General features: G+C 34.2%; 3 protein-coding genes across 4 annotated transcripts; all 3 read left to right on the top strand.

Annotated features, from left to right (window-relative positions):
- The first annotated feature begins 12025 nt into the window (after positions 1–12025).
- Positions 12026–17021, top strand: LOC129902215 (protein kinase STUNTED). The gene is made up of 10 exons (XM_055977316.1): positions 12026–12473; positions 13208–13305; positions 13558–13801; positions 13900–14631; positions 14717–14965; positions 15144–15307; positions 15407–15486; positions 15611–15758; positions 15848–15997; positions 16358–17021. Exons 1-10 carry the CDS (start codon positions 12308–12310, stop codon positions 16634–16636), a joined length of 2310 nt encoding a protein of 769 aa, XP_055833291.1. The 5' UTR covers positions 12026–12307; the 3' UTR covers positions 16637–17021.
- A 9433-nt stretch (positions 17022–26454) lies between these two features.
- On the top strand, positions 26455–34978 carry LOC129904099 (putative E3 ubiquitin-protein ligase LIN-1). 2 transcript variants are annotated; one of them, XM_055979631.1, is made up of 16 exons: positions 26455–26584; positions 27486–28426; positions 28531–28591; positions 28686–29051; positions 29163–29230; positions 29310–30593; positions 30950–31352; positions 31441–31750; positions 31837–31961; positions 32039–32158; positions 32246–32377; positions 32665–32787; positions 32952–33062; positions 34161–34304; positions 34408–34659; positions 34755–34978. In XM_055979631.1, exons 2-16 carry the CDS (start codon positions 27489–27491, stop codon positions 34770–34772), a joined length of 4455 nt encoding a protein of 1484 aa, XP_055835606.1. In that variant the 5' UTR covers positions 26455–26584; positions 27486–27488; the 3' UTR covers positions 34773–34978. The 2 variants fall into 2 exon arrangements, with proteins under 2 accessions (XP_055835606.1, XP_055835605.1); XM_055979630.1 differs by having other exon boundaries at positions 27414–28426.
- A 22811-nt stretch (positions 34979–57789) lies between these two features.
- LOC129903257 (40S ribosomal protein S15a-1) lies at positions 57790–59886 on the top strand. Its single transcript, XM_055978764.1, has 4 exons — positions 57790–57897; positions 58647–58793; positions 58868–59028; positions 59649–59886. The coding sequence occupies exons 2-4, from the start codon at positions 58661–58663 to the stop codon at positions 59745–59747; spliced, it is 393 nt and encodes a 130-aa protein (XP_055834739.1). The 5' UTR covers positions 57790–57897; positions 58647–58660; the 3' UTR covers positions 59748–59886.
- Positions 59887–72089: the final 12203 nt, after the last annotated feature.

Raw genomic sequence — 72089 nt, 5'->3', positions numbered from 1 at the left:
CATTTGCAAAATGTTCAATTTGTAGATCAAGACAAAATTGTCTTTCCAAGGTCTTTCATTTCAAATTTCCTTTTCAGATATTTTACTACCTTTAAAAGTTCTTCAGAATTTCGATAATATTCAAATCATCAACATATACTGCTATTATGACAAATTTAGATCCAGACATTTTCATAAAGACACAAGGGCAAATTGAATTATTTTTATATCCTTGTTTTAGCAAATATTCGCTAAGACGATTGTACCACATTCGCCCTGATTGTTTCAGCCCGTATAAAGATTTTTGAAGTTTTATTGAACAAGTTTCTCGGAAATCTTTATATATCTCAGGAATTTTAAATCTTTCAGGAATTTTCATAAAAATATCGTTATCCAGATAACCATATAAATAGGTTGTAACGACATTCATTAGATGCATGCCAAGTTTTTCATGAACTTGCAAATATATAAGATACTTGAAAGTGATTGCATCCACCATAGGAGAATATGTTTTCATATAATCAATGTCAGGTCTTTGCGAAAATCTTTGTGCCACAAGTTGTGCTTTATATGTTACGACTTCATTTTTTTCATTTTCTTTTCGCACAAAGACCTATTTGTACCCCACTGATTTTATACCTTCTGGTGTTCGGACTATCGGTCCGAAAACTTCGTATTTTCTAAGTGAAGCTAATTCAACTTGAACTGCATCTTTCCATTTTGGCCAATCATTCCTCTGTCTACATTCATTGACAGATTTTGGTTCAAGATTCCCCTTTTTTTGCATTTTATTTCAATAGCAACATTATAAGAAAAACTATTGTCAACAATTACATTATTTTGGTTTTATATTTTTCTAGATGAGACATAATTTATTGAAATTTCTTTTATCATTTTCAGACGCCTTAACCTCTTCCAAGGTCTTATCAATTGGTATGTCTCCTCGCTCTTCCTGAGCAGGTTCTTTCATATCATGACCATCTTGATTGTTTGCTTCTTTTTTAAAAATTTTTTTATCTTTGAAACCGATCAGTCTACCACATTTTAAATGTGGTTTAGACTCATTTGCATTAATTAATTATCCTAATGGGACATCAACTCGAATTGGAACATTGACAGCTGAAATATGAGATTTAGTAACTCTTGATAGGTCAGTGAATGCATCTGGCAGTTGATTTGCAATATTTTGCAAATGAATTATCTTTTGAACTTTCAATTCACATTTATTTGTACGAGGATCTAAATGAGATAGTGATAATACATTCCAATCTATTTCTCTTTTTAGCTGCTTATTTTCTCCCCCTAATGTCGGGTATAGTGATTCATCAAAATGACAATCAACAAATCTTGCAGTAAATAAATTTCTAGTCATAGGTTCTAAATACTTTATGATAGAAGGAGATTCATACCCAACATATATCTCATTCTTCTTTGGGGTCCCATCTTTGTGCGTTGTAGTGGAGCAATTGAAACATATATTGCACATCCAAATATTCTAAGATGGGAAATGTTCGACTCCTGACCAAAAACCAATTGTAATGGGATACTTTATGATAACTTGTGGGTATGATCCGCACAAGACTTGATGCATGCAAAATACATAACCCCATAATGAAATGGGAAGTTTTGTTCTCATAAGCATTGGTCTAGCAATTATTTGGAGATATTTAATTAATGATTCCGCTAAATCATTTTGAGTATGAACATGAGCAATCAGATGTTCAACTGTTATCCCAGTGGACAAATAATAATCATTAAATGCTTGAGATGTGAACTCACCAGCATTATCAAGACGAATTGTCTTTATTGCATAATCTAGATCTTAACTTAATTATTTGAGCAAGTAATCTCGCAAATGTCATATTACGAGTTGATAATAAGCATACATGTGATCATCTTTTAGATGCATCTATTAAAATTATATAATATTTAAATGATCAACATGATGAGTGAATGGGCCCACATATATCACCCTGTATATGTTTCAGAAATGTTGGGGATTCAATGCCCACTTTGATTACTGATGGTCTAGTAATTAATTTGACTTGAGAATATGCAGCACAAGAGAATTCTTTAAATTAAAGAATCTTTTGGTTCTTCAAAGAGTGTCCATGTGAACTCTCAATTATTTTGCGCATCATATTAGAATCGGGATGGCCTAACCGATCATGCCAAATAATAAAATCATTTGAGTTAGTAAACATTTGATTTACTATGACATGTGTTTCAACCATGCTAATACTTGCGAAGTATAAGCCGGATGAAAGAGCGGGTAACTTTTCAAGTATAATTTTTTTGCCCGATATCATTGTAGTAGTGTAAAGATATTCATTCTTTTCATCATATGTAGTCTCAATATGATAACCATTTTGACGAATGTCTATGAAACTTAATAAGTTTCTTTGAGACTTACTACAATAGAATGCTTCATTAATTGTTAAATTTGTTCCTCCGATAAGTACAACTTTAGCTTTTCTGGATCCTTCAATTAATCTTGTACTGCCAGATATTATATTAATATTAGCTTCTTTCATAATCAAACAAGAGAAATATTTCTTATCTTTTAAAATAGTGTGTGTTATGGCACTATCAATAAGACATATATCATCATAATTAATTTTGGATCCAATTGATGACTGGAGAATTTCCATATTCTTCATAAACAAAAAGATACATTATAAGAACGTGAAAAACTAACAACATAAAAACTTTAAGAAATTGCACTGCCTTAAGAAACATTTTTACGAAGGACAACATAATATCAAACATAATAAGAAAATAATAACTATTTTTATAATATTTATTCCTAGTTAGATGATCAATTTCTCAGTCAATATTCATAAAGTCTTCAGCTTTCAAATGAGTAATATTTGGTAGATCTCCAAAATCATCATCTCTATAAGCAAGATTTGCCTCAATATCTTCATATTTATTTGAGGGAGTTGCTTCATTATCATTATTTCAAAAATTCAAGTGCGCCTCCACATTATTATCTCTTCTTTTGAGAGAGGCTTGATAAAGTTTTACAAAATGATCGGGCGTACGATATTCACGTGCTCAATGACCCTTCATACCACACCGGTGACAAATAACGAAATTACCTCTGGAAGGATTATTTTGAGGAACTTTATTGTTCTCATATTTATTTCCATCATGATGACGATAATTTTTTCGTCTTCTACCACATCCTCGCCCGCGGCTACGGCCGCGGCCGCGATAATTATTTTGTCATGATTCAGACTGATTATGTATTGCTACAACATTCGCTTCAGGGAATGGAGCAGGCCTAGTGGGACGGGCTTCATGATTTTTCATTAGCAAAATATTATTCTGCTCGTCCACAAGTAGGCATATAATTAATTCAGAATATTTCTTAAACCCCTTTTCACGATATTGTTGTTGTAGCAACACATTTGAAGCGTGAAAAGTGAAAAAAATTTTCTCAAGTAAGTCATTATCAGTGATAGTATCTCCACATAATTATAAGATGGAACTTACCTTGTGGATAGCAGAATTATACTCTGTCACAGTTTTAAAATCTTGAAATCGAAGGTGTATCCAGTCATATCGGGGGCTTTGGTAACACCGTAAGTTTTAGGTGGTGATATCGATCCTTCAAATTTGTCCATAATTCAAGAGGGTCTTTCACAGTTAAATATTTAGTTTTTAAATCTTCATGAATATGATGACGGAGAAAAATCATGGTCTTTGCTTTATCTTGGCTTGATGCTTTATTTTTTGTTTAATAGTATCATCAAGACCTTTACCGTCAAGGTGACTTTCAGCATCAATGATCCATGATAAATAATTTTTTTTGAAAATGTCAAGTTCCACAAATTCAAGTTTAGATAAATTTGACATAATGACAAATGAGATAGAAATTAATTTAGAAAGAACAAAGACAATTAAAATTAAAAATTTTCAGTAGATATATCTGATATAGGAGTTAATTTATCTGGAGAAAATCAAAACTTCGTGCTGATAACGTGTTATAAAATAAACTAACTTAATAAATTAATAATAGAAATAGTAAGGGAGAGAGAGATAGTTGAGAGAATATTTCTTTTGTTATTCTTTTAATTGCATAACGATAGTGGCTATAAAGCCACTGCAAATGAAAGAAAACGTAATAAGTTGGAGAAAAAGGAGGGGGGCAAAAGCCGATGGAGAAAAGGTAAGAAGAAAAGAAAAAAAGTAAAGAGAAAAGGAACGTCCACAAAGTGGACATCCACTTTCATAACCCTTTCATAACAAGCTCTGAATTATTGTTTGAATGATATATTTTTCGAAATGACATTTTGTTCTCGAAAAGGCTTTTTCACACTATAGTAAAAGTTTCAAGTATGATTTGCTATGTTTTTTAAATTTGCTGAAAGTTCTATAATTTAAAGTGTTGTTATTACATATCAATTTATGTCGTTGTATTTTAAGAGGAATTAATCCGAAATCTTCGACAATATTAAGGGAACTAAATTTCTCAAGAACACATATTATAATTTATGGGATCAAAACTAATTTAACATTACTATTTTAATTTATATCTAACTAACTATTACAAATTCTGCTTTAATAATACAGAAAGATAACAATTACTAGTTCATACTATTCGTGCTACGTTGGTAGACAATAATAACAACGGCTAGCCTTTAATTATTGTGTGTTTAGCCGAAAAAAATGGCTATAAAATAGAAATTTAAGTCATGAGGTAAATATTTAATGTACTTAAAAATACGTAGCACCCTTCTAAATCATTATGTTCATATTATTAGATAACCATGCCTTACCTTCAAACAAATTTAATTTGTTGCAAATTTTACTAGATAGCCCAATATGGATCGGGAGAATTTACTTTCAGTTTAAGTCATTCATTCTCTATCTAAAGTGATGCTAGGTTGCTTCACCGAGGTGTTCTCTGTTTAGTTTTACTTATTCACTTTGGACTCTGAACACTTTTTAAAAAATAATGATTAATATAAATATTTTACTACAATATTTATATTAATTGATCTAGTCTTAGGTCTTGAATTTTTTTTATCGAATAAGCAATTAATATTGAGGATAAAACTAGAATTTATTTTTTCTTGATATGTTAAAAGTGACATAGACAAATGAAAATTTATTTTTGAAATACTTAACAAGTAAAAGTGAATGAATGGACAAGTAATATGAACAATTATCTAAAAACATGTCTATCATAATCTATAAAAAAATTTACCATTTAAAAAAATACAAAAATTCTCGAATACATCACTCCCTTCTCATTGATACGTCCCTATCCCCCTCTCGTATACATCCCTTCCCTCTCGGATATATCACTCTCATCTCGCTGATACATCACTATTCCCCTCTCGTATACAACCCTCCCTCTCGAATACATTCTTTTCCTTTCGGATACATCTCTCTCCTATGTATTCGGATGTCTTATCCTCTCTCTGATCCAACTCTAATATATCCCTCCCTTATGTATATGAATGTTTGCCGATGTATTCGAAATTTATAAATTTTAAGTGATTTATAAAATTTAAAAAAGAATAGAAAAATAATGTAATTAACTTTTAACATTATGAAATTAAAATAAATTACGCATTTTTTGGGAAAATCTGATCAATCTAATTGTAACGCCCAATTAATTAATTAATTGTACAATTAAGTACACTTATTGTGTCCCCTAACTTTGATCAAAAGGTGAGAGTACCATTGGAATTTGCCACTGGAATGAAAAAAGAAACTTTATGTAACTTTTGAACCTTTGAAAGATTAGTCAAGATAGCACTGACAAGTGACAAGGTAATCAAGAAAGTAAAAGACATTGTTTATTTTGTGTGGGATCAAGTGGTGACTTTTTAATTATGGATTAGTCCGTCTATTTCATATTAACTAAATTTTTAGAGCTTTTATTATTATTTAAAATGATTGAATTATTCAAAATTTAATAAAAATGTTTGAATCTTTTTTCATATTTACCTTTTGCATTAATGAAGTTTTGTAATTTTTTAAAAGTTAAACTACTCTACTTACAAAGTTATACTCCAATAAAAGACTATTTGTATTTATAATTTCATATTTAATTATTTTTATGAAGCTGATTAAACAAAACGATAATAGAAAAAAATATGGTTCAAATTTTATCTTTGAATACTTTTCTTGTGTGCATTACTTTAGAAATTTATTTAATATGAAATAAAGGGAGTAATACGTATATTTAAAAGAAAGCAAATTGATGCCCTTGACTAGGGGTGTTTACGATTTGGATGAAAATCAATTCAAATCAAAAAAATTAAATTAAATCTATTAAATAAATCAATTTTATTCGGATTTGATTTGATTTGATTTTATATTTTTAAAAATCGATAATATTTGATTTGGTTTTGATTTTGCTAAAAAAATTAAATAAAATAATCGAACCAAACCAACAATATATATGCATACATAATATATTATTTTTTATGAACAAATTTAAATATCTTATATATGTTTTCAATAAATTTATTTATAAATTATTTATGAAAGCAAAAATGTCCAAGACGAGAGCATTTATATTATTAATTTCATATATATGAGTGTGTATGGCGTTCTTGGTGGGATTAAAAATGTCACAGTCTCTTATTTGTCTAGGCTAAAGTGGTGAATTTTAAAGCTTTATTTACAGTAAGTGATTGAAAGTTCTACAATGTCAGCCGTTCTAACTATTTTTTTTTAAATGAACTGTTGTCTTTGTTTTCCCTTTTGAATCAATTATTTCTTTTATTTTTAAACATAATTAATAACCAAATAACCGAACTAAATCAAATCAAAATCGATAATAATCAAATCGATAAATATATATTATAATTGATTTGATTTGATTTCAATAATTTAAAAATTAATTAAATTAATTAAATTTTAATTTTAATAAATAACTGATCCAAATTGATTCGTGAATACCTCCTTGACAAACACGTTCATTGCAATAGACGTCAGGTCTTTTGGTGATAAAAAGAAGCTTTATGACTTAATGGTAGTTTATTTCAGCTAATATCTTTACAGCATCCTTGATTGTGGACCTTACTTGTTACCTGTTTTGATGGCCTCATTCCATCTTAAAAACGATAGCTCGAAGAACGAAGTATTATGTTGAATTAAATTTGAAGAAATTCATATTTTTCAAAATGTGATATAAATAATTTATTTTGATATAATTATTAATAATTTATTCTATAATTTAAATTTCTATATAAAATAATTTTATCATTACTCTAAGTCTCCCATCAACCTCGTACCATCTTCAATTTCTCAAAATTAGGGACAAAAGTTGTTACTTCATATACTACTATTAATCCAGGTTAAGAAAAAAAAATACGAGCGTTATATTGAGTTTAATTAATATAAACAAACATAATAACGATAATAATAAATTCATCATGATCTTATAAGTGGAATATAAAATATTTAATTTTTATCTTTATGTACATGTTTTCGGGAACCCTGTGATTTTTGTTCATACCTTATATATGTATTTAAAATTTATAAATATTTAATTGTGACCTCAATTATCAATGTAAATTAATTTGAGATTATTATAGGAACTCATACATCAAATTTGAATCCACCTTTGTAGAGCGAGGTTGTGTTCTGATTGATGCTCGACAATTCTCCTCCTTTATCTGGACTATTATACACATAAAATATAAAGAAAAGAAATAAATCATTACTATTATTTCTTTTAATTTTTTTTTTCACACCACTAGATAAAATATCTAGCAACCTTCAATATATTATTAATAACCTCCCCATTTTTACTTTCTTTCCTAATCTCTCACAGCCTCATGATCTTCTCCACATATTGTTATACGTTAATGTCATGTTGAAGACAATTGTATAGCTATCCTCTATATGTAATTAAATAAATGTGAGTATTATAGGTGATAGTCTGATGGATGATACACTTGAAAGAAAGAAGAAAGTTATTCTATTTTTTTTTGTCTCATCACTATCTTGTTATTTTAAGTTTGATTTTACAACAATTAATATTATTTCATATGATGCTAATAAATTTTTACTGTCAGTTTATCTTTCTTTAGCGCAATTCTATGTGGTAAATTAGTTTCAATATCGATTGAATTTTTTATTACGCTTTCGTTCATTATATCAAAAATAGATGTTCAATATTACTTATTCAGTTTGAAAATTCAAGAGATAATTTGTCATTTTATAAGCTATTTTATTCTTATAATTAAGTACTAGTTATTTCTAATTCACTTCTCAATAACTAAGATGACATATAATAATTAGGAGTGATATAGTAAATTATCACTTTATTTATTATTTTTTAAGGAATGCACCAAATCAAACATGAACAAATAAACATAAACGGAGAAAATATTACATTTATAGGTGGATTTGTTAAAAAAATAATGACTGTTTCTTAACTAATACACCCTTCGACTTATATTATATACGTAAAAAATATTGTTAGCTTGAATATACACCTTAAAATTTTTACATATTTTTGTTTTCACTCAATTATCATTAATTAAACCGTATCAATTTAATATAATTTTTTGGTTGTATACAAATCCACTTTTTTAAATAAGAGTAAATTTGAAAAAGAATAATTAATACCTGATCTTAATTATGTAAAATAATATTATTTATTTTGAACTAAATATAAAAAATTAAAACATCATATACTATTAATTATGGACCGGAGGGAATATATTAAAACTACATCTTTTATAAATCATTTTCTTTTGTCAAATTTAATTGAATCTACTTATGGCGCCCAATTAATGATAATCCACTATGTAATTGTACAAATTAAGTAGGGTTAAAATTATCATATCATGTCTTCTAACTCTCACCAAAAGGTGAATGAATATCATTGCCAATAATGGAACAAAATATTATGAAAAGAATAACTAGAAAGAGACTCTATAGACTATAGTTTATATTATTGTAGTCTTTTAAGCCTATGAAAAATTAGTCAACATCTGATTATGGCTGCTATTTGTTGTTAAGATATTACTAGTAATAAAAGGCATTGCTTACTTTGTGTGGCATTAATTATGAACTTTATAATTAATATAATAGTATTACTCCCTTCGTTTCCATTTATATATCGTTACTAAAAATAGATGGTTTTTAATATTTGTCATTTCATAAAATTAATAAATAAATAATTCATGTCATTGGTCAAATTAATTAATCAAAATAAATTAATTCATGTTCATTGATTGAAAACTTGACTTCAAAAAAATATTAAATAAAGGTAGAATAGTAAATTTGCTTAGTTTCTTAATGCATGTAAAATTTAAAATAACGATATATAAATAGGAACGGAGGAAGTAATATGTAGCTCGCATCTGATTAGCTAATTGGTGAGGCAATAGCTTATGGAGGTGATGATTAGTAGTTGATTCAAATGATCAGCCACACTGAAATTGAGACTCCTATGAGAAGCAATAGTTGGAAATTTTCCGCAATGAACGAAAGTCGGAGCAATATTGCGTGGAAGTAAAAGGCCCACGGGTCGTAATTTTTTTCAGAAAAGAAATAATGAAGGTATTTGGAAAATAAGTATCAATTTTGTGTGAGCAGCCGCCGTAATATAGCAAATATAAATGTTATCCAGAATAATTGTGTAAAGGAGTCAATTCAATGCCCTTGTCCAATACCTTCATTGCAATAGACGTTAACTTTTTGGTAAACAAGAGCTGTGGAAGATTGTTACTTAATGATTGTAAATTAATTTCAGCCAATATCTGAACAGCATCTTTGATCTTTGTCACCCGTTTTGATGGCCTCATTTCATCTTCAATTTCCTACTTTTGAATTAGTATTTTTTTGTTTCTCATCTATTATCGTATTGAAGTCTTGATTAATTTATATTTGTGTTATATATATATATATAACTTATTAAGCTCATTTAAGACAAAAATATTTTAATTTCTAACAAATTTTTTTAAATACACGCGAATACTTGAAATCTCTAATTAAAACTGAATAGATCATACGAAAAATTATGCTGTCTAACTTGAAACGGTTATTTAAGAAAAAGTTAAATTGATATTTAGAAAAGGGAAGTAATCTATTAAATTTGAATGAATAATATCATTCTATTGAATTATTTTGGGTTTATAAAAAAATTCATTAGAATTGTTTAGTTTTACAAAGGTCTAACTAACATCAACTTGGTGATTGTAGATCTTCAAGAAAAAAAGAATCACATAAGTATTTGTTTAACTTATAATTTGGTGTGAATTTTATATTCCGTTTATATAATCTAATATGACTAAATAAAATCCCACTTGATGGATTAGGAAAGAAAAGGAATATGCGATCTGGTCTTCGTAATAATATTAAAATTGCAAAACTCACCATATGTTTTTTCTAATACAATTGTTTGGAATTCATATGAGGTTGGACTCACACAGATTTGATTTCTAGTTTTTTGGTATTAGTATTTTATTTCAATTAAATAAGCACTTTTATAGAGATGTTAATTCTCTCCTCTTATAATTCTTCTTCTTAATATTCTATCACAAACTTAATTATTACATATGTCCATGCCAAAGACTTACTTTTAATTTGATTATGCGATTAGACAATATAATAAAATTAGAGTAGGAGAACTTATAATATCTACTTCTTATGTAACACTTAAAGTTGTTGATAAATATAATATAAATTAAAAATGTAATCTCAACACATTTGGAAACTAATTAAAATCATAAAAAGGCATTACGTTAAAGGTGCTTTGTAATATAAATTGATTGATTCTCCAAATTCAAGTCTTGAAAATAAAAATCACTTTTAATAAGGTGAGCTTTACTTGTAAAGTAAACTTTTTCATATAAATTGAATTAATTGAACTCCAAATGAATTTCGTAAATTAAATGGAAAAAAAGAAGTTATCAAAAGCCTTTTATTTTTAAGTAATTTTAGAATACCAAATGCTTAAAAGGATAAAAGGAGAGGGTGGAAGTGGAGGAGAGCAATAACAAATATGACTAATGACCATTATATAGAAAAGTTGTAGTTAAGTCATAAATTTTGAATTTAAAATTTAAAAATTTGAGTTTTGAAATTATGATTTTTAGAAGTTGAAATTGTGTTTTATACATATATTTTACTTGAATTTTTTTTGAAATTTTATGAGTAAAAAGTTTCAAAAATCCAAAAACTAATCTAAATTGATTCTTTTGTTGAAGATAAATTTTCAATGATCCAATGTCCACGACAAATAAATTAGAAGATAAATTTTCAAAATCTATTTCAATATCTACTATTAAATTCTAGTAAACAAAAAAATATACTTCATACAAATTTACGAGACATCGATCGAATTTTGATATTCAAATAAGTCTTTTTTTAACATATTTTTTTCATATATATATATATATATTTAAATATCTTAAATTATAAATTATTGTAACTTATAATTTTTTTACGCAATCAAATATGTTAATTTTATTTCACAAAAAATTAAAAATTTCATTATCCAAATAAACAATCAAAATTTAATCGGAACAATGGGGTTGTACTATTTCTTCCGAAACATTCCTAGTTCAGACTACATAGGCAATAATAACAATAAATAATACTCTATTCTTTCCATTTTATGTAATACACCTTTTTTAGTCCATCAAAAAAAAATATCATTTTATTATAATTATAAATAAATTAACTTAAATTTTTTCTTTTACAATAAATATCTAAGTATTATTTTAGATTATAAATTTAATTTTTTTTCTTAAATACTATGCTATATCAAAAACTGTTACATTGAATGAGATAGAGAAAGTAATACTAGTAGATGTAGAAGAAAATAGTTGAGTTCAGTGGCTTAGCCAAAAAGTTGATGAAGAATATCAAAATTTTGGACAGTAAATTTTAGAAAAAGGTTTGAACAGGTGCAATATAAGTATACCTTTGCCACTTCACTATTAATTTCTATTAATTTTAAAGATATTTAAAATATTATATATATCAATATAACGTCCAACTGAACACTCCAACATCAACGTAGCTCCGCCCGTGTTGAGTTGCGTATTTAATGTGGGGGTGATAGGCGGTTAACTTGTTGGTATCAAAGCTAGCACCCAAAAGTGGACCAAACAAGAGAGACAAGTTATCATTGTTACTTCAAATAAACATACTTCTCTTTCTCTCACCATTTGTTCTCTCTATCTAACCTTGAACACCAAATTACTCCTGCTGTTTCCCTTCTACCCAAAAACAAAATATTATAATTTTTTTTAACGAAACGCTAAAATTTAGGCTTATATATGAATACCCCTTTCCCTTTACCTGAATAAACTCATCCCACCGGCGCCAAAAAAGTAGAAAAATGACACAGTTTGAGTGTGTTCTTTCTGCTGGAAAAGATGATAACAGGACTGTTGTTGTTGGAGTGAAGTTGGATGGTGCAAGTAGAGAACTTTTAACATGGGCTCTTGTTAAAGTTGCTCAAACTGGTGATAGAGTCATTGCTCTTCATGTTCTTAACAATAATGGTAGCTATCCTCTTCTTCATTTTCTACACATTCAAAATCGAATCTTTTTTCCTTGTTTTGAAACGAAATTCTTTTTGCGGTGACCCTTTTTGTTTACTTTCATTTTCTCCCCTTTTCAATTCTTGATTTCTCCCCTTCTGAAAATGGAGTTTTCAGATTGTTGAATTTTCTATGTAAATGAAATGGTTTCTTGATTTCTGTTTTTCCCCACTTTTGTGTTTGCTGTAATTTTTCTTCAAAATCTTGTTTTGTTTTGAGCTGAAATTGGGAAACTTGGAGTAAGCTTTTTCACTTTTCTAAAAACTGAAACAGGAATCATTTTCTCCGAATTTGTTCTTGGAAATCTTTTCCCTCTGCTTTTTCTTGCAGTTGGAAATTGGGATTAGTTTTACTTTTCTCAAAATTGAAACTGGAAATTGGGATTAGTTTTACGCGTGAAAATTTGTTTTTGAGATGTTCTTGCTTCTGCTTAAAAGCGATAGTTTTCCTTTTTCTCTGTTTCTGAAAGAAATTTATGAGTTTTGGTACATTACCCCATTCTCTATTCCACTGAGATTTGTCGTCTTTTGATATGATGATGTGAATGTTTGAATGGGAATTTCGTCGTCTTCTGAGTTGCCCAACATACAACTTTTCTCCTTTTTTTTTCATTTTCTATTTCTTCTTTATGTGCTATATTAATGCTGTGAGGATTTTGATTCTTTGGATGAAATGGGTTTTCTTTTCTGGTACAGAAATTGTAGATCGTGATGGAAAATCCTCACTGTTGTCGTTGGTCAAAGCATTTGACTCAGTTCTTGCAGTTTATGAAGGCTTCTGTAATCTCAAGCAGGTACCTAATGTTAAATATTATTTTTTTTGGGTTGGGGGTGAGGGTGGGGGGTGTTGAATCGGATTATGACATTGTTGGTGGATGGAAATATTGAAGCATTAATTTTTTTGGTCCTTTTATTATGATTTCTTTGTCATAAATAAGGACAGGAAAGATGTTCTTACCGCGTCATGAAGTGTTTTTATCAGTTTGTTTCATATGGTTGATGTCTTGCTGGATCGAAAGTCTGATATTTTTTCGGTACCATTGCAGGTGGATCTTAAGCTAAAGATCTGCAGAGGTACATCAATTCGAAAAATTATTGTTCGTGAGGCGAATTCTTACTTAGCAACAGATGTTATAGTTGGGACTGCCAATCATACAATTCGATCATCAGCTTCAGTTGCAAAGTACTGTGCTAGAAAGTTGCCAAAAGATTGTTCAGTATTGGCTGTTAATAATGGAAAAGTTGTGTTCCAAAGGGAGGCTTCGTTGGCATCGTATGCCAGTTCTAAAGGTTGGCATTGCATTTGTTTTTTTGGTTGATTGAGCAAGATCTGTAATTCATAATAACTGATTTGTTTATCTTTGTTGTTTCCTGCTTCATGTATGTAGAAATTGAGCATCACCATGGAAATCGTTTACTTAGTGTAATTCAGCGGACACTGACAAAGAACTCTAAAGTATTAAATGATAGCACTGGGCTGAGGTCAACAAATTCCTGCAGGCAAGGTGGTTATCAGACTCTTGGTGAGGCATTACTGAAAGCTGCTTCTGCATCAGCAGAGAATTCCCTTAAACAGAACTGTTCAGTTTGTTCACCTGACTGTCCGTTGTCTGATAATTCTTGCATCCAAACACATGAAGAGCCTTCAGACAATAACCGTGATGATAATTCAATGGCGATAGTACCCGTGCAAAGGCAGGAGTCAGGATCTAGTTCAATTGCATTGCTGATCAAGGATTTGCCTGAAGTGAGGCCTGGTTGGCCATTGCTTCACCGAGCCATTTTATCAACTCGACAAGCTGCAGACACGTCATCAATTAGAAAACTCTCTGTCGTTCAGTGGGCATTGTTTCTGCCGACTAGACGTCTTTTGTGCATTGAAGATGCAGACAGGAAAGATGTACAGTCTGCTGATGATGAAAGTCAAGCTCCTGCCCCAGATGAAGAAAGTGGCGCAATTGTTCCTGTCAATCACGAGACAATGTCCTCGAAATCCTCTCCCGACAATTCACCAAGAACCTTACCAAGAGAACTGGATGGACTTCATGAGAAGTACTCGGCAACGTGTAGATTGTTTAAATTCCAGGAACTTCTCTTAGCAACATCGAGCTTTTCCTCAGGTTTGTGCTCTTCTCAGGTGCAGATTCACAAAAAGGCTCAAAGTGCATATTTATAGTTGACTCACATTCATTTTCATGTTTACAGAGAATATTATTGGTAAAGGAGGAAGCAGTCAGGTTTTCAAAGGCTGCCTTCCTGATGGCAAGGAACTTGCTGTGAAGATTTTAAAACAATCCGAAGATGCAGTGCGAGAGTTTGTTTTGGAAATTGAGATTATTACTGCTTTGAGTCACAAAAACATAATCTCCCTATTTGGATTCTGTTTTGAGGACAAACGCCTTCTCCTTGTATATGATTTTCTATCTAGGGGAAGCCTTGAAGAGAACCTACATGGTATGCTAATAACATTTTCCAAAATTTGGTTCTTTCCCAGTCAAAATTACTGCTATATCGTCCTATACTTTGCGTTTTTAGAGGAAAAATATTGTCTAGAAGTAGAATTAGAGTTGTGAAAAAATATAGAAGATTTTTAGATCTTCAATCTTTCTGACTCAGGGGGTTGTTCATTTAGGTAATAATAAGGATCCACTTGCGTTTGGGTGGAAAGAGAGATACAAAGTCGCTGTTGGTGTTGCTGAGGCACTAGAATATCTTCATGGCAGAGATGATCAACCAGTGATTCACCGTGATGTAAAATCGTCAAATATACTACTGTGTGATGATTTTGAGCCCCAGGTGATGCTCTTATACTCTTTTGCTGCTTCCTGTCTTCTTTGCGATAAAGATTGCTACTTCAATCTAGCTAGTAGTTTAATTGGCCTTTTCCATTTTCAGCTCTCTGACTTTGGACTTGCTAAATGGGCAACAACAACCTCATCTCATATTACATGCACTGATGTAGCTGGAACCTTCGGGTATGTAACTTCTTTAGCTCTCTAGTCCTGTTTAAACTTGGAGGGGCAAAGTGGAGGGGATTGGTTAATTCTGATGTTTAATTCCCTTCAATGATTTTTTCTGGTAAAATGTGCTTTGCTGCAGTTACTTGGCTCCTGAATATTTCATGTATGGAAAGGTTAATGACAAGATTGATGTCTATGCTTTTGGAGTAGTACTTCTTGAGCTTATTTCTGGAAGAAAGCCTATAAGTAGCAATTGTCCGAAGGGTCAAGAGAGCCTGGTTATTTGGGTATGTCCAGTGTGCTCATCTCCTTAATTAGCTTTGAATTGAGTCGGTTTTGCATCATAAATTACAACATCAAGTGTCCAAATTTGCAGGCAAAGCCAATTCTAACTAGTGGGAAGTATACCCAATTACTGGACCCACAATTGATTTCTGATTATGATTGTGAACTGGTAGAAAGGATGGTGCTGGCTGCTGCCCTTTGTATCAGACGTGCTCCACGAGCTCGACCACAAATGAGCATTGTAAGTCATCCCTTGCTGGTTCTGGTGTTTCTGGCTTCGTAAAAACTAGGAGAAATCCTAGGCACATGGTGGTTGACGAATCCTTTTAGCTTCTTACTGAAATTAGCAATAATCAGGTGTGAAGCATAAGAGTTGAGGTAGTTGTTATGATCAATGTTGTTCTACTCCCCTGGTCTCGTCAATTTAGTCTTATAAGACACCGAGTTCAAGTTTCTTGAAATTTATTTACAATATTTAGGGACCATGCTTCTTTTCTCTTTATGATTTTCCATGTGCAAAAATATTTGTATGTTTTGTTAAATCAACTTGTCCTTGGCTAGATATAGAAGTCTCTAGTGTTTACACGCCCGTCATTTGCAGGTTTCAAAGCTGCTCAAAGGCGATGCTGAAACAACCGAGTGGGCAAGGTTACAAGTCAATGGTTCAGAAGGATCCGATACACGGCTACCAACAAATGCCATGGAAGGAGCCGATATGTTGGAAGATGACACTTTTTCACATTCTAACCTCCGGTCACACCTTAACCTTGCATTGCTTGGTGTTGAAGAGGATTCTCTCTCTATAAGCAGCATTGAGCACAATGTCTCGTTAGAGGACTATCTGCGAGGGAGGTGGAGCCGGTCATCAAGCTTTGACTAACCAATTTTCTTCTGGAGATCAAGTACTTGTTCTGTCTTTGATTCTTGTGTATAGTATCGCTTACATTTTTACTCATCGCCTTCAACTCGAAGGTCGGTCGGGGTTATTTGGTGGTTTTTGGATGAGAGGTTGTTATGGTTTGCCCTCCTCCTCCTCCTCCTCCTCCCCTTTTAGTCATTAACTAGATAACATTTTGATGTGCAAGTTTTGTGGAAGAAGGGTTCAGTTCTTTTCTCAATCAGAAAATCAAGAACTTGCCTTTACTTTTAAGTGTATATGTTGTATTAAATAAACTTGTCAAATTGAGAATTATAGTAATAACTCCCTTGAATTTCTCAACAAAAAAGAGGTAATGATATTTTCAGTACCTTTCCCTTGGGCGTCACTATCATGTTAAATTTCCTCACGTTTTTGTTATTTTCATGTCTGACTCAAATGATGAAAGGTGTCATATAATTGGAAGATCAAAATATATATCAATAGATTATAACATCATTGCACCTTCAATACTGATGTAAAGTGAGGTTGTACACCAATAAAAAGGCAAAGGGACCACTTCATTTTCCACTAATGTTCTCAAGCCATTGTCACCGACACTTGGGTTTTAATTTCCTCCATAGATTCCTTATACTATTATTTTTGGCAAAAGGCTTCTTTAGTCCCCACAAATAAAGCCTATCAACTACAAATTTGGTAAAACAATACAAATTCTACTAATTTAGGGACTAATTATCTGTCTTGAGTTTTTGATATTACATATTCACCTTTATCATGCACGTACGGAATAACCATTAGTTCACGGCTCAAATATTGTCTATAATCACAAAGACAACTTGAGTTGCATGAACCAATGCCCCTTCTTAGTTAAGATTTCAGAATTAATGTTATACAAGATAGTGCAACATAGTATTGGTCTAAATTCCTTAACAGCAGATATGGATGTTTTACCTTAGGTATTAATATGATAGATGCTCTTTTCTCAAGTTGATTCTTTCTCCTTTGTAAAGTGACTCCTTTGTATAAATAGTTGTGCATTCCTCATAGAAATTTGCAGGGCCCTTAGTTGATCTTTAATGGTAATAATTTTCTCATGTATATATACCGTGTTCTTCAGGTCCTTCAGAGCAGGGGCGGATTTAGGTAGATTGGAGGGGGTGCCATGTCATTCCATTTAAATTTATAAGGAAAATGTAAATATTAAATGTGGCATCCTTATCAATAATGAGCCTTGTGGTGTCAGTGGTTAAAGTTCAGGTTTAACACCATAGGGATGCAAGTTTGAGCCTTGTGGTGGGGTGTATTTTCTTAAAACTTTTTTTATCATGCAAGACGTCGTTAGCTAATTTATTGTAAAAAGAATTGTGAATAAGTAGATTAGAATCCTAAACCTCCTGTAAGTAAAGTCTTAACTAAACCAACAGAACAAGTCTAAATTTTTACACAAATTTGCTAATAAATATTAAGTATTATCTTACTCTACGCTGGAGTTTTTGCCATAGGTTATTGATCAAAGCAGCGTGACACCCAATGATTCAAAATCCCGGATCCACCTCTGCTTCAGAGGTTGTTTTAACTTCTTAATTTTCAACCAAAATGTGTTTGGTATTGTCACGACCCGAATTTGGGTGTGATAACACCTGTCCTTTTCCATCGGACAAGTCAGTCTAAATCCAACAATTACGGAGAATAAAGTGGAAAACAATTTAAAAGGGTACATTAATAAACAAAAGCGGAAATTCTTCAACTTAAATAAACCCCAAAGATTGGTTGTCACATATACAAGCCACTAAAACCAAACTGAAATGAAAATACAAGTCTCAATATGTCTTTGACTCTCAAATAGAGTAAAACATAAAACTACAGGAATCAGAGAGTCCACCGGATGACAATAGCTACCTCTCTCAAAGCTTCTGGAAGCCTCAGATGATCAGAAAGATGAGAATTAAAGTCCGGGCTTGGAACCTACACAAGTATAAAAGCAAGGGGTGAATAACAAACAACACGATACCCAACAAGCCGACTAACAAAACTAAGTAAATCTAATAGGATACACAAACTCCTTTCTAACCCAACCGAACCTCCATAACTATTACGTGCAAAGAAAATCAACCCAACCTAACAACTCATGCTTAACAATTCAAATAATGCTCAAATCACTGCTCAATATCACAAGTCATAGTGTACAAGTAATCACACATCAAGAACAAACATCAAGTCTGTCACACAGGATATGCAAAAGTATGAATGCACACTCAATGATCATGCATGTGTGTAATCGTCGGCAAAGACCTCGACATCATAGTCTCTTGCAGGAAATGACCTCGGCATCATATGCTCTCGCCGAAAATGACCTCGACCTCACAGTTCTACCAAAAATGGCCTCGGCCTTGTAGTTCCGCTGGAAATGACCTCGGTCTCATAAGCTCTGGCTGAAAACGACCTCAACATCATACCATCTCGCCAAAAATATCCTCGGCATCATATACTCTCGCTAGAAATGACCACGACCTCATAATCACGTTTCTCTCATCACAGTGTTCTAGAATCAATCCAATCAACGTACTCACACAAGTAATGAGGAATATATCAAATCAAATAACCTGCGATTATAATCAGAATATCAAGTATTTTATTAAATATACGTAGACATCAAGATCATGACATATGATGTTCAAGTCCCAAAAATAGCACGAATTACCTTTTATTAACCCTCTTCATCCAATTTAGATTAATTCATATCCTAATTCAACTCGTACCCTCATCCCCATTACTCCCCAACACATACACAAAAGGAAAATTTGGGATTCTAATAGTTTCACAGAGTTTTAGGAGTCCACTTGTCTTAACCAAATCGCGGTCAATCAATCAACGTGAGCCTTTCCCTTTTTTTTTTATGGGAAGGGACCCTACACGAGGCTCCCACCTCTCATGCACAGTCAGGGGTTGAGCAGCACCCCCAAGCCTTATCATACATAAAATATAAAGATACAAGGAGGGGGACATAACCTTACCTCCGAATTAAGGTGGTTCATAAGTCTGCAAACCTACTAAGGTCGGCTAACTCATCCCCGATACTAGAAAGTGCTTCCTAAATACTAGAAAAGCAGTAAACCTATGAGAGGACTCCTCTCGATACAATGCGACTAGGAAAAACCATAAATGAGGGAGACTCTCCCCTTCCATGTGAATACAAGAAAGATACCTACACTAGTCCTATTCAAATAAGCTACATTTTATACATAGCTAAATGAAGAAGATCAAGTATACGATACATCTTTCTCTTCCCAATTTTGTCATATCGATTTCGTCCAAGTTAGGAACATTAGAGATAAAAAATGTTCAAGGAGGTTGTTTTATCCTTTTTAATCTTCTTCTCCTGAAGCTTGCCATTCCTATCTTGTCTAGCTTTATGTAGCCCTTGGTTTCTTGTGGAAGTTGTTGAAGGTTGTAGAAGTGTTGTGTATTATCAAGTGTATGGCTGTACTTAGATAATGTATCAGCTGGAAAATTTGCTTCCCGATAAACATGTTTGCATTGGAAGAATTCTAGCAGTTGGACCAGTTGTTGGAGTTCATTAACGTAGTTTTGAATGTTCCAGGGTGGTTTGATGTCCAGATTCAGCCACTTGATCACAAGTTCAGAATCTAGTTCCAATATTACTCTATTATAACCATGTTGAATGCACCAATTAATGCCAAAACTGGTTGCCTGCACTTCCGCTTGATTATTGGTTCCAACTCCCAAAGGAGAAGCAAAAGCATATATCAGATTACCCTTATGATCCCTTACTATGCCTCCTGCTCCTATCTTTCCTGGGTTGCCTATGGCACTCCCATCAGTGTTAAGTTTAACTATGTTAGGGGGGGTTTGAGCCATTTAACCTGGATTACTTTTATGTCATGCTTACAGTTTTCTATCCAAATAATTAGATCCTTCCAAGCTGGTGGCCATGGGATATATGGAAAAGCTGTAGTAATAAGCATGTATATTTCTTTGATTATATTGAACTTCACTCTAGTAGTACTAGATTTCTTTCCTCCATATTTACTTGCACACCTGTTCTTCCAGACATTCTAGCAAATAAATATAGGGAGGGTTTGCAACATGAGTTTATGTACAACATTGTTTGGTTTGTAGGTCCACCATCTCATCAAAATGCCTCTAATGGAGTTGTGGTCCTGCATGATTCCCCCCCAGTTGGAGAAATATGTCCAGATGTGTTTAGCAAAGCTTCTAGAGACAAATATGTGATCTATGTTGTCCAAACCAGGCCTGTAGCAGCATGAGCACTCTGCAGTTTCTCTCCCAAAAGAAATCAGTTTATCATTGGTTGGCAGTTTGTGTCTCAATGCTCTCCAAAGCAAGAATGAAGCCTTGAAAGGGATGTTAGTATGCCATGTCATCCTATCTGTCAATGTCTTATTTTTTTTCTTTCTCACATTTTCCCAAGCTGATTTACAAGTGAAATTTCCATGTGATTGCAGCTTCCATTGAGCTTGATCTAATGTGTTTTGTTGGTACATGATTTTAGTATTGAGAATTGTGTGTATCATGTGTTGAGGGGCCTGTTGCCTGATTTTCTCTTCATTCCATTTTCCATTTGTCAAGAACATGGAGACAGTGGAGTTGTTGAATCTTGGAATATATTCATAGTGATTGGCTAGAGGGCCAATACCCAGCCAATCATCCCACCAGAAACTGCAGTTCCCTGAACATAAGGTCCACTTAATGTGAGGTTCTATGTCACCTTTGTTCTTCATCATGTTCTTCCACATGAGAGATTGGCCTGTGTGCCACTTTTTTGTGACAGAGTGAGCTCTTTGGCAGTATTTAGCTCTCAAGAAATCCCCCCATAAAGATCTCTTAGTTCTGAACAACCACCAATGTTTGTATTGCATTGCCAGGCATATATCTTCCAAGTTTTTTACACCAATACCTCCCTCCTCATATGGTAAGCTAAGGGTTTCCCAAGAGGCCCAGTGGTACTTTCTTTTCTCCTTATCCCAACCCCAGAAGAAGTCAGCAATAAGGCATTTTATTTGTTTCAAAGTGGTTCTGGTAGGGGTTATGGCAGATAACAGATGTATAGGAAGTGATTGAAGCACTGATTTGATCAAAGTGGCTCTCCCCCCATAGCTTAGCATCTTTGTCTGCCACCCTTGAATTTTAGCAATCACTTTTGAAACTATACCAGTGAAATATATGACCCTTTGTCTTTCTATATACAATGGACATCCCAAGTATGTCATAGGCCCATGAGTGCATTTATAACTAGTGATGGTCACTACTCTATCCATTATATCATCAGGTGTATTGGTAGGGATTAAGATTTGGCTTTTGTCCTTATTAATAAGCTGCCCAGAAATGCCTTCATACATCTGAAGAGTCTTGATGATGAGTTGAAGGGAATACTTGGAAGTTGAGGTGAAAATAATAATGTCATCTGCAAAACTCAAGTGGTTAATTTGAGGACCCCTTTTCTCCATTTGAAAACCAGTGTATAGATAGTGCTGATGAAGGTTGTTTAACATTCTGGTCAGCACCTCTGCACCAAGAACAAAGAGAGCAGGAGAGAGTGGGTCTCCCTGTTTGAGACCTCTTGTTGAGTGGAAAAAACCATGCCTGCTGCCATTTATGATGACAGAGTACCAATTGTTAGACATTATTCTCCATACCATGTCTATGAAGGTTTCCCCAAATCCCATCTTTCTCATGACAAGACAGATAAAGGACCATGAGACCCTATCATAAGCCTTGGCCATGTCAAGTTTAATAACCGCATTATCTCCAATTTTGGGTTTGTTTATGTTATGCATAATTTCTTGAGCCAGCATAATGTTCTCAGATATGCTCCTTCCTTAGACAAATCCAGACTGATTATCAGATATAAGATGTGGAAGGATGGGAGCCAGTCTGCTACTAAGGAGTTTGGATATTATTTTGCTACTAAAATTGCTGAGAGATATAGGTCTGAATTCAGATAGTCTATTAGGATGTTCAACTTTTGGGAGTAGAACCAGATATGCATGGGAGACGTATTTTGGGATGTCATGGCCATTAAAGAAAAACAGAATCAACTCCAAAAGGTCCTCACTGATAATGTCCCAGCATACCTGGAAAAACTTGCCACTCATCCCATCAGGACCTGCAGCAGAAGTACCACTCATAGAGAAAATCACTTCCTGTAACTCCTCTTTAGTAGGTACCCTTTGCAACATGTGGTTTTGATTGTCACTGACCTTTCTAGGTATATACTTAAGGAAATCTTCATTGATTTTCTTGTTGTCTGTAGTAAATATCTTTTCAAAGTAATGACATGCAGCCTTTGCAATTTCCTTATTTCCCTGAATACTATTACCCTGATCATCTTCAATTTTGTGAATATACAGTCTTCTCCTTCTCCCTCTAATGATAGCATGGAAGTAATTGGAGTTGGCATCCCCTTCCTTAAACCATTGGAGTTGAGTTTTTTGTTTGAGGATGGATTGCTCTATCTTTAGATACCTGATGTATTTGGCATTGATCAAGTTCAACTTGGTTCTATTATCTTCGGAGTTATCACTGATTATTGCATCCTCAGCCTCTCTAACTTTTGTCTCAAAATCAGTGATGGAAGAGAAAATATCACCATATTCTTTTCTTGACCACTTACTCAGAGTGCTTCGCACTCTTTTCATTTTTTCCTGAAATCTTCTCATAGGATTTCCTGCAGCAGGTTTTCCCCAGCACGTTTTCACTACATCAAGGAAGCTATCATTATCAACCCAGCAGTGTAGAAACTTAAAATACTTAGGGGCATTGTTCTGTCTCTCTGCACACTCCATGAATAAAGGGCAATGGTCTGATCCACTGGAAGCCTTTCCCTTTCGAATATACTCCGATTCACCACAATCCATTCAAATAACTAGGGTTGTACAGGGCAAATCGATAAACCGCACCAAATCGACAAACCGGAAAAAAACTCGACTAGTGGTTTGGTTTGACTTGGTTTGGTATTTGGAAAAAATACCCGACCATTATAGGGTTGGTTTGGTTTTAACTAAAAAAAGTCAAATCAAACACAAACCGACCCAATTATAGATATACTACTTTTAAATTATGTTATACATAAAAATATTTATTAAAATGTAATTTATAAATATTTGTTTTTAATTTTTTATAATTTTTTATAATTTTTGTTTTCTTTCTTATATTTAGATTTGGACTTGAGAAGCCCATCTAAATAATATACAAAAAAGCCTATCTAATAAAGTTAAAACTTCAAACAGTGTTCTGCCTCCATCTTATATGTTGATATTTTGTACTAGAACTTTTTTTAAGAAGCACTGTTCTGTGCTTTTTATTAGATACTATGAAAAGTCCGAGAAATCAAAAAAACCTGAAAAACCCGAAAAAACCCAAAAAATTCGAGAAAAATTGATATCGAAAAATTCGACTTTTATTGGTTTGATTTGGTTTATAGATTTAATAACCCGACACAAATTGTTTGGTTTGGTTTGTAAAAACTTCGAACCAACCCGGTCCATGTACACCCCTACAAATAACATTTAACAATCAAGACCCAAGTCCAACGACACCAAGAATGCGAAATTCGTAAAAAGGATAAAAAAGGCTCAAAATCCAATTCTAAAAATGGGGGTTTATATCAAGAAATCTTTACATGAAAACGATCATTGAAGTATTAGGAAGTTAGGGGTGAAAAACATAATGAATTTGGAGCTCAAATCAGATCACAATCCTCATTTAAGGGATTTTCAAGTCTTGATGAAATTTCAAAATTGTGGGTTCAAAATCTTCAATTCGAATCTAAAATCAAGATAAAATGGATGAGTAACGTAAATTATAAATTAAGAACACTTACCCAATCACTAAAACAAGAATTCTGGCTTTAAAATTCGCCTAATCGATCTCTCAAGGTCTGAAAATAAAAAAAGAAGAAGACTAAACCTCGATCTTAACCCCTGCAGATATCGCTTTCGCGAACCATGGGTCTCTTTCGCGAGCTTCGCGATCTTGACCGTTGGTCTCTTAAGCAAACCCCAAAAAATTCCCACCCCCTTTGCTAAAGCGAGGGGCCTTTACTAAATCGAACTTCATGAAAGAGACACGCCCTTCGCTATCGCGAGGGCACCAAAACCTCAGAATTCAGCAAAAACCTCTAAGTTTCAAAGTCACAGAGTCGATCCTCGGGATTCGTTCAAAATTCTGTATATACAAATCATATACGCAACCCTACTAAATTCGACGTTTCAAACTCAATGGAATTATCGAATCTCCTTGACTCAAAAATCAAAAAGTTGCAATAAACCAATTTTATGCCTCAAAAAACCAAAACGCCCTTGAACCTTCCAAAAAATACACAGGAAATCCCTAGGTCTAAAATCACCCTCCAAATCAATCGGAGTCGTCGAAATTCAATTTCGAGCATCCAATCCCCGAATGTTGACCAAAGTCAACTCTATGACCAAAAAACTCAAAGATTTTCAACTCAACACCTCAAATCCACGATATAACCCTGAATCTGATTTCGTCAACTCTCGTTGACCAAATTCAACATTTTGAAGCTGATGGAATTGACGAAATTTCATTCCGGGACCCGAAACTCTGAATGACTTCAAATAACACTTTTAGGCAACTTACGCTTCTAAAACTCCAAGCTTATCAAAAATCTTGTCTTTTCAAGAAATTTCACAAAACCGACTTCGGATACTGATCAAATATGACTCGGAAAAACTACCGTGAGGGGAAAAATGGTCATTTTATAAAATATCAAAAATGACCTTCAGGGTCATTACATGTATGGAGGAAAACATTTTTCGAAAAATGTTTTCTTATTTTCTCATGTTTGGTTGGGCAACAATTTTGGAAAACATTTTCTCTAAGAAAACAAGTTTCTAAAAATTAAATAAAAAAAAACTTCCTTAATGAAAGTAGGAAAAACAAATTTTATAAATGTCATCCTATATTTTATTGTATCCTTTCACCCAACCGATGCTTCCTACCCCTTGACCATCCCACTCCAACGACCCCCCAAGGCCCCACACCCACATCCTGGTTTGCTAGATTACCTCTTTCCTAGCTATCAAATAGGGTATGAATGCCATAGATGATGCTTATTTTGAGTTCCAATAATCTTGCTTAGCCACCAATAATTCAATGGGAGATTAGGCAATTAAAACCATTGTGGTATAGTTTGTACTGCAACACTTACTACTTGATAGTCCTTTAAATCACCATCCATTAATTACTCCCTCGGTTCATATATATTTGCTTGTTAATTTTATTATATTACCTTTAATTATTATAAGTCATTTCACTCATTCCGAAATGAATAATATTTAATAATAAAGATAAATAGGTATAAAATGATAAATTATTTTTTGATTTTTTAAATTGGACAAACAAAAATAAATATCTATTTTAGTATAATAGACAAATAAAATTGAACGGACACATTTAATGGACCAACAAGAAGGGTATATATATACAAAATTAATTAAAATATCTACGAGAGAACTCGATTAATATGACTAAAGAGTTGAACATGCTAAGGAAAGTGGAATAATTAAAAGCCAAGATACAATCCATACTAACAAACCAAAAACATTAGATGCCTTTTTGTCTTCTCTCTCTATATATAATATAATAATATATCAGCCTATAGGAACAATTGTTATTTAAACTATAAAATACTATTTTAATTAATTAATTAATACATAAATATGAGTATAGTATAAAATATGTTGACTATGTCAATATATTGGAATTGATTGATACTTTGTTACATAGCTATAAATGTCAGCAAGAAAAAATAAAATTAAGACGGCCGGCTGCTATTGATTATATTAGTTTAATTAATGTCTCTAATCTTAGCTTTCTGACTCTGTCTCTAAAATTCTGGTTGTACATTTTGAGGAGTTGTCCTAATGATCTTCTGATGAAATTCGGGTATATATATCTCTAATACATATATAGATGCAATGATGATATTATTGTTGAGTTTTCCTCTTTAATCAACTTCCATGCAATATTGTCTTTATGTCCATGTAAGTTTTGGTATCTTATTTTCCAATATCACATTTTTAAGGAGGTATACCTAGGGGTGGAGCTATCCTTGTCTCAGGATTGTCGAGAGACACCCCTTTGTCGGAAAATTATATTATATAGATAAAATTTTAGCTTTTTAGGTATATATACCAGTGTTAACACCTCTTGGCACAAACTGAAGGTTCAACGCAGTGGTTAAGGTGTTGCAAAAATTTCTTAATGATAGATTATCCGTTGACTGACTTCATGGTGTTATATATACTAAGTTTGTGAACTTGAAGATAAAGGGTTTTGGAGTTTCCTAATTAATTTCCATACTTAATCCTGGGATATATATTAATGATCCTGAAATTATAATTCATGCTTACAATATTGTTAATTGTTCTTTCCAGATTTTAGACAAATAAACAATCAAAAACTTACATGTTTGCTCAGTATTATACTAAAATAAATACTACTAAGGATATTTTCATGAATTTACAAATCTGTTGTTTCCTTTGATATGATCTTCTCCAATATTGTATCCACAACTTCATTACCTCAAGTAGGCTTGATTTTTCTTATTTATAGTTTTAATTTTTCAGTGTTAATATGCACTTGTTTTACCATACAAATGTATTTGTTCTCATGCACCTGATAAAGTCTTCAATGTTTTTGTTTAGCTTTTAACTTTCTCAATTATCACGTTTCTGATATTATCACATTTGATTTTGCTTGTCTCCATTGTTAGTTGAAGTATGTCGATGGCGTTATATTGAATTTGAATCCTACAATTGTGACTATACATTTAATTGGCGTGTAGAAAATGGCTGGAAATTATAGATTTGAAATGGATCAGGAAGACATAGTTAGGTCCTTGATCACTTCTGTAGGAAGTTTCATTCAAGATAGGCTGATTGACAAGGAACAAAGAACGTCGCATAAAGAACAATGTGCTGAGAGGTTGGCAGCTGAGGATGGGAGCTCTGATAAAGATACAGAAGTTCGATACTCTGATCAAGCAGTTTTAGCCAATTTGGACTGGGGAATTGATGCCCTTGAAGAGGCAATCAACACATCAAACATTGAAACTAAGATGGCTAGATTAGATTACGCGGAAAAAATGTTGCAAGTGTGTGCTATGTTGGATTCTATCCAGAAAACTGCAGGGGTGCCTAATTTTTATCTATCTGCTTGGGCACATTTAAACCTTTCTTACTTATGGAAGTTGAGAAACAACGTTAACAATGCCGTACTTCATATCCTGGAGATGTTTATCATTGACCCTTTCTTCTCGCGGATAGATTTTGCACCTGAGCTTTGGAAATGTATGTTTCTTCCACACATGAGCTCCATCGTTGGGTGGTACTCGGAGGAGAGACATCGAATAGTGATGGATGTCATTCCTGATTCTAGTGACTTGTCTTTCACTATGGATTTTGATCATGATTTTAATGAATCTTTGATATTCTCTGTAAGGCCTGATCAAGCCGAGAAAATGCAGAAACTCGAGCAGCTTTATGGACAGTCATTGGATGATAATACAAGGCTTTATGCAAAATACTACAAGGACTGCATGAACTATGATTCTGCTACATCAAAGAAGGCAATTCCTCTGTTGCCAATCGCTGAGCCACCGATGACTCCACTGCATGAGGTACGCCGGTCAATTCCTGATTATGTCAAATTTGGTCCAATCTTGCCTAAGAGTGCCGGCTTTACTCCTATTCTGAGAGTGAAGGAGAATACAAAAGGAGAGTCAAGGTAAGGTCCATTAACTAGGAGTTACTGAATATTTGTTATGGTTTATGAGAACTGTATAAAGAAAATGCCATCATCTGTCTCTCTAATCCTTTGGATTTTAGCAGATTGAATATGACTTCTTCATCGTCTGATAATCAGGAGGACTCCACAACTTGGGATCCAGTAGTTAGTTTTTTCCCCTTTATCTTTGCTACATCTTGTTAAATTATGAATTGATGATAATTTGTGGTAAAGTATTTCTCTTTCTTGTCATACTCAGAAAGGAATTCCTGAAGAGGATGAAGAAGATTATGAACCTGAGTCTCATGTACACATTGCATCAAATAAGAGGAATCAAGAAAGCAGTTCAGATTACGTAGAAGCCAGGTCGAAAGCCAACCAAATTAATACAAACCAAAAAAAATCTCCCAAGGCCTTCCCTTCAATTGACTCCCCTAAAGTTGAGTCCCCTAAAATTCCTTATTCACAAGAGCCTTCACCAAAAAGATCAGATACCCCCTCGAGAAAAGGTGTACCTGTGTTACGCCTCTTGTCTGGACGTGTTAAGGACTCCTCCATTTCTACTTCTTTGCATTTATCCCAAGAGTTAAAAATTAGCTCTACAGACTCAGATGAAGAAAGGACAGTATGTTTCAAATCCCTACTTTATGTGATGTAGTATGTTTCAAATCCCTACTTTATGTGATGTTTTGACTTGAATCTATTAGACTGCTATGATAGATGCCTACACATGCAGGTGCAGCATGAAACTGTGGGGAAAAGAAATGCTAGAAGGCGGAGCCTTAGTCAATCCTTAGAAAAAGGGTACGTCTATACAAGTCACTTTCTACTTTCTAATATAGGAGGTGGTCGAATTTTTCTAAATCTCTTCAAACAATGACAGCTCTCCGAGTAATAGTGATGAAGGAAGTCTCAGCTGCATTTCTCTCCCATTGTCAGATAAATCGACTGCTCCATCAAGGCCACCAAAAGATTTTGTCTGTCCAATAACTGGACAGATATTCAATGATCCCGTCACCCTTGAAACCGGTCAAACGTATGAAGGGAAAGCCATCCAGGAATGGATAAAAAGAGGTAATACAACATGCCCCATTACAAGGCAGTCTTTATCTGCGGCTACTCTGCCTAAAACCAACTATGTCCTGAAGAGACTGATAACCTCTTGGAGGGAACAGCACCCTGACCTAGCTCAGGAGTTTTCGTACTCTCATACACCGCGAAGTTATTTAAACATTCCACCTTCAAGAGAGAGATCATCTGATTCTACTCCATCTCCGACATTTAATCATCCCAATCATAGGAGGATAGAGGAAATCGTGGAGCAGAGATCACGTAGATTTATGCAAGCAGCTGTATCAATGTCTCCTACTAGTGTAATTTCTCAAGCAGCAACTGAAGCAATTATCAATAGCTTAAAGCCTTATGTTTCATGTCTGTGCACTTCAGAGGACTTACAAGAATGTGAACAAGCCATATTGACTATAGCAAATATATGGAATGACTCAAAACTTGAAGCTCAAGGAGTTCACTCTTATTTATCCGCACCAACAATAGTGAACGGATTTGTAGAGGTATTATCAGCTTCCTTAAAGAGGGATGTTTTGAAGACGACAATTTGTATTTTGTCCGAGCTACTATATGTAGAGGATAGCGTTGGCGAGATCCTCACAAGTGTGGACTCAGATTTTGAGTGCCTTGCTACTTTATTGAAAGACGGTCTTCCTGAAGCAGCAGTTCTTATTTACCTTCTCAGGCCATCATTCTCTCAACTTTCAGCTCATAATTTTGTACCCTCTCTTACTCAGATTATATCAAACAGAAATGAGGATTCTAGTGATTTTCAGTTCACAATAGGACCAAAGGAAGCTGCTGTTGTGTTGCTTGAACAAATCATAACTGGAGGAGGTGAGAGTGACCGTTCGTTCAATGCTACGCAGATTCTATCAGGAAATGGTATTCCTGCCTTGCTAAAATGCCTAGAACATGAAAATGGAAAAGAGTCCATTGTATGCATACTTTTATTCTGTATTCGGGCTGATAAGAGTTGCAGAAATACAATTGCTAGTAGAATTGAGCTATCTCCTGTTCTTGAGTTAATTCACACTGGAAGCGATAGCGTGAAGGCCACATCCATAGAACTTCTTTATGAGTTAGTTTTGTTAAGCAGGTATTCAAAACAAACATGACTCTATTCTTTCAAAAATTAGTCTATAAAAATCACCTTTGACTTGCTTATAATACTCCCTTCTTTTTCAATTTATGTCTTACTGTCCTTTCAATACCACAAGATTCAAAGGACATTTTTGTATATTTCACACATCTTTAGTTTAAGATCACAAGATACTAACGTATTCCTTATTTTCTTTAACTCTGAATCTAGTCTCAAACTATGACACTAAAATTGAAACGGAGGGAGTACATGCTTATCTGCTTTTCGAAATTGAATTGTTAATATTATAGCCTAAAGTGATCCCTCTAGATTTAGACTCATTAAATATGCTTGTTCTTTTTACTGAATTTCAGGAGAACATTGTGCAACCAGATTCTGCAGATAATTAAGGATGAGGGAGCATTTAGTACAATGCACACTCTTCTTGTCTGTTTACAGATGGCTTCAATGGAGCAGAAATCTACCATTGCTTCTCTTCTTCTGCAGCTTGACCTTCTAGTCGAGCCACGGAAAATGAGCATATACCGGGAAGAATCAATAGAGGCATTGATTGAAGCACTTGACAAAAAGGACTTTCCCGTGTCTCAGCTCAGTGCTCTCGATTCCTTATTATCTCTTTCTGGGCATCTGACTAACTCTGGTAAGTCTTTTCTCGAAGCCCGGCTACTCAAGACTGCAGGATTTAATCAGCGAAATAATGCTACGATGAAAGAAGAGAAACAAAGAGCTGGTGAAAATGACATCACAAATACAATGGTATGCAGTTCTTCAGATATTTAGTTTATGGCTTATAGTTTAGTAATTTGTGCAAGTTTATACTCATAACTGGACACATGGTTTATAGGAAGAGGAAGAAAAAGCGCTGAGTTCTTGGGAAAATCGAATGGCTTTTGTTCTTTGCAATTATGAGAAAGGATTAATATTCAAAGCTTTAGAGGAATGCCTTACGAGCACCTCCATGGAGATAGCAAAATCTTCCTTTATTGTAGCAACATGGCTTATTCACATGCTCTATAATTTTCCCGATACTGGAATTAGAGATGTTGCTCGTAAGTCGTTGCTTGAGCAATTTATACAGATGCTGCAGTCAACAAAGAACCTCGAGGAGAAGATCTTGGCAGCTCTTGCTTTGAGAGGCTTTATTACTGATTTAGGTAAGGCTGGATCGGCTACTTTGCAAGTACGTAAACAGGTTATTAAGATTTTACTCATAACTGTTGGTTGGTCTTTATGATATAAGGTGCACTTAGCGAACTGGGAATATACGCAAAATGTTTGTGCAGAAACTTGAGGAAACTTAAAAAGTACTCAACAGTAGTCAGTGATATAATGAAAACCTTGATGAACTTGCCATGCATTGATGCTGTAAGTGATTTCTATGCTAATAAGTACTTAATTAATAGTTATGCATCTTTTACATGTTCTTATAGTTAGAACTGCAGGCAGAATTATGGTGCTATTCTGAATGTCCTGAGATCGATGTTTCGATGAATGGAGAAGTTCTTTGTCTGCTCCACATAAGAGGTCGGCTCATTAGTAGTCATTCCAATGGAACCATTAAGGTAAGGGCCTTGCTGGTAAGAAGCCATAGTTCCTTTTGATCATCTGCTGCTACATTTCTCAAAACAAGTATATCTTTCTCTGTTCAGGTATGGGAAACTGGAAAAAGAGCTCCTCGGTTAATTCATGAAACTCGTGAGCACTCAAAGGCGGTTACATGCCTTTACGTGTCATCTTCATGTGATAAACTGTATAGTGGTTCATTGGACAGAACAATCCGGGTAAGATCTCCTTCTGGCAACAAGGGTTGTTTTATCATATCTGAAAATATCACCTAGATTCAAGTCTAATCTGTATCATACAAAGTAGAACAGGAAGTGACTAAGAAATGCTTAATTCTTAAAAGATAGACTTGTAATTTTTTAAACGAAGCACCAGAGTTCAACTATGGAATTTAACAATACTACGCTGAGCAAACCTTTTGCATTGATCGATCCCTAAGAACATGTTATTCTCGGCATGCTGAATACTAAGTTAAAGGCTTCATTATCGTTAAAAATTGTTGTAGGTTTGGGCTATAAATCAAGAGGAAATCCACTGTCTTCAGGTTCATGATGTGAAAGAGCCGGTGCTTGAGTTGATAGCTAACACTCATTTTGCATGCTTCGCATCTCAAATGACAGGAGTCAAGGTCAGCAGTCTGGATTTCTTTTAACATGAGTTTCTCTTGTCACGCGAGACTAGTTAGTTCTAGACAACCATGAATGTCTATTCAGTAGACTAAATAACATCATATTTGATGATACCTTGGCCTACTAGTGAAAATGATCACTCACCAAACCTCAAATTTGGCAGGTTTATAATTGGTCAGGGGTTCCCAAGCATGTAAACTTCCAAAAATATGTCAAGTGCCTTGCCATTATGGGTGATAAGCTTTATTGTGGATGCACAGGTTATACTATCCAGGTAATACTTTGAGCATTTAAGGGTAAGGTTATAAAGGAATAAAATAACTACAAGAAGGGAAAACTTTTGAGAAAAAGTTTCATAAAATAGCAATAGTTTAGAGCGTAATTATGAAACGTAGGTACAATTTGCGTATTACAAAATGTAGCTACATGTCACGGACTTAGACTTCAACTAAGACTTCCGTGCGACACTTGACAACTTACTCACGAATCTTTCACGATCTTGTAAGCTCAAGTAAGCCTTTAAGAGTAGATCGCTTAGGGAATGCTAGATTGCAAGAAAGACAAGAGAGCTTTTATGAAGAAGGCTTTTATATTGCTTTGGAAGAATGCTTGATTGCTTGATTTCTGGATGGTTTACAAATGAATGGCCCCTTCTATTTATACTACTCCTAAGGGGCTTAAGTAAAAATTACTATACAAGTCCTTCCATATTTACAAAGAAGTCCCTACTCTAGAACTCTCTTTACACTCTAGAGAATTCCAAGTCTTTTTAGACTTCTCTACAAGCTTCTACAAGAATCTAGAGTCTTCCACTAACCTCTCCAAGACTCTAGGTTCTTCTACCTTCTTCAAGATTTCTCTTGAACATTCTAGAGCCTTCTATTAACCTCTTCAAGACTCTAGATTCCTCTACCTTCTTCTAGAATTCTCTTGGACATTCTAGAGCCTTCTATTAACCTGTCCAAGACTCTAGATCTTTCCCCCATCTTCATGATCAAGTGGCGGGTCATGACATACAGCTGTTGTATCAGGCGGAAGAGTTGTATCATATAGGTATCAGCTTTATCAGCAAAAGATTGTATTTAGGCAGTGAGTATCAACTGAAAACGTGCGGAAGAGTTGTTTTATCGCATATTGCATCAGTGCGCGTGTGTATTGTATAGTTGCTACAAAATCCAAAATATAGCTACATTTCGTAATTTTTTTAAAACTGTAACTATGTATTGCAAAAACAGTCTAAATGTTTACCTCATTGCGTAAATTCCTCTATTGATGTCACATTCTTGATTGAGACAATGACATGCATGACATTGAAAACCAAAGATTTCCAGTTTTAGATATAAGTTTGATAAGCATAATAAACACATGGCAGGAAGTTGATTTAAGCTCTCAAACATCTACATTATTTTATGCTGGTGCCAAGAAGTTGTTGGGAAAACAGAATATATATTCCCTCCAAGTTCAAAAGAACGTTATGTTCGCTGGTGGTTCGTTAGTTGATGGAATATCCGGAAAGGTAATACACACTTCCTCATTGATCACAAATTTACTCACAAAAAATCATTTGATCGGGATGACATGAATTCTCAATTTCTTGTCCAATAAATGTGCTCGTGAAGGTATTTTCTCTCCCTAGCAAGGCAGTCATTGGAACACTTTCAACCGGTTCAGACATCCATCGACAAGCAGTAAACAACGATTTGATATTTTCCGCCACAAAATCAGGCAACATAGAGGTATGGCTGCAAGAAAGAGTCACAAAGATGACTTGTATTAAGATGAAAAGTGGTGGACAGAGTAGAATAACATCTTTAGCTGTGGATAAAGATGGAGAAATGATATTTGCTGGTTCTATTGATGGAAAAATTCAGGTTAAATGCATGTATATTATTTTTTTTAGCTATGTTGATAACACTAATTACAAATTTATTATTCCTAGTGATTCAAAGTTTTATGATGATTGCAGGTGTGGCGTTTGGATTAGAAAAAGGAAAATTGCTTGGAACTGGAAATGTGACAATTTTCTAATACCTCATCTCACATTTGTAACATTCTATGTGATATTTCCTGAGCCAACATGTAACTTTTAAATATCCTACACTAAAATCCTTGATATATATATATTGCAGGACTTAATAACACAAGAGGGGTGAGTTGAGTTATACCTGATTTTCTGCCTAAGTAATGGACAAGGATATTTTATCCATTTTTTGATACAATTAATTTGCGGAAGGTAAAGAACAGTAAAGTAACAACAACATATTTTTACGTGGAAGCCACTAAATTCACGAAGGTGAAACATCACAACCTACACCTATGTAGGATTTGTCCCCAACTATTGCGGAAGCCGAGCATATAAAGAGTGATGAAATCACAACTGCTATATCTAAAGGTAGATAATAAATAGTAAATAGGACAACAATAAAAAGAAAGTCAGAATGCAAGTGAAATACTACAAGAGAGAAAGAAGATCAAATGTCTTAGAAGATGAGAATGCAAGTGAGAGGTGTGTTACAAATGAACCAAGAACTACCTATTTATAAGAATGAAATCTTCCTCTTGATGTCATCCATGACATCACTATGGGTTAAAATGTCAAGGTTTATCTTGTGAAATCATTTAATGGTTTACCAATATTTCAACTACAAATTTCATACCTTGACTTTTTATACCAAAGAAAAATTATCTTCCTACCAAATCTTCACATTAATTCAACTAGAATCTTGTCAATTTTAACAAATCTCCATTTTGGCAAGATTCTTCATTTTCAACTTTCTCTCAACAACTTTTGATTGTGTCTTCAACCTCAATCTTCAATGTTCAACAATGTTGATCAATTTCAAAGAATGTTGAAACTTGATCGTAGTCACCACTTTTGTCAACATATCGACAGGGTTATCTGTAGTCTGAATTTTCTGCACTATGACTCCACCTTCTTCTATGATTTCTCGTGCAAAATAATATCGAACATCAATGTGTTTCGTCCTTGCATGGTAAACTTGGTTATTTGCTAAATGAATAACACTTTGACTATAACAAAATATTGTGATATCTTCTTGTTCAATACCAAGCTCTCTAAGCAACCCTTGAAGCTAAATTGCCTCCTTTGCAGCCTCTGTAATCGCCATATACTTTGCCTCAGTGGTAGACAAAGCAACTGTTGACTGCAAAGTAGACTTCCAACTAATTGGTGCGTTTGCAATAGTAAAAAATAGCCAGTAGTTGATCTTCGTTTGTCTAAATCACATGCATAATCTGAGTCATAATATCCAACAAGATATTGATTATCTTCCTGCTCGAAAACTAAACCAACATCTACAGTATTTTAAATATACCGTCGAATCCATTTTACAGCTTGCCAATGTTCCTTTTGAGCATTATGCATATACCCGCTTAGAACTCCTACTGCATGTGAAATATCTGGACTTGTGCAAACTATTGTACACATCAAGCTACCAACAATATTCACATATGGTACTCTTGACATATATTCTTGTTCAGCTTCAGTTTTTGGCGACATAGCATCACTAAGCTTAAAGTGAGGAGCAAGCAGAGTGCTAACCGACTTTATTTTTTCATTCATACCAACTCGATTTAGTACCCTCTTCAAGTATTCTTTTTGAGATAAAAAGAGTTTCTTTGAATGTCTATCTCTTTTAATCTCCATGCCAAGAGTTTTCTTCGCCTCACCCAAATCCTTCATCTCAAACTCCCTTTTTAGTTGGGTTTTCAGCTTCTCAATTTCCTTTTCACTTTTAGAAGATATCAACATATCATCAATATACAAGAGAAGACATATAAAGGATCCATCTTCAAGCTTGCGCAAATACACACAATGATCATATTTGCTTCTTTTGTACTTTTGCTGTAACATAAACTTGTACCATTGCCTAGATGATTGTTTTAATTTATACAATGATTTTTTAATTTTGCACACCATATTTTCTTTTCCATCAACTTTGAATCCTTCTAGGTGAGTCATGCAGATTTTCTCTTTCAAGTCTCCTCCAACTGGACTAGTTTCAAATTCAATTATGCTACCAAAGCCAACAAAACTCTAATGGAGGAGTGTTTCACGACTGGAGAGAATACCTCATTATAATCAATTCCCTCCTTTTGAGCATATCTTTTGGCCACCAATCTTGCTTTGTAGTGAATATTTTCTTGATTAAGAAATCTTTTTTTCTTTGCATATATCCATTTGCATCCAATTGCTTTTTTTCCCTCCAGGAGATTGGCCAATTTCCATGTGTGATTCCACCGCTCGACTCTAGAACGGGTAATGGTTAATTCTCATTTTCAGATCAATGCATAGTAATAGAGAATTGGTGGTTGTTAATTTAGATAGATGACCGGGGGTCTAGTGTATGATTAAATATGTGACCGCTAATGGTTGTCTAGTGTTGTTAGAACCTATTTGATAATATGTATATAAGTTATTGATTTGATAGGGGTAATGTTGCCTGATTGAGGTAACCTATATGTATATTCGAACATTGTACCTTATTCGACTTGGTGGTTTCTAACCTTGATTGAGTAACGAATTACATTGTAGTGATAATATGTTATTAATGGAAAACCGTGAGATGGTATTGCGACCAAGTCTTCATGTATTGGTGAAGTTATGATTGTCCATTAATGGAAATAGTCACTCGCACAATATTTGACAAAATAACCCATAATTGACTTAATAGTGTTAGACATTTGTCATAGACTTATTTCATGAGAATGATCATTGGCTAATAGGAGTCTTGGAAAGGATATAACAAAATTACTGAGAATCTGACATAGGTTGGATTGTTCATGATCGATGATCCTTAGTAGTAGGGTCAATTGAGGGAGTGGGGTTAGTAAATGGTTTCCTAATCAGTCATATCCCTCTGGTAGGTCATGATAATACATATAGTTAGATCTCTTGAGTGAGGGGGTGATATGCTCATTATATCATTGGTTAGGGTGTAAGTGCCCAGGTAAAGTTCTCTCTAGTATGAGAGTTGACAAGAATTCAGGCTAGGATTTATTCCAATGAAATTTATGTATTGTGTGGTTTAGAGATATTTGGTGTCTCTAGGTGTAGCGTTTGAGAAGATTAAGGTGGTATCATGATATGTGAGGGATATTGTATCCCATAGAAATTTTGAAATGGAATGCGAATTAGTAGAACTTCAGATATAGCGTTTGGCGTAAAGGGGTTAGTCCGGGATGTGATTTTCCCTAAGTTATAATGGTGTCTCATCATTGGTTTCGAAAAACTCTTAGATCGGCTTATTCCCTTTCTTATGTGTTATTGTTCGAGGATGAATGATGGGTAAATTGATATATATTGTAATGACCTATTCCATTGTTACTAAAAATATATGTGGTAAAGATATATGAATCTCATTCGTCATACGATTAGGATCAATTTCTTTTTATGCGAGTGCATTAGTTATGAATTAAGGTCGTACAATTCCCCTATCTCAAAGTTAAGTTGAAAGTGTCTTTTCGATTTAGTTTTGGACTTAAATTTAAACTAAAGTCAACTTCAAATTGCTATATCTCTCAGTCTATAATGAATTAGGTGGCCCATGACCTATCAAATAAAGGTCTATGAGTCTTTTTTCCAACGCCACTAAGTTTTCCTCATTTGAAGTTCGGAGTAAAACTTTATGCCTATTTTACTGAACACTTTTGAGCTGAGGTTGTCATGGTGGGATGGGACCCGCCATAGAAGGATCGGCGGGGTAGAATTAAAAAGACACGAACTCTTATATTTTCCTTCTTCCGTTAAGTGCATAAATAGGTGAGGGTCACCCTAGAAACCCTCAAAAAACTGCTCTAGGCTTGGAGAGAAAGGAGGAAAACAATTCTAACGCAAAGAAGGCTACAAACCGCGGATTTTAGGCCCGCCTCCTTTGTTTTTTCTTTCAGAATTCAAGTATTGTACTTTAATCCTTCTACAACTGCTTTTCTCCTAGGTAGGTTAGGTTTTCTAAATTGAGTAGTTATAAACTTTTTCCCATGCATACTATAATGTAAATTGAGTAGAGATTTCATGCCTTAGGCCATCGGGCATGGAGTCTGGATGGCTGAATGATTGTCAATTTTTGTTTAGAGTGAGAATGTATGATGTGGGTTCTAATTTCTATGACTAGGGATAGTGGTCCAGTCTTGAATGTTATTCTTGATAATCCATATTGAGAGGGATGTTGACTCTTGTGAGATTAATTATTGGAAAATATCTAGGTCATAAAGAGATTCTGAGATTGGTGCGTTATGGGATATTGGCGTACATAGAAAGATAGGCTTATACAATAATTGTGTGTGTTTATGCTGACTAATCCCTGTGAAATACTTTAGCAATGCATATCATGAATAAAGGGCGAATGTGAATGACTTAGTATTGATAAATCTTATGCCATGAAACTATTTGATTACCTATGGTTATAGGTTACGGTTTAGTCTATATCATAGAGAAAATGATTAATAGTGATTGAGTAATGCTATAAAGTTTCCTATGCATTTAATTGTTGTGGCTTGGGTGATTGATATGTTGTTGTGATTGGTCTACAATCCTATGATGTGAAACTCATAATCTTGAACTTGCTCCATCAAAAGTAATTCCTTGAATAAAGAAGGCTTGATGAAATATTGTTAAAGAGGAAAAGATGGAATGAAACTAATGAAAGGACTATTATGAGCAATTGCATACCATGAACCTGTTACTTGATTATGCAAGTATATGAACTATTCAGTATTGATTGTGATTGTGATTGTGACTATTGGATCAGGTATCACGCCAGTACATATTGGATTGGGTGTCACTTTTTGACACATATTGGATCGAATGTCACGTTCCGATACATACTGAATCGAATGTCACATTTTAATACATATTGGATCGGGTGTCACATTTCGACATCTATTAGATCAGGTACCATGCTAGTACAAACTAAGAGTTTAGGCGTGGTCACATGAGAGAACCAAATATATGTTATGGTTCCTTGAGAGAACCAATTGATTGTTATAATTGTGATTATCATGCCCATTATGTAAACTAATTCATGTTAAGGACCGAAAGTCTGAGCTATGCTATAATGTGATGTGATTATGTATCCTAAATTATATGTGTGATGATAAAGGAACTGACACAATTATAACTGATCATGCCCGTCCCGTGTAATAATTGATATGAGGGGACCAAAGGTTCAAGTGTTACCAAGTTTCATACTTTAGCGGAGTAATATGTATTGTTATAGTGTGTTTGCTTGATCTCGTCCTTACTGTGGGTATGAGGTCATGGGTAAGAAAGGGAAGAGCAGTTGTTGAATTGTTTAGTGAGATTAATGACTTAGAGTCAGATAATAATAGTGTTCCGTGGGTATATGTGAAAAAAAAGGGAAATTAGAAAAAATTTGGAGATTCTGTCTTCGGACATGCTGCCTTGGTGGGAGGATCCCACTATGGCGAGGCCGCCATAGCGAATTAGGTCCCTCCATGATGGACCAATACGGTTAGGAGAGGAGCCTTAGTCCATCTAAATATTTTTCTCTTACAAGTGAGATGTCAAATATTCTAACGCCAGGTGTCGGTGTAAAACCTTGAGGTAAGGGCTAGATAGACAGATTTGTGGTGGCCGTATTTTGAAAACTCCTCTATGTGATAAAATGGCTAGGGATTAATCTGTATTAGAGTTGGTAGCAAATCAACTAGAAGGGATACGTTCTAGGCTTGAAGAACATTGGTAGGTTAATGGAAATGGTAAGAGTTTGTGCATAAAGGTTTGGCGGGTGCATTTTCTTAAGTGAATGTTTTGTTATTGTTGATTTATTTATATCATGTGGTAGGTATCAAGTTGACCAATGATGCCTAACAGTACATGTTATTTATACTGATAATACTCTTGATATGCCACTTGGTATAATCTGGTTGCAGAGTCAGTGATGTTTCATAGGTAAAGATGAAGATGATCTCCGACAACTTATACTCTTCATTTCTTATTACTCTTAGAAATTCTTATACATGTTTAAACTAGTTTATTGGGAGGGTTTTCAGTGTATTTCACTACAATTTTTAATTATCAAAGAGATTTCTTCTATTTTCTTAAATTCCGCATTGACTTGATTTCAAAATTGGCATAAGGGTTCTCCTGTCTAGATGTTAGAGTAGGTGTATGCATAGCCCGATGAACTGGATCGTGACAGACATTGAAAGAATAAATGGTGGTGTTAGCCTTTTTTGAAGATATTTCGATAACGATCTTTGAGAGGGTGAGTGAGAACATTAGTCTTAAAAAAGATCTCTCTTGGCTGACTTTGTGTCTTTGCTAGCTTTGTTTTTTCCTTGGTAAATTTTAGAAACTCTTATTATTGGCTATTTAATGTTTTTTTTTCTTTCTTGTGATGGATAATTTTCAAATTATACAAATTCTATAAAACTCAACTTCCTTTTAGAAATGAAAAATATTAATAATCATCAATTTGAAGAAAACAAGAAATTTCATATCATATTATAATATTTCATATTCTTCAATTTATTAATCGAATAAACAAAATGTTGTATTTTGTAAATATCTAAAACAGGTCCAAACTAAATTATTCTTTTAACAAATATTAAGAATTATTCCTTAACCATAATCGATACATTTAACTTCTTACCTTACTTGTTTCTGGTATGCAAACACTATTACCATTTTATTGAAAGTTTTGTTTCTTTATACTTCAATGGATATTCTTTCAATTCTTCATCAAGTCATTTCTTAATTCTCCAAGAATCCTTTATGAAAATTGTAGTAGCCATCAACAAATGGAATGTCTCCAATATAAAGGCCTCATAATGAGCCAGGGTTTAATTTTATCGTTGTGGCACTTGTCGTGAGGTGTTCACCTCAAACCAAGGGTTTGCAGGACACCAGTGCAAGCATTAGTTTCAGGGCACTTGGATAAGAGGTACCCCATCATAAGTGTTTCTATCCATTAGTTTACCTCCTTGTCCTCTACCGTCACTTAGGTAATCACAAGTTTAATCCAACAGTGTTACGAGGCCAGGGACATCTTATCACTCTCGTTAGAAATATCTGGTGGTGAGAGTGCCTCCTCACAAATTCCCTAGTTATCTGCGGTTGATTTTTGACACAGAAAATCTGGCGCGGTTAGACGAGGAAGATAAAGCATCCCTGGAGTGTATCACCGTTGAGATAGACTTGCGATTACCCAAGTAACGATAGAGAGAAAGGACGTAAGCTGAAACTTGGCGCTTATTTGGTGCCGCATGAGCCCTTGGCTCGAAGTGAACACCTCATGATAAGTCCTACAATGATAACACCAAATACCTTGGAACGTTATGATGCCTTGATAAGCCATTTCACTTTCACTAATCTTAGTTCTTCTAGCTCCTTCATAATTGTCATCTGTTGATCCAAAAATGTTTGTGCAAAAACAAGGATGAAATTTCCAAGAAATAACTGAAAACTTATATACTTGTAAGCATAAAATATTATTGAAAAAATACATGCATGTAAGGATTATATTTTAGTATTCATTTCGTTGTAGTTTTATCTCTTTTATGCCTTTTCATTATTTTGAATGTGGAACGATGACTAGCGCAAAGCTACAGCTAGGAAAGAGTGATCACTTAGAATAATTTTCATCGATAAATTATATTATATATGTTAAATATTATTTTTCATACTATTATATTAAATCCTGAATATTCTAAGCAAGATTCATGGCTTAACCATTGGTTGGACGATTATATGAAATCTTTTAAGGTTGGTTTATTAAAAAATCGATTTTGATTGTGAATTAACTATATCACATAAAAAAATATACTTTAGAGCTAGCTCAATCTTAATCGTTAGCTTATAAGGTGAAGACTATGAAAAGTCATACCAGGAGACCATGTCTACCACTGATGTAGACAACTTAACACCCCACTTCCCCTACACACACAAGTAATGTCAACTGAAACTTTGATAATATAATATAATATGGAGCACCCAACAACGAATAAATCAAGAATTAAGGTGGAGTTAGCTCTACTATCAAGTTAGACTATGAAATCCTAATTATCTAAGTTAGTGAGAGTGAAAAGAGATAGATTGAACAGTTTAGGTAAATGATTCATTGAAGAGAAATACAACCAGATAGCTTATACGTACATAATTTTTTTCATCTTTTTCGGGTCAAAATCTAATACATTTGGATGACGGTCAACTCTTTTAAAATAACTAAATATCCCAATAAAAATGTCAGCCCAATCAAATAGCTATCCTAGACGAACAAATTTGTGTTTATTTAAAGTTTATTGAATATGTACAAATCATTAATCTAAAATTTAGTAAAATAAAAAGATTAATTCAAAATTCATGAATTTCAAATTTTGTCTCCTCCTTAATGAAAATACAAAATATAGCAAATGAAGTAAGTTTATGCAATCAGTTTTGTTTTTGAAAAGAAAAGAGAAGAAACAAAGAAAAAATCGAATAAAACTGTACAAGTATAAATTTTGCACCTTGATTCTTTCTTTGTTTGGTATTAGGGGCAGAGGAGTTGGTTGTTTATAATGTCCATACAATCTTAAAAACCTCCATGAGTAGTCTTCGAAAATAAGTTAATTTCACATCAAATTGTTCATCAAAAATTTAAAAATCAACATATAAACTTTTCTAATATCAAACATTAAAACGTATAAAAGAGATGAAAATTATACCTCAGCAACGACGCCTGCCCTTCTACTAGACCCATCTTTGCTTTTCATTATATTTCTGATATTTCTATCACTTATATATATAGTGTAGAAGAAATGTTCAATCTTGGAAAATAATTAAATTATTTTATCATATATGTTATGTAATCTAATCATTTAAATCTAAGATTTAGATACATTTAATTTATTTAAATATTATTAATAATAAATCTAGACATTGCACAAATATTTTTTGGTACATTCCTCTTTATTCATACTCCTATTTGATTAACTTAATGATGTATATGTATTCAATCCTAATGTCTTAATTTGTACCGTGGGTCTTTATTTGTATCTGACTTTTAGAAATTTCATTATTTAAATCTAAGATTTATGTGAGTTTAATTCATTAAAAATAGAGATTCTAATCCATGTATTATTGCATAATTTCAGTTTTAGTCCTTGTGTTATTTAACTATACACATTTAACCTTCAATTATTTGAAGTGTGCGATTTTGGTCCTTGAAGTTAATAAAATTTAACAATTTAACAAATTGATCACTTTAAAATATATAAAATAAAATAAATTGAAGGTTTGGTACATTCCTCTTTATTCATATTCCGATTTTGTTAACTTAATGATTTATACATCTCAATTTGTAATGTCTTAATCCGTAACGTGGGCCTTTATTTGAAAGCATTTTTTAAAAATATATAGAGAGATAAATATGGTAATGATAGTCCGGTGGTAAAATAATTGTATATCGAGGGTATTTTATTTGTATGTCAGAGACGTCTGAGTCTGAATGCACATCTGAAAGATTAAAATATTTCTAGATTTGAACACTAGTGGGTAAGCACTATACTTGGGATAGTAGGAGCATGTGAATAAAGATTGGGTGGTGTGTAATGACCCGAAAGGTCATTTTTAATATTTTTGACAAAATTACCATTTTACCCCTATTGTCAGTTGCCCCGAGTCACTTTTGGTTGGGTATGAAAGTTAGTTTTTGGAAATCTTGTGAAAAATTGAGGTTTTGCTTGATAAATGGGTTTTAAAGGCTTAAGTTGCCAAGTTTTGAGTTTTAGAGTCATTTAGAGTTTTGAGTCTCGAAATAGAATTTCGTTGATTCCATCAGTTTCAAAATATGAAAATTATTGTAGGAGAGTTGTCGGAATCAAATTTGGAGTTAAAACGTGGAATTTAAGTCCGAAGGTGGAAATTGAGTTAAAGTTTGTCCAAGTTTGACTTTAGTTAACATTTGGGGTTCGGTTACTTGGATTGGATTTCTGATAGTTCCAATGGTTTCAGGAGGTGATTCTAATGCTAGAAATGGCTTCGTTATAATTTTTAGAGGTCCCAAGGGTATTTTGGATAATTCAAGTGTCGAAACTAGTTTAGTTGCGACTTCTCAGATTTTGGGTCAAGGAGGCCTCAAATTCGAATTTTAATAATTTCATTGAGTCCAAAACGTCACAATTAGTAGGGTTGCATATATGGTTTGTGTATACGAGATTCTGAAAAAATCTCGAGGTGATCGTGTCAAGGCCCGATTTCTCAGGCCATGATAGCACCTACTATAACCCACTAGTAGGTAAGCCAACCCGTCAACCCAAAACTTCATGTAATGGGTTTGAGGGTAGAAACTAAACAAGAGTAGCAAATTATAAAGATACTTAGAAAGAATAAGAGGAAGTAAACCAAAACATGATATAAACAACTAAAGATCCCTTTCAGAACCTAGAAGTCACAAGTACAAAGCTGCTACAAAATAAAAGATGAGTACAAGTCCCAAAAGTGGATCATAAATATATACAACAACTGGCTAGTCTCAAAAGGCAAAAGATGGGTCATTCATACTGAAGGAGACAGAAATGATCCAAAAACCAAGTGCTCACCCTAGTCTCCGAAGCTGACTGCAACAGGCTCGATCTATCCACGGCAGTAGCTGGTGCTCGGTCCTGCATCACGAAAGTAGCTATAGAATTTAGTATGAGTACCAAGACAATAGGTAACCAGTAGGCATCATAGGCCGACTGAGCAGAAAAGGTGAAAATAATATGAGAAAGAGGTATAAGCCTAAATAGGAATCAACATAAGCATCTAAAGTGAAAAGAGTACTACCTACGAGAGCTATAGCTAACTATACCGAACTGGTCCCCCAAAATCCAGTAGGAAGACTCGTGCGCAAGTTAAATAAAAACTCAGATGAACCCCCATAAGTCCGTCGAGTACACAGAATAGCTACAACTACTAAGGCTAGAACCAAGAATCTGCGAGGTCAAGAACCGAAGAACTGTATCATTTTCAAACCCAGAATCTCCAAGAGTCAACGAACTAGGAGTGTCTTAGGGGTCGAGGCCGAAACTGGGACCCAGATGCTCACCCAAATATATAACGTGGCCAAGATCAAGACTGGGTACCCGGATGCTCGCCATATTACATCGGTGCGGTAGAGGTCGGAGCTAGGTACCTGAATGCTGACAGGATTGGGTACCCAGATGCTCTTCATACTAGCAAGCCGGTAGAGGTTGGGGTTGGGTATCTAGATACTCCACGATAATTCTGAACGGAGGCCGGGACTTGGTACCCAAATGCTCACAGATAATTTATCCCATGGTGTCAAATATTCTTCTTCCCAACTAGACTACAACAGTACCGAGATTTTTCTCCCCAATGTGTCAACTAATATGCTGCCAAAACTTGAGCCAGAGTCAAAGCCAAATGGTCACAAAATCTAGTATTGCCGACGCATCTCAAAGTCATGTCTATATTGAGTTATGGATGAGGGTGTTATTAAGAGCAAGGGTATTGCCTATCTAAGGCCAACTACCCGACACTAGCCCGCTACACCATTCTACAAGGATCTAAGTCCGTCGGAGCGACGCGGGCAACCAAAGTAGTTTTACAACCTATATTAAGGCCAACATACTCCACAATATCAACAACATGCTTATTCAACTCTCCTAACAATATAGACGAATAACGACAAGGTACACATGCTTCCAGATACCCAAAAAACCTGATAACAAGTCTAAAGCATGATTTCTAAACCTAAGATATACCATTAAGCTACCAAACCCAAATTCCAACTATTTCAACATACTTTCGCACATTCCATCTCAATCTAAAGAAAGGAAAATCATAGCCTACCTATACGCTGAACACACGAGCTCCAAATTATATTATTGGAGCCTTTCCCTTCCGAGCGGTCTTGGAATGCTGCCATGCCATCAAAAATAGAAGCACAATATCGATATGGTCATTTAGACACTAATTTCATAATTGTTGGAGACGGATTAATTTCGAGGTCTAAAATGGAGAATGTAGGACCAGCATTCAAAATTCCAAATTTGAACCCAAAAATAGGTTCTAAATGTCACTCTAAGCTCACAAATCAACACTATAACACAATTTGGGATGGGAAAATAGCAGGATGAGCATGCAACCAAAATTCAAAAAAATTCGAACTAAAATATAAAAATAGAAGCTTCTTGATCAGTGAATTGTGAAAAAACTAGACCCTCTCAATCCAAACAAATTATACCATAACGTTTCTGGCGAAAAAACCACAATCTAGCCTCAAAAATCACTAAAAACAATGTTCAAATGATCAAGATATAATCTTCCAAAATTTTACACAATTCAATCCGAAAATGGCCAAAATAATAGCTAGATTCGTAAATTTACCTCACACGAAGTCTCCCACAAGATTCTGAGTTTACCAGCGGATTTCTCATGAAATTGTCTTGAACTTAGACCCTTGAATCATCAAAATTGGGTTTATATAGACCAAGAAATAAATTCTCAAAATTCTTCAAAAATTAATTTTAAAATTAGAAATTGTAGAAACTAGAATCAAGATTTTACCTCAATCGAAACTCTTCTCTCAAGATTCCGAGCTAACCAACTAATTCCATGTGAAAATCTCTTGAAGATAGACTCTTCAATCACTAGATTTGGACTTCAAAAGCTCAAGAATGAGGGTTTAAAATTGAGATACAAAATCTGAAAAATCTGCACTTTTGCATCAGATTTTTTTGGTTTTTGCAGTATTTAAAGTCTCCGAATGAATCCTCGGAATTTATTTGGAACCCGATAAAAATAAACCAGTTATGCTACCCCACTAAATTTGAAGTTTAGGACTCAATGACGCATTCGAAATTATCTTACGAGGTCATTTTAATAAAAAGTGGATCCCACATCCAAGTGTCATTTTAAGCCAAACTCCACAATGGGCCTCAGAATTAGACCGAAAACTTTGGGAAGCAAACGAAGGATCGTTCTAGACCAAACTCAATATTTTGGAACTAACTATGTCATCAGAATTTTCATCCGAGCGTGTTTTCCAATAAAGTTGACCAAAGTCAACCATATGCTAACTTTCAAAGTCAAAAACGCCAAATGGCCCAAACTCGTATTGATTGTCTCGATAGTCATGCCAACAATGATACTAGCCTAATTTTTCCATTTTAGAGTTGATGGAACCATAAGAATTTGAATTCGAGGTCTTCTTGATCCAAAACTCAAAAAGTCGCAACTACACCAACTTAGGCCTTCAAAATACTAAAATGGGCTCGGGACTTCTAAAAATTCATCCAGTACTTCTTCTAGACCAAAAACAACCCTCTGAATCCAACATAGTCGTCAAAATTCCATTCTGAGCATCGAAACTTCAAAAGTTGACCAAAGTCAAATCTTGGCCTAAATTCCTCAAATTCTCAACTCAAGGCCTCAAATCTTGGTTACAATTGCAAAACTGATTCCATAAACTCTCCTAGGCCAATTTTGACATCCGAAGATACTAGAATTGGTAGAATTCTGTTTCGAGGCCCGTAGCTTTGGTTGGCCCCAAATACCACTTTTGAACACTTAAAGTTTATGAAAACTGAAATTTTTCAAAGACAACTTTTCATAGGATTTTCTAAAAACCAACACCTAGTACCATTCAGAAATGACTCGGGGCAACTAAAGGGAGGGGTAAAATAGTCATTTTATAAAAATTCCAAAAATGACCATCATGGTCATTACAAATCGAAGGCTTGAGTTGTGACTTAGCTTATTTTGTTGGTGCTGATGCAGGGTTCGCTTAAGCGGACCAGGTTCTCTTTAGCGAACCTTTGCTTAAGCGAAAGGACTTACTTAGGTGGGGTTCGCGAAAGCGAACCTCTGCTGAAGCGAAGGTCCGGTCGCTTAAGCAACATCTGAGAGGGTTTAGGTTCCATACTTCAGGAGGAAGAGATCATCGGGTTCAACTTCGAGGTTTAAGGTGTTTTTACCATTTTTAATATTTCCATGCTCGGTTTAGGCGATTTCTTCAAGATTTTTCATGACAAAACTCTTGGGTGATGTATTTCTAACACTTTCCCTTAATTTTCATTGAATTATTCTAAATTTTTACTTCAAATTATGGATTTCAAATTGAAGATTTTTGAGTTTTCTTGAACATGAACTTTTGAAGGAGAAATGGGGATTTTGAACTCATTTTAACCTCATTTTTTAAATGCTTTTCGCAGTTAGATTTCTGATTACTTGAGGAACATTTCCATCTAAGAATAATCAAATTCTGAGTTCGATTCTCGTTATGAGATTTTTCACCATTTTACCTTTTTCACCCAAATTGCTTAATTTTAGTGTCAATAGTTTAAAAATGTGATTGTGAGTCTATATTTAATTAGATTATGGTGATTTGGAGTATCTTCAGATTGAAAAAGCTTTAAGTTCAAATTATTCGTGACTTAGTCAAGGCTAAGGCAAGTGAAATTCTAACTTTTGTTAAGTATGTTGAACCTTGTATTTTCCTTTGTGAGAAGATTAGGGTGTGTTAGGTCATTAGATTGAATTTAATTATATGAGTTGAAATGTGATAGTGGAAATTCAGATAGGTTTAATGGTCTAAGTGTTGTGAACTACAGGACATTGATCTATTGTGTGATTGTAGATTATATGACATCATATGTGAATGTTTAACCTGTTTTGCTCATTACTTGTGCATATATTTTATATGTGATGGCTGAGAAATGATATGAGTGAGGTACTAGATATTGGGATCGAGGTTTTTATCGTTCGAGGTGATTTATCGAGGTTTCTTTCGGCGGTCGACGTCTCTTCCCACGGATAATATCACCGAGGTCTCTTCCGATAGATATTGGCCGAGGTCATTTCTGATGGATACATGGTCTATGTGAGGCACTCATGAGTTTTGATTTAAGGTGATCAATGGATGTATGTCATAGAACAGACATGTATCACAATATTTGATATTGCATTTGCATCTATTTCATCCTGTGATTGATTATGATTTGAGATTTCCTGTGTTTGCCTAAGTATAGCGGTGAGAACGTATTCATACTTTCTATTTGTAGATTGTCTAGTATTCTGGTATAATTGTGATATAAATTATATAGATTGGGTTATCTGAATGCAGGTGTGTAGTTGTGGAGGATTGTGGTTGGGATATCAGGAGTACCTGTGTTTCGCATTGCTTTACTTAGGGTTTAGTTTCCATTTTACAAAGTACATTGTTGTTGGTGCTCACCCCTTTCTTCTACATTTATGTAGGATCTGAGTCTGGCACCTCTGGCTCTTAGTACTCCTTTGATCGGGCCGCGCTTCTGGATACATGAGAGGTAGCATCTTGTCTTCTTCGGTAGTCTTTCATCGTCTATTTACTTTATGCTTTGTTCTACTTGAGAACTGAGACATCTAGACTTGTATATTTTTCATTTCTGTTGAAATAGTGGCTTGTGTATGTAACACCAAGTCTTGGGTGATTTAGAATCTATTTTCCACTTACCCTTATCTATATCATATTAGACTTTACATTTCTGCTTTTATTTTTGCTTATTTTGAATTGTTCAGACTCTTAGGATGACTCGTCTTGGTGGATTAGGCGAGTGTCATCACACCCGATTTTAGGTCATGACATATTGTAATTTCATATTGCATGTTTTCTTGAAATATTTACATAATATTATGTGGTGGATTTGTGTTATCGATGAAGCCTACTGTCATGACCTTAATCTGTCGTGACAGGTATCCGCAATAACCCTCTAGTGGGAGAATCATTTTTATAGCCTAACCTAACACACTTATGAGATATAACAGTTAAAGATTTACAGAAGCAGGAATAAATCAAAAAATAATATTGAGTCCCAATAAACTCAGAAAATAATCTAAACAACAAGCTGAAAATGCAAAATATCCTAAGAGCTGCAAGTCATTGTACCAAAATTCTAAAACTAAACAAGTCTAGAAAAGTAGTGCAATCCCCAAAAGGAAATCATTACGAATTAACAATTGTTTGAAGATCTAAGTCCCGAAAAGAAAGACTAGAATCGAAGATAGAGTCCGCGGCAGCCTAAAAGAACAGCTCACCCTTGAACTCAAATACAACTATTCCTCTAGGTGAGGTCTCTCCGCAGACGGCTAAATATGTCCTATACTCAATAAAATATAGATCAAGTGTAGTTTCAGTATACAAAATCAATGGTGTACTGGTAGGATCACGCGGTTAGATAGTAGGCAGATCATGAAAGAGAAGACTCGACATAATAGCGTATATATATATATACAAAATAAGTTAAATAGTGTCATCTCAAACAATATTTAATAAGATCATAATTCAACAACCTCAAAATGATATAACTTCACATAAGGGTCTTCTTATGGGACCTACAAACACTCAACTTGTGTCGAAATATGACACCCTATCCAAGGTTTATGTAATAATGTGACACTCAATCCAAATATGTGTTAGAACGTGACACCCAATCCAAATATACCATATCGGCTCGTGACTCCCAATCCCATATACAAGTAATCACAATTTCATAGCCATAATCAACAGTATTTCACCAAGAACCGGGCCATCACAAAATATGCCAACAAGTGATCATTTCACATAAAGTCTAGCATGTTTTCCTATTCATATGGTACGCAGTTCACTTTCAAATTTTGGGGAAAGTTGTATGAAGAGTTGGACACTCAACTCACTTTCAGCACGGCTTTCCATCCACAAATAGATGGGCAATCAGAGAAGACTATACAAGTGCTGGAAGACATGTTAAAAGCATATGCGATCGACTTTGGGGGGATATTAGGATAAATTTTTTCCCTTATGTGAGTTTTCCTACAACAATAGCTATCACTCCAACATCAAGATGGCGCCATTTGAAGCCTTCTATGGGAGGGGATGCAAATCTCCTATAGAGTGGTTTGAAGCTGAGGAAGTAGATCCATTGGGGGTAGACTTAGTGAGGGATGCTCAGGATAAGGTAAGGAGCATCCAAGCTAAGCTTCTAGCGGCTCAAAGTTGTCAAAAGAGTATGCTGACCGTAAGGTTAAGGATATGACATTTGAGGCTGATGAGAAAGTTCTTCTAAAAGTATCGCCTATTAAAGGGGTAATAAGGTTTGGTAAGAAGGGTAAACTTAGTAGTCCTCGCTATATTGGCTTTTTAAAGATTTCTGACTGTGTAGGGCCAGTGGCGTACAAATTAGCCTTACCACCTATATTTTTTGGGGTACAGTAGGTGCTCCATGTATCAATTCAAAAGATGTATCAATGTTAAAGAAGTACTATAGGGATAGGAACTATATCATTAAATGGGACTCGATGTTGTTAGACAAGGAACTTCAGTATGAGGAAGAGCCAGTTGTAATCCTTGATCGTGATGTCTGAAAGTTGAGGACTAAAGAGATCAACATGGTTAAAGTGTAGTGGAAACATCGTTCGGTAGATAAAGCTACTTGGGAGACTGAGAAGGACATGTGAGACAAGTATCCTCAATTGTTCGTTGAAACATGTACTACTCTATCTTTACTTTAGCCCTGTTTTCCCTAGTTAGTCATTCTAGGACAAGTAATGGGTAAATTGATATCTATTTTAATGATTTGTCCCCATCGTTATGAATAGGCCAATGGGGAAGAATTTCAAGGCAAAATACTTTGGGTTGTAACTTCGGAAAAATTTAGCCTAGGTCAGACTTGGACGAATTCTGAGTCAGGTGAGGCCTAGGATGATCATATGAATGGTGGTGGATCAAATCTCTAATTTGAGTGGGTAAGTTGATAGCCAAGATTATACAGAGCATTTAGGCTTCAGAGAATGGCATTCGGCGAGTAAAACTCCCGAAATTGGATTTGGCGTGAAGAGTATATTTTAGTACGTCTTTGAAAAGGGGTGTGTTGTGAAATGGAGGCTTTGAGCTCAAACTCTGAGCTCACTATTTTTGCATATCCTGCCAGAGTGATATTTCTCCCGCCAGAGCAGGACAGTCATGACCTAAGTAGGAAAAAACCCCAGAAATGATTTGTTTTTGCAAAAATAATTTCTAGAATGACAGAAGGCCACCTAGGGTGATTTTCATCTATTTTCCATGGATTTCCATGCGTAAGGTAAGGGTTTTACTCCCTAAACTCATTATTTGATTCCTATAACCTAGAAACTATGGTTGGTAATCATTGAGGGAGGGTTTGAACTGAAACTAATGGTGGGAAATAGCCCTAGGGTAGGGTTAAGATCATGGGTTTTGGCCTAAGAGGGAATTTTGTTATAATTCTTGTGAATTAGGCTATTTTATTGATCCTTGTGTATATGTGACTTGTTGTTAGACCAAGAACTAGCAGAAAGAACCCAAAAAGGGAAAGTTCTTGCACTTTAGAGTTGTTGAAGCATGAATTAGAGGTAGGTGATGGCTTTGTTTCTCATATGTGTTTTATATACTTGTTAAATTTCTTAGTGATATGTATATGTGTATATGAAGGAAAATATGCTAGATTATATATGAAATGGTCACTTGTTAGCCTGTTGTGTGATGAACATATTCTTGGTGATAAAATATTGAATATTGTATGTAATTGTGGCTGATTGCATGATTGATATCGGGTGTCATGTTCCGACACATAAATTAGATCGATGTCACATTCCGATATATATTTGGATCAAGTCTCACATTCCGACACAAATCTTGGATCAGGTGTCATGTTCCAATCCAAAGTTGAATGTAGGTTCCATAAAATGACCCTTTTGTGAAATTATAACATGTTGAAGTTATTGAACTATGATCTTGCTGAATATTATTGGAGATGAGATTGGTTAACTTATTATGTATGTGTATGCTTGATATGTTGAATTTACTTGTCTATGATCCGTCTACTGGCTAACTGCTTTATCCTACCAGTACATTATTATTTTGTGTACTGATACTACACTTGCTCTACCTTTTGTTGAGTATCGGGCATATTCAGCCGACTACGGAGAGACCTTGTTTAGAAGAGTGAGACTTGTTCGAGTTCAAGGGTGAGTTGTTTATTTCAAGCTGCCGAGGATTCTTCTTTGTTCTAGTCCTTTTTCCAGACTAAGATTTCAAACACTGTTTTAGTTTCATGACTATATTTTGGGAGTGCTTCCCTCTTCTTATACTTATATTTTGTTAGAGTTTTGGTACGGACGACTTTCAGTTCCTAGGATGTTTCTACATTTCAGTTTATTGTTGAGATTGTTTTGTTAGGTTTATGGGGACTCAGTATTATTTCTGGTTTTATTCCTGCTTCTACAAGTCTTTAACTGTTTTATGTCTTAAGTTTGATAACTTGGGCTATAAGAATTGTTCTCCTACTGGAAGGTTAGTGTGAGTGCCAGTAACGGCGTGTCAAGGTTGTGACACAAATAAACTAAACAAAAAATAATAATTTCTAAATATTAGGAGTTTAGTACTAATAAATTTCCTACTTATTCTCAAATTAAATCTTTTTTTTATCATGAGTTAAAAAATTTATATACGATATTTAAAATAAGTTGCATGTTGTTTGTGTTAGAATCCAAAGGCCCTATGCTTATCTATTCTTATTAAATTTTTCATTTTTCGATAAAATAGTACAAACGTGTAGTTCTATATAATAACAAATACTTATTAATAGGATGATTATTGTAAGGGTTTAAATTATAGTAAAAAAACTTGTTTTTTTCCTTTTTTATCACGTCAAATTTTAGTTTAATTAAAATAATAAAATAATAATTTGAGGAAAATAGTAAAAAGACAATTTTATCTAAAAGGGAGTCATTTAATGAAGAGCAAAAAGTTTAATCAATATTTTAAAGGTCTTCATTCTTTTAATATAATTAGTGTCAATGAATGTGATTTGCACGTTACTCCCTACCAATTATCATATAAAAAAGAATCCCGATGACTAATTTGGAGTTCCATGCCGCACCTGACACGTGAATCGGGACTCAACTTTTGAACCAAGACTCGACCCCGACTTCGACCTAGAATCCGATCTAACACTTGTCCCAAGACTCAATCCAAGACCCGACTTTTGACCTGTGATCTGATTCGACATTCGACCCTGTACCCAACTCGAAATTCAACTCCGACACCCGACAGTCGACACTGATCTGGGACCCAACTTCCGACACCAACTCCCGACCTATGACCTGATCCAAATTTCGAATCGGGACCTAATTTTTGACCTGAGATTCTACCTTGCACCTGACTTTAGAATTGGGATCTAACCCCACCCTACCCTGACATCCGACACGAGACCCAACCTCGACTTTCAAATCCTGACCCAGTTTGACTTTCAACCCAGATATCTAATCCTAATATCAGACTCTAGGCCTGACTTGCAAATCAAGACCCAACCCCGACACCTAACCTCGACTTCCAATCAAGGATCCAATCTCGACTTCAAACCTAGGACCCCACTCTAACTCATAATTCGGGACCTGACTTTTGAATTAGGACCCAACCACGAGATCCAATTTTTGAACTAGATCCTATCCTAACATTCGACCCCGACAATCAATTATGGACCCACTTCAATACTTGACCTGGGATGACCTTAACTCTCGATCTGAAACCCAACTTTGACACCCGATATGAAACTCCACCCTGACACCTAACTCGAGACCCAATCTTGACACCCCACCTGTAATCTTACCTCAATTTCTAACTAAGAATTCAACACTCAAATTGAGATTCGACCCCGATCAGACCCTAAATCCAGAAGTTGTGTCCCAAATCATCTTGAATTTAGGAAAAAACATTAATAACGGGAGGTTGTATCTCATTGAATTATTGATTGAACATTTTTCCATTTATTGAAAGATTTTAAGATAAAATTATCATTTACTATTTTTCTACGATAGACAAAATTATCATTTACTATTTTTTTAAATAATTGTTATTTAATTACTATGCAAATATGTAGGAATTTGAAATTAATTAAAGTTATAACTATTAAATATTTACTCATTAAGGATATAATTTAATATTTAATAGATATTTTGGTTAACCAATATTATAAAATGTATAAAAATTTTCTACTCGTAGTTTACTTGAAATAGATATAATATTAAGCTCCTAGTGTTAATGGAATAATATGTATCCTGCAATAATAGTCCTAGCACAAAATTACATTTATACCCATTAGTAATTTCTTAGATGGAGGAAATTTTAACTTAAAAAGGCAAGTAAGTAAATCAACTTTTAGTGGATATTTTAGTTAATCAACATTTATATTAATGCTTTTATAATAACTAGTTTCTATGAACTTGCTTTGCAGGTTACTCCCTATCAATTATCATACAAAAAAGAGCTCTGGTGACTAATTCAGAGTCCCATCCTGACACCCGACTCGGGAGTCGACCCTGACATCCGACCTCGACACCCGAATCTGAATCGAGACTCTACTTTTGAACCAGGAATTGACCTTGACTCCCGACCCATTTTTCAATCCAATACATGTTCCAAGACTTGACCCGATACTCTAATTCTGACTCGAGATCAAATCTTGATATTCGACTCTAAACCCGACTCAAAACTCGACCTTGACATCTGATCTCGACACTGACACCCGATAATGATTTATGATCGCACTTCTAACATCAACTCCCGACTTAGGACCCGATCCGAATTTTGAATTAGGACCTGACTTCTGACCTGAGATTCAATCCTACCTCTAACTTTTGAATTGGGACCTGGCCCCACCTAACCCTAACATCCGACACGAGATCGACCCTGACTTTTGACTCTCGATCCGACCCCTGCATTAGACTCTAGATCTGACTTGAAAATCAGGATTTAATTCTGAATCTGATCTAGGACCTAATTTCGACTTTCAACATAGGATCCGACTTCAATTTTTGATCCGGATCCGACTTTTGAATAAGGATCCGACCACGAGATCCGACTTTTGAACCGGAATCTAATGTCGACACTCGATCCCAAGAATCGATTAAGGACCCACTCTGATACTTGATCTGGTATCTGACCTCGACTTTCGATTTGAAACCCAACTCCAACACCCGACACGAGACCCCACCCTAATACTTAACTAGGGACCCAACCCTAACACTCCATAATCTTACCTCGATTTCTAATTTGGGATCCGACCCGGGATCCAGGATTGGGTCTCAAACCATCTTGAATTTAGAAAAAAAAGTTAATGTCAGAAGGTTGTATCTCATTGAATTGTTTATTGAACATTGCATTTATTGAAAGACTATTTAATAGATAAACTTATCATTTACTATTTTTATACAATAGACAAAATTGTCATTTACTATTTTCTTTAAATAATTGTTATTTAATTATTATGCAAATGTGTAGGACTTTGAAATTAATTAAAGTTGTAACTATTAAATATTAAGGATATAAAAGTTGTTCAATATTTAATGGATATTTTGGTCTACCAATATTATTAAATGTGTAGAAATTCCCTACTTGAAATAGATTTAATGTTAAGCTTGTGGTATTAATAGAATAATATGTATCCTACAATCAATTTAGTCTTAATAGAAATATGTTTTGTTTAGTCCAAGTGCAAAATTATATTTATACCCATTAATAATTTTTTAGATGGATGGAATTTTAACTTAAAAGGACAAATAAGTAAATCAACTTTTAGTGGATATTTTGGTCAATCAACATTTATATTCGTGCTTTTATAACAATATAGATAGATATAGATATAGATTAATGATGTATATATCTCTAAGGTATAATGTTAGATTAACGTGGGCCTTTATTTGTAAGCGTTTTATAAATTAAGCAAGTCAAATGGTCATAAACCCAATTCGATGTGTAACTATTTTAATCCAAAATAAATTAAGCGGATTATGACCCAATCCAATTTTAGTTCAACCCATTTTAACCTTCTTAATTTTAGTCTAATCTAATCCATTTCATACCACCCCTTGTTAAACATTAATAATTTTTAAAAATTGTGGCTAGGGATTAAAAGATGACTATATACATTTGGGCCATTTTTAAAAGATTATTTTTGGGCCCAAGTGCTTATTCCTTTTGGCAGATTCAACAACAAAACCTAAAAGCCCTAGGTTTATGTACAAGTAAAACCAGTGTGCTTTGGATTTGCGCCTCTCAGCTCTTCCTCTGCAGCAACTATTTTGATCTCTTTCTCTACGGAATCAAAGTGTAAGTGCCTCTTTCCTCTTAACTCTGCATTTTTATCCTTAGCTCCCACTGTAGTTTATGTCTCGATTTGTCAAGTAAAGATGTGATTTTTTTTGACAATCTTAGTGGTTTTTATTGAGATGTGATGAGGAAAGTAGGCTTTCACACTATCTTATGGTTGAAATTAGCGAGGGTTCGGACCCTTTAACGTTTTGGGGTTCTTGGTAGTTGTATTTATGGTAAAATTTATGCAAGTGATGCTTAGTTTTAACTGGGGTGTGAATGGAAGTAGGATTTTTTGGAGGGTAAAAAAGGCCATAGAATGGGTTATGGTGTTTGTAGCAGATAGCTTTTATTATTTGATTGTATTTTCAGCACGTCTACTCGTGTGGGGGACTTATTATTCTTTTTGACAATGGGTGGTAGTGTGAATTTGTTTCTTATTCTTTGATAAAGGAAGTGTTATTGATGGAGGTCTTGTGATCTGATGGAATTAAACAGTGTTTGTGTAGCTGTATATTTGTAATTATTGTGTTGTCTTCTGCTGAGTCCTTACCTTGGTTATATTCGTTGTCATGATTTCTGCTGTTTGCTGGTCTGCTTCTAATCTATAGTTACTAATACATGTAAATTTGTGCTGATAACTAGTGTCTTTTTGAGGATATCAGCTATATCTTGCTGCCATTTGATTCTTTTTGTTTGGTTTTTGGAGCTATTCTTGTGGTCACTTTTTCGATGGTGGGTCTGATTATTGCATATACTGGATACAGTTTGATAAGAAAAGATGGTCAGAGTTAGTGTGCTGAATGATGCTCTCAAAAGCATGTACAATGCTGAAAAGAGGGGAAAGCGCCAGGTCATGATTAGACCTTCATCAAAAGTCATCATCAAGTTCCTCATTGTTATGCAGAAGCATGGTATGTTAGTTTCTTAACTGTATGCACTGCTAGCATCACCCTATCAATTTCTTACTGTTGGTATCTATGTGTAGGTTACATTGGAGAATTTGAGTACGTCGATGATCATAGGTCAGGAAAGATTGTCGTCGAACTGAATGGAAGGCTAAACAAGTGTGGTGTTATTAGTCCTCGCTTCGATGTTGGTGTTAAGGAGATTGAAGGATGGACTGCTAGATTGCTCCCTTCCCGACAGGTATAGTAATTAATATATTCACTTTGTTCTCTTGATCAATAGATGGAACTGTTTGGGCATGGCTTCTAGCTTCCGAAATGATTTGTCGGACTGAATGTTAAGTCATGGTCATATTAGTTTGTGATTTAGACATTTTTAATGCTCTATTCCGTAGTTCTTTGATGAATCACGACTTGCATTGCTAAATTTTGGTTCTTCTTAAGCAGTTACAATCTTGAGTAATCGGGTCAATCATCCGTGTAATGCTTATAAGATCCATCCATTTTGTAAATGTCACATAGCAAGTGCTCCTTGTAGATGCTAGCAGTTGAGGCTCTCCTGTAAAGGAAGAACTCCTGTCTATCCAAAGGAGAAAATTTGTATCCTATGGCTTGGCTAGCAGAGTCTCTCTGCTATTATTTTTGTTACTAGTCCCCGATAAAGTGTGTTTCTTTGAAGTTGTATCTGAACAGTCATATTGTGGATTGAAACATCATATGTAGTTGATACTTGATCTAACCAAATGAAATTTCAGATCTTTTCTGTCATCACTGATGGAGTAAAAGTCTTAGTTGTTAGTTTTATTCTGTATATTATCTGTTTTTATGTTTTGATCTTTACATGTATGTTTGAACTTGCAGTTCGGGTACATTGTGCTGACTACCTCAGCTGGTATCATGGACCATGAGGAGGCTAGGAGAAAGAATGTTGGTGGAAAAGTTCTTGGTTTCTTTTATTGAGTCATGTTGACATGGATGAAAAGTTTGGTTCTGCTGTTTGTTGCCTTTTAATATCCACCCTTTTGTTTTTTTTGCTCCCATCAAATTTAGTAGGGATTTTATTGAAATTTTGAGACAATTATCAGATTTTGTTGAAAAAGTTGCTGGTGATAGCCTGTAGGCTTTATTGCGGTGGCATGTCTATTTGACATCTAAAGTTTGTTGTAGATGTGCATGTTTGTGTTTTTACGAGTATGAAAGGTCTCTTTTCTTCTAGTCGTGTTAGCTTCTAAAGAGCTAGCATACATGATAAATTTCTAGTAAAGGAACCAAGAAGATTGGGTAGTGAATTTGTGGTTATAACTCCAAATTGTGTTTTAAGTATACGGGCTAGAATAAAGTAAACAATGAATCAGACCAACTATTTGTGTAAAGATTACAACATAAAACTAGGTGAAGAGAATTTTCTTTAAGGTATTTGTTTGTTAGATCTTATATCTCAGTTTTTTATAACTAGAAGGGAAATTTGAAATAGAAGGATCTCAGGTTTTTAGCCATTTTCATATCTGTAAATTTTGGATTTAGAAAAAATAGCAAGTTAAAACGACTTTCTTGAAGCACAAAGTGCAACATAAATTGAGACACAGAAAATAGTATTTTTTAAATATCAAAATATCACATACTTAAAAACCTTTTTCCGTATTTTTGTTCTGTTTCCATTTCTTCCAAAAACAATTATTATGTGAGGCAGTTGATAATGTAACATGTACAACTCTAATTAATTAATGAGAGAACTAAATCACATACCATTTTATTTTTAAATGTCTAAAAGGAGAGAAAAAAATATTTTTCGTGAGCATTACTCATTTCAGTAAATGTATTACTTACAATTATTCTAGTGCTCCACACTAAATAAGATGGTTCCTATTTTTCATTTAATTAAAGGGAAACTTGTACTAGTTGTCCAAATTAGACTTCAAACGAAATCTTAAATTATCTATCTACATTCTTCAACAACTTCCTAAGAACAATTTATTGCTTTTTACTAGCGTATTCTGTTTTATATTCTGCTTTTTACTATAGTATTTCTCTATATGTCCCTCCATTTTTTATTACTTAATTCTCTTTAACTTTTTCTTCTTCCATACCATGGATATTTAGACTCATTGAGCACTACATATCATTACCCTTTTTATGCTCATCAGATATTTATTTGGTTCTTATTTTTTTTTCTTTTTCCTACTTATGGGTGTAATCAATATGACTGTGATAGTAGCAATAATGTATCATTGCTTCTTCTTTTTTTCCATACGAGGGAAAATTTTATTGAATTTATTTTTGTTTTATTTCTCTTCTTTTCCCTACAAAGCGATACCCTAATGGTCTTACATAAGGTGAATAAATATAAAATATCTAAAACTAGTTATATTTTCATGTATCCACTATCATTAATTTTGTGTAGTTACTGCTTTCAATCAATTTTATCTAGTTATGTAGCAGACATTTTATTCAAATATTGCCAAATTTCTATGCAAAACCAGTAAATTTATCCACTATATAGGAAGTGTGGTGGGATGAATAAGTATTTTCATTCTAAATAAAAGAATTTTCGATTTGAGTTTACGAATAGAGAATGCTTTCCCCGTGATTGATCCCAAGAAGTAAAATCTGAATTGATTATACCAATGAATTCCAAATACCATCTGGCTAATTTTTGTAATTTTATTTTACCCATTGACACACTCCGTCAATTTTACAATGAATTTTTTTGCCACAAAATACTGTCTAAATTAAACTTTAATGTTATTTGTGGTGATTGGAAGCATAGTTACTTCCAATTAGCGGTTTTCAAAGTTCATTTTGGGTCGGTTATTGATCAAAATCAAAATCAAATTAATTTTTAAATAATTAAAACCAAATCAAACCAAATAAAATTTACATCCAGTTTAGTTGTTATCGATTTTAATTTGATTTGGTTCGGTTATTGACCATACACAAAAATAAAAGAAACTATTCATTCAAAACAGAAAAAAGACAACAATTCATTCAGAAAGAAATAAATTGTCTTCATGTTAAAAAAAGATCTTATATTTCTTATAACATAACTTCAATTATGTTTAACTTTCTGCTTATATTGTTAGCTAATTCAATATATACTAAACAACATAAACTAACTGAATAATGTATAAACTAATGATTTGTTGCACAAATAAAAAGTGCATCATACCTTACTTTTTTAAATTAGTGGGTTGCATTTTTTTGCATAAAATGTGTTCATAAAAATATATATAATTTGTTGGTTCGGTTGAGTTATTTCTTCGGATTTTTGAACAAAATCAAAACCAAATCAAATATTATCGTTTTTTTAAAATGTAAAACCAAACCAAATAAAAATCTTTATTTAATCGATTTGATTTAGTATTTCGATTTGGATCGAATTTTACCCAAACCATAAACAACCCTACTTCCGACCAATGCCATAACGTTTATACATGTCGAAATGTGTTCCTATTGTTTCATATTCATTTATGCAATTATGTTAGTTTGATATAAGAACGAAAATTTCAAGAAATATGCAAGGAAGAAAATATTTTATCATATAAAAAAAGTTTTAAAATTAGGGGAATACCAGACAGAAATATGGTAACGTTTATATCTAAAAAAACATTTCTATTTTATTTCCACCATTTTTCCTTCAAAAATTATATATTGCTTCTTATTTATTCTCTTCTTTTTCCCTATTTATGGGAGGAATTAAGTTAGTGAAATTTTGATAGCACTAATATACTATGTATATATTTTTGGTAGAGCACTAATATTCTGTATGAAAATATGTTGATTCTTATTTAGTTTTCTTGTTTGACCAGCTTAGAGGAGAAAGTTAATGTGATTGATCTACTAATAGCACTAATAAATTCATTTCTTCCTACTTATAGGATGATGGAGTTAATTATGTGTCTTTTGTTTTTTCCCGTAGCCCTAATATCAAAACAAATGCTGCCATAATAATTCGAACAAAAATTGAATATGCACGAAACAAGATAGAAAAGGGGAAAAAAGATGAACAAAAAAGAAGAAAGAAAAAAGATGAATGTTTGAAATTTGTGTGAGACACCATATAGAATACATATGTTTATTTGTTTAATTTTGTACAAATTTAAGTGTCTGTTTGTATATAAGTAAAATTAGAAAACATAGATACTAGTTAAGACCAGGTTAAATAAAATGTTTATATACGTATTAGCTGAAAGTTTATAATTACTTCCAAGTAGGGGTGTACATATACCGGGTTGGTTCGGATTTGTTACAAACCAAACCAAATCATTTGTGTCGGGTTATTAAATCTATAAACCAAACCAAACCAATACAAGTCGGGTTTTTCAATATTAATTTTTCTCGGATTTTTCGGGTTTTTCGGATTTTTCGGGTTTTTCGGGTTTTTCATAGACGGAGGCAAAACAAAGTTTTAACTTTATAATATAACTAAAATGTCAAATAGCCATAATGAACCCAAATGTTCACCACTTCTGCCAATTAATTTAATAACACATAAATAAAAACTAATATAGTTTCTTCCATAAAATTAAGCAACTACAGCTTTAGACAAAATGATATGTTAGATGTCACCAAAACAAAAATTCACCTTAGAGTTTGAGTATACTCTAAATCTTCTAGACTATTACAACTGAAGTTGCTTCATCTCTCAATTAAACTCAATAAACATAATATTGGAAGCAATCTGCATATCTGATTCTATTTTCTTATCTGCAAAATAAAAAGTTAAGTCAAATATAGCTCTAGAGGAGATATAAAGGTTTCCAAAGGTGCATCATGAATAAATGTCAGCCAATTCATAAGTATAAAAAAATGAGCTTTACAAAACAACTTTTTGTAGAAGAAGTCTTTAACTTTTGTAAAAGAATAGTGTAATCAATTAACATACCAATTCTCACACAGATGGTGCATCGTGAATGAAATTGGCTAATTAATTTTCAAAGGTGAGTCTCGATACTCTGCAAGAAAAATGAATAAATTAATAACAAAAATAAGAAAAAAAAACAAATCTGTAACACTTTAATAACACATTAAGGTCTAAAGTAGTGTGCAGTAATTAGAACACAGTGTTTGCACTATGCAGTAGCACTTTAATACAAGTCCCCTGTAAGTAGCACTTTAATAACAAAAACAAGAAAAAAAAACAAATCTGCAGTAGCACTTTAATAACACACTAAGGCCTAAAGTAGTCCTTATAAGTTAGAACACAGTGTCTGCAGTAGCACTTTAATACAAGTCCCCTGTAAGTAGCACTTTAATAACAAAAACAAGAAGAAACAAACAAATCTGCAGTAGCACTAAGGCCAGGCAAGTCAAGAAAAAAGATTCAACTATCTGCAGTAGCACTAAGGCAGTAGCAAAGTTATACCAGTATGGAACTATTTGTCTGCTTTCCTTATGATGTATCTATGTACAAGAGATGCAAATAAACTATGATTAGAATAAATCAATAAACTAATTAACAATGTACTAAGCAATGCCAAAGTTATAGAATAAACAATAAACCAATTAACAATACCTTCATCAACTTGCTCGATGTTCTGGACTTCTTCTAAACTGTCGTGAAAATTGTATTCTTTAGAAGGTGATCGTAGCCATTGTTGAGTACAAATTAGAGCTTCTACTGTTTTTGGCAGTAAAGAACTCCGGTAAGAATCAAGAATTCGACCACTTGTGCTAAATGCCGACTCAGATGCAACAGTAGAAACAGGAATAGCAAGAACATCTCTCGCAATTTTTGAAACAACTGGATATTTACTAGACGAAACTTTCCACCAAGACAAGATATCAAAATCTTTATTCTTCACCACATCATCCATCAAGTATATCTGAAGATCAGATTTGTTGGAAATATTTCCCTCGTTTGCCAAATGTTTCTCCCACTCAGATTCCAATAAATCATCGGTTTCATGCATGCTAGTATCACCTCCAATATTTTCATTAAAAGAAGCATCAACGATAGAGTTTTTGTAAGAATCATACAAACGTGTTAAAACACTTGCCACATCTTCCGACTTTAATCTTCCTAACAAAGGACCATATGCTTTGGAAAGAGTGAAGTTTACATACTTCATCTTAAATCTGGGGTCTAACACAACAGCAACAAGCAATAACATATTCATATTCTCAAAATTTCCCCAATACTTCTCAAATTTACTTTTCATCCTGTCGGCCATATCAACCAAAATAAGATCTTCACATTTAGAATACTTTTTAATAGAACTTCGAAGACTAAAAAATTCACGAAAGAAACAGTTGGAAGTAACATACGAAGTCCTTGAAAATTTTAAAGTGGTTTGGTAGAAAAGATCAAGAAACTTGACAAAAACTCTCACATTATTCCAGTCAGTTGCTGATGGATTTCCTCTTAATGCACTTATTTCCCGACAATACTTTTGGTATTTATGGTCATCCAGATACATTCTTGTAAAGGCTTTTTCAAATTTTAAAGCTGTATCTAACATTGTATATGTCGAGTTCCATCTAGTTTCAACATCAAGACTCACAAGACCATGAGTATCTATCTTAGTTTTTTCAACAAATGACTTAAAAGAAGCAAACCTTGAAGGAGAAGATCTAACATATTTTACCGCATTTCTTACACGAGAAATGGGTTCAATTTGTTCATCTAACCCTTCTTTTACAATCAAGTTCAATATGTGAGCACTACACCTAACATGTAAAAATTCATTTCCAAGTATTACCCCATTCCAATCATCCATTAGCACCTTCAAATGCTTAATGGCAGCATCATTAGCAGTCGCATTGTCTAAGGTTACTGTAAACAAGTTATCAATGCCCCAACCCAATAAGCATTCCTCAATTCCCTTAGCAATAGTCTCCCCTTTGTGATCTGGTGTTGTAAAAAAATTCAGAATTTTCTTTTGTAAATTCCATTGGTCATCAATCCAATGTGCAGTGACAACCATATAACTCAAATTTTGGAGTGATGTCCACGTGTCACTAGTAAGGCAAATACGTTGGTCCTTGATAAGATCTTTAAGCTTATATTTTTCTTCTTGATAAATCCTCAAGCAATGTCTTGCAACAGTAACACGAGAAGGTAGTTCAAAATTTGGTAAGGCTTTAGTCATTAATTTCCTAAAGCCTTCTCCCTCTACAACTCTAAATGGCTGCTCATCAATAATTACAAATTCAGCAATGGCCCTTCTAATTTCATCCACATTATACACTACTCTTTTATTAGAATCCAAAAGACCTTCTGTCCACCCTTCTTTAATAGGTTTTAACATTGTTTGTCTCTTATCAACGATTCTAAAGGGAGATTTGTTACATTTAACTGTTAGATGTGACCATAATGTAGTAGTCCCATTCTTGCTTTCAGCAGCAAACGTTTTTGGACAGTAATTGCATTTTGCCCTAATTTTACCTCCTTTAGCTTTAAACTTGGAAAAGTGATCCCAAATCTCGGAAGTCTCTCTACCACTATTCCCAGATTTAGAAGGTTCTTCAGAAGTGATTCTTTTTTGCTTTTTAGGAGTGCATAGATGAGGAATGTTCTTACCTTCTTGTTGTTGAGATTTTGTTGGCACAATCGGATGGTGGTTGTCAATCACTACTGATTTAGTTCCAGAAGTTGTACCTTCCATCGAGAAAGACAATTTCTGTATATAACAAAAAAAGGTTATAATTTGTAATAGATGTTTAAGATACAACTAACATAGATGAATGGAACTATTTCTAAGATATTACAATAGATAATAAGGCAGCACAACAAATAGAGTAACAACACAATAACAACTTATTATATAAGGAATGCTGTAGGTTTCATCATGCCAGATTTCAAACAACTTAGCAATAACAACAGCACAGTAACTGCGAGTTTTATCTCAGACAACAAGGGACCATTCTCCAAATATATGTCAACAAATTTCAAAGCACGAACATATATGATAATGAAAGGACAAGCAAAAAGTATTTGCTCCTCTTACATTCATCGAGATAAACTGAGAAAAAGAGGCTTATGCATGAACATTCCTGAAAATATTTTTGCTTCTGAGATTTGAGACTGAAAAGATTTACAATGTCGTTACACAAAAATAAAGATCCTATCCTGGGTTTTTATATCTCAAGGGAAAGTATACACGAGGGCTACTATGAGACCAAAACTATAGCTCTTGACCAAAATATATTTGTTGAGTGATGATAAATGAAAAAAACTGCTATATTTTAGAAGCATAAACTAGTTTTTCATAGTTTTCCCTCTTTCTTCTGAAACATAAATCTAAAATAGTTACCAAGGAATCAAAAGCAGAGGAATTTCACATTTGAAATTAAGTTACAAAGAAAGGGACTGGGGGTTGAATGATAGGGTTCCTTTACGTTATATTCTTACACTAACATTTTCCCAAGATTCTGAAGAGAAAAAACCAAATGCAGTATATGAAACTGCAAAATCCGAGAAGAACAAAACTGAGAAACCCAATAAATAAACGCCTCCAAAGAACCAAAAATCTTCCAAATTCAGTTCGCTCAAATATGAAAACATACAGAAGATGCACAAAAAAGGAAATGAATTCGACCGATTAAACGAGGAACCAAAAGAACTGAGCAGACAAAAGATGAAGGAGATATATACCTACATTCATAAAAGAGACAACAAGATCTCTACACACCCACGAGCCAAAAAATAAAAAATATCTGATTGTTGCTAATTTGAGAGGAAAGCAAAAGAGGATCGGCGAAGAATGGAAAGGAAGCTAGGGTTGAGGAGCATATGCTCTCAGCTCTCTTATCTGATGACTGATGAGTGATTGTTTTGGACCTTTTGGTCTGTTGAGAATTTTGGGCTTCACCTTCCTTTTCTTTTGGGCTTATTTTACATATTAATTAGTTGGGCTCAAGTCCATATCTAGACAGAAATTATGAAAGAAACTTAAAAATAATATTTATAAATTATATTTTAATAAATATTTTTATGTATAATATAATTTAAAAATAATATATCTATACTCGGGTCGGTTTGGGTTCGGTTTGACTTTTTTTAGTTAAAACCAAACCAACCCTATAATGGTCGGGTTTTTTTTCCGAACACCAAACCAAATCAAACCAAACCACTAGTCGGGTTTTTTTTCGGTTTGGTTCGGTTTGTCGGTTTGGTGCGGTTTATCGGTTTGCCCTGTACATCCCTACTTCCAAGTATTACATTATTTGAAAGCTCATTGGAGAATTTTCAAACAACTTGAAGTTGGATTTGAAAAGAAAAAAAAAAGAACTTCAAAGCGTTAACCAAACCTGATTTCATTTTTAGGAAAAAAAATATTGTTTTTTAATGATCAAACTGCTAATAAGAATTGTTTATCATAAATTATTAAAGACAAAAAAAAAAATCCCCTCAATTAATAGAGCTATATATTCCCCTCTGCCCCTCCTTGCAGGTTAATTAACACTTTAATTTGTTGCAATTTTAATTTCAAATCCAACTAATAATTATCAGTTCATTTTACCATCCCATTCTCCACTCTATATATTTTCTCTCAATTTCATTTTGACTTATCCAGAGTACTCCTTAAAGGAAAATAAAATAAAATTATGAGGCACGAAAAACAGGTGAAATTAGTCAACAACAGCTTGCGCTTATTCATATTTTTCGCGGTTCAGTATGTTGCGTCGATGATAATAATAATAATAATAATAATACTAATAATAATAATGATGATAATGATAATAAGAATAATGATAATAATAATGATAATGATGATGATGATAATAATAATAATAATAATAATAATAATAATAATGATGATAATAATAATAATAATAATAATAATAATATACCCTTTACACCAAGTTTAATTTTGGGAGTTTTACTCGCCTGAACACGATTCCGTAAAGTTGTACAAGATCCGTATAATCTTGGCTATCAACTAAATCAATCAAACCATATGTTCAATCCCCCATCCATTCCCAGATTACCCTAGACCTCACCCTACTCAGATTTCATCCAAGTTTGGCCTAGGCTCAAAATTTTCAAATCACTATTCGAAAGTTTTCTGTCTGATTTCCTTCCCCAATGGCTTAACCGTAAAGATGGGGACATATTGTTACAATAGATATCAATTTACCAATCACTCGTCCCTGAGTGATCAACTGGGAAGAACGGGGCTAAGGCAGAGATAGAGTAGCACCAGATTCGACGAATAGCTAAGGATACTTGTCTCACATGTCCTTTTCAGTTTCCCAAGTAGTTTCCTCTAATGGACGATGCTTCCATTGAACTTTCATGGATTTAATTTCTTTGGTCCTCATCTTTTGTACATCACAATCTAGGATTGCCACTACTCTTCCTCGTACTGAAGATCCTTGTCTAACAAAACTGAGTCCCAATCTCCATCTCCATGATATTTCTTCAGCATGAACACATGGAACACTAGGTGTACCCAGAAAAGCTAAGGGGTAGGCCAACATGTAATCCACTGGCCCCATACAGTCAAGAATCCCAAAGGAGACAATCTAGCGAGGACTGAGCTTGACCTTCTTACCAAATCTCATTACCCCCTTTATGGGTGACATCTTTAGAAGCACTTGCTCACCAGCCTGAAAAGTCTTGTAGCTTACCTTACGGTCCGCATACTCTTTTTAATGACTTTGAGCGGCTAGAATCTTAGCTTGGATGCTCCTTACCTTATCCTGAGCATCTCTTATCAAGTCAACTCCCAAGGGATCCACCTCTCCAGCCTCAAACCACCTTATGGGAGAACTACATCACCTCCTATACAGGGCTTTGAATAGTTCCATCTCAATGCTGGAATGGTAGCTATTGTTATAGGAGAACACGCACAAGGGCAAGAACTTATCCCAATGTCCCCTGAAGTCGATCAAACAATCTATTTACATATTTTTCAGCACCTGGATGGTCCTCTCTAACTATTCATCGGTCTGCGGATAAAAGGTTGTGCTGAAGGTGAGTTGAGTGCCAAATACCTCATGCAACCTTCCCCAAAATTTAGAGGTGAACTGCGTACCACGGTATGAAATAATAGAAAGGGGCACCCCGTGCAACCTTACTATCTCTTTCACATAAATCTTTACCAATTGTTGTGCATTGTAGTCCACTCTAACCGAAGTGAAGTGGGCTGACTTCGCCTGTCAACCACCACCCAAATGGATTCATACGTCCCCAAGGTCTTGGGAAGACCCACCACAAAGTTCATGGCTATCCTTTCGCATTTCCATTCAGGAATGAGCATCCTTTGAAGGAACCTTACAGGTCTTTGGTGCTTATATTTTACCTGCTAACAATTGTGGCATTTAGCCACATACTCTGCTATGTCTTTCCTCATGTCTGTCCACCAATATAGCCTCTTTAAGTCTTAATATATTTTGGTCATTCCGGGATGAATAGAGTACCTTGAACCATGAGATTCGAACAGCATCTTTTAAATTATACCATCTATCCGGAGAACACAAATCCTTCCCCTGAAGTTAAGCACCTCACCTGCATCAAGGACTGCATCCTGGGCCTTGCCCAACAAAACCTTTTCTCTAATTTCATTCAAGTTCACATCCTCAAATTTCTTGGCCTTAATGTCTTCAATAAAGGTGGGCCCTTAGATCAACACTGGTCATCACCCCACTCTTTTCTGAGATGCCTAGCCTCGTGAATTTGGCCTCCAAATCCTAAATCTCTCTAGTTAATGGCCGTTTGCAGGCTTCAAACAGGCTAGACTGCCTATGCTAACAGTTTTTCGGCTTAATGTGTCTGCCACCACATTAGACTTACATGGATGATACTGAATGGTGACATCATAATACTTGAGCAACTGCATCCATATTCGCTGACTCAGGTTCAAATATTTCTAAGTGAACATATGTTGCAGATTGCGATGGTTAGTAAAAACTTCTCACTTGACACCATAGAGATAATGCCTCTAGATTTTTAGAGCGAACATTACCGTTGCCAACTCCAAGTCATGAGTCAGGTAGTTTATCTTATGAACCTTCAACTTCCGCAAAGCATAAGCTATAACATTCTTATCTTGCATCAAAATAGCACCCAAACCTGAATGTGAAGCATCACAATAGACAATGAAATCTTTACCTTCAACTGGTAGGGTCAAGATAGGTGTCATGGTCAAAAGAGTTTTGAGATTTTAGAAGCTCTCTTCACATTTATCAGTCCACTCAAATGGTACCTCCTTCTGAGTCAGCCTTGTTAAATAGGTAGTGATGGAAGAAAAATTCCTCATAAACTGGCGATAGTAACTAGCAAGCCCCATAAAACTCCAAACTTTGCTCACAGAGCTAGGCCAACCCCAGGACTTGACCGCTTTAATCTTTCATGGATCTACTATTACCCTATTTTCTGAAATAACATACCCCAAGAAGGCAACTCAAGACAACCAGAATTTACACTTAGAGAATTTTTCATATAGTTTCTATCTTCCTAAGAAACCTAAAACAATACGAAGATGGTCTGCATGTTCTTTCTCACTCTTTCCAATACACCAGAATATCATCTATAAACATGATCATGAATGAACCTAGTAATGTCTTGAATATACCATTCATCAAACTCATGAAGGTTACAGGTGCATTAGTCAACCCAAATGACATCACCAAGAACTCATAATATCCATATCTGGCTCTAAAAGTTGTCTTAGGCATATCCTCAGGTCTAATTTTCAATTGATGGTACCCAGACCTGAGATCAATTTTTGAAAAGATTGATGCCCTCTGCAACTATTCAAAAAGGTCATCTATATGAGGAAACAGATACTTATTTCGAATGGTGACCCTATTCAGTTGCCGATAGTCTATGCACATTCTCATGCTACCATTTTTTTTCTTAACAAATAAGATTGCAGCATCCTACGGAAAGGAACTAGGACGGATAAATCTCTTATCAAGAAGTTGTTGGATTTGAGCCTTTAGCTCTCTCAACTCTGCTGGAGCCATACAGTAAGGAGGAATAGAGATTGCATGAGTGCCTGGCTCCAAATCAATACAAAAATTCATGTCTTTATCAGGAGGCATATCAGGCAAGTCTGTAGGAAACATTTCTGGAAACTCACACACTATCGGAATAGACTCAATGGAGGGATACTCCACTTCGACATTCTGAATGTGAGACAAATAAGCCAAACAACCCTGACCCACTATTTTTCTAGCCTGGAGAATAGGATATGACCTTAACTGGCTTAGGCTTGTACACCCCTTCCCACTCTAACCTTTTCCTCCCCAGGATCTCTAGAGTCACAGTCTTAGCATTATAGTTACGTACAATATGATAGGGGGACAACCAAGTCATGCCTAAGATCACATCAAAATCAGTCATATCTAGAATCA

The sequence above is a fragment of the Solanum dulcamara genome, chromosome 9 (genome assembly GCF_947179165.1).
Source record: "Solanum dulcamara chromosome 9, daSolDulc1.2, whole genome shotgun sequence".
Lineage (NCBI taxonomy): Eukaryota > Viridiplantae > Streptophyta > Magnoliopsida > Solanales > Solanaceae > Solanum > Solanum dulcamara.
The sequence above is the reverse complement of the archived record's forward strand: the minus strand, read 5'-3'. Positions and strand labels throughout refer to the sequence as shown.

Excerpts from the sequence above, each read along its gene's own strand:
- LOC129904099 (XM_055979631.1), top strand. The coding sequence starts at position 27,489 with ATGGCTGGAAATTATAGATTTGAAATGGATCAGGAAGACATAGTTAGG. Across the intron at positions 29,231-29,309 it reads AGTCAATCCTTAGAAAAAGG|CTCTCCGAGTAATAGTGATG; the intron begins GTACGTCTATAC and ends AAACAATGACAG. Across the intron at positions 34,305-34,407 it reads TTGATGGAATATCCGGAAAG|GTATTTTCTCTCCCTAGCAA; the intron begins GTAATACACACT and ends GTGCTCGTGAAG.
- LOC129902215 (XM_055977316.1), top strand. The coding sequence starts at position 12,308 with ATGACACAGTTTGAGTGTGTTCTTTCTGCTGGAAAAGATGATAACAGG. Across the intron at positions 13,802-13,899 it reads ATCGTATGCCAGTTCTAAAG|AAATTGAGCATCACCATGGA; the intron begins GTTGGCATTGCA and ends TCATGTATGTAG. Across the intron at positions 15,998-16,357 it reads CTCGACCACAAATGAGCATT|GTTTCAAAGCTGCTCAAAGG; the intron begins GTAAGTCATCCC and ends CGTCATTTGCAG.
- LOC129903257 (XM_055978764.1), top strand. The coding sequence starts at position 58,661 with ATGGTCAGAGTTAGTGTGCTGAATGATGCTCTCAAAAGCATGTACAAT. Across the intron at positions 58,794-58,867 it reads CATTGTTATGCAGAAGCATG|GTTACATTGGAGAATTTGAG; the intron begins GTATGTTAGTTT and ends ATCTATGTGTAG. Across the intron at positions 59,029-59,648 it reads GATTGCTCCCTTCCCGACAG|TTCGGGTACATTGTGCTGAC; the intron begins GTATAGTAATTA and ends TTGAACTTGCAG.